The 54,281-nt window shown below is 39.8% G+C and overlaps 3 protein-coding genes across 4 annotated transcripts; 2 read left to right on the plus strand and 1 right to left on the minus strand.

Moving 5' to 3' along the window:
• Positions 1-6,046: 6,046 nt before the first annotated feature.
• On the plus strand, positions 6,047-12,043 carry slc28a1 (solute carrier family 28 member 1). Its single transcript, XM_062461612.1, has 18 exons — positions 6,047-6,139; positions 6,392-6,471; positions 6,556-6,626; positions 7,167-7,258; positions 7,499-7,688; positions 7,782-7,923; positions 8,204-8,317; positions 8,664-8,741; positions 8,871-8,951; positions 9,030-9,110; positions 9,274-9,399; positions 9,694-9,824; positions 9,907-10,075; positions 10,183-10,380; positions 10,508-10,589; positions 10,686-10,784; positions 10,917-11,022; positions 11,157-12,043. Exons 1-18 carry the CDS (start codon positions 6,076-6,078, stop codon positions 11,260-11,262), a joined length of 2,010 nt encoding a protein of 669 aa, XP_062317596.1. The 5' UTR covers positions 6,047-6,075; the 3' UTR covers positions 11,263-12,043.
• Positions 12,044-12,066: 23 nt separating this feature from the next.
• alpk3a (alpha-kinase 3a) lies at positions 12,067-29,093 on the minus strand. Of its 2 annotated transcripts, XM_062461610.1 has the most exons (15): positions 28,736-29,093; positions 28,145-28,424; positions 27,883-27,927; positions 27,330-27,451; positions 26,805-26,922; positions 25,364-26,714; positions 20,645-23,141; positions 20,244-20,391; positions 19,720-19,847; positions 19,591-19,626; positions 19,177-19,451; positions 14,385-14,473; positions 13,972-14,189; positions 13,817-13,865; positions 12,067-13,672 (listed from the first exon to the last, which is right to left on the minus strand). In XM_062461610.1, exons 2-15 carry the CDS (start codon positions 28,285-28,287, stop codon positions 13,312-13,314), a joined length of 5,580 nt encoding a protein of 1,859 aa, XP_062317594.1. In that variant the 5' UTR covers positions 28,288-28,424; positions 28,736-29,093; the 3' UTR covers positions 12,067-13,311. The 2 variants fall into 2 exon arrangements, with proteins under 2 accessions (XP_062317594.1, XP_062317595.1); XM_062461611.1 differs by lacking the exon at positions 27,883-27,927.
• An 839-nt stretch (positions 29,094-29,932) lies between these two features.
• malt3 (MALT paracaspase 3) lies at positions 29,933-42,645 on the plus strand. The gene is made up of 15 exons (XM_062461613.1): positions 29,933-30,088; positions 30,543-30,632; positions 30,719-30,843; positions 30,956-31,094; positions 31,335-31,510; positions 31,621-31,714; positions 32,094-32,132; positions 32,287-32,490; positions 33,074-33,251; positions 33,356-33,430; positions 33,545-33,672; positions 34,728-34,877; positions 35,124-35,278; positions 41,792-41,908; positions 42,081-42,645. The coding sequence occupies exons 2-15, from the start codon at positions 30,599-30,601 to the stop codon at positions 42,408-42,410; spliced, it is 1,944 nt and encodes a 647-aa protein (XP_062317597.1). The 5' UTR covers positions 29,933-30,088; positions 30,543-30,598; the 3' UTR covers positions 42,411-42,645.
• The last annotated feature ends 11,636 nt before the right edge of the window (positions 42,646-54,281 follow it).

Genomic DNA, 54,281 nt, shown 5'->3' on the forward strand with positions numbered 1-54,281 from the left:
CAGTGTTGAATATTGTCATGTTCAGTTACTGTATAAAAAAGTAAGCTGTTTCTCCTGTGGTAAGCGTTGTTAGAGTCAGCCTAAGTTGAAACTGCTTGTACATTTCCTATAAAAACGGGACAACGGGATGACTGGGTTGCTGCTGTCAAGAATAAGTTTCTCATCGTTTTTTAAACAGGTTGTTTGGAGTGCCATAACTTGTCTAAGGGAATTTTAAATCATGCCTAGCATCAGTGGGAATGTGTCGTGGCTTAGGTTACTGAAATGAATTTGTGCAACAGGCAAGGGATCCACCTGAACAATCAATTTACTTCATTAGAGAAAACCATTAGAGTTATCTCTACCATGCGTAGACTACAAGTAGCTAGCTACTGTGGTGAACCTGGCTTGTTTTGCAGTGGTTTACACAGTCTCGCTAAACAGATGATCAGAGTGTTGTGATGGGCTCAAATAAACACGCATTGCTATGTTTTTACAACCGGAGGATTGATCGGAAGACTAGAAACCGTTTTGTCAGAATAAAAAATTAAAAACTATGCTTCTGACTGGTTTTGAACCTACAACCCTTTGCTTACCAGCACAACATCTCAGCCAATTGAGCCATTCCCAGACATGGATTACACAAAACTGGATAATAAAAAAAGCTGTTTCTCCAATGGCGAGCATTGTCAGATTTGGTCGAAGTTCAAACAGCTGTAATTCAGTCATATTTCGACATATCAAAGTGAAACTTTGCATGGTACTTCAGGGGCATTTCACCTTAAAGCCTATTAAGTTTGAACCATCCTTCAAAAATACATTTGATTTAGTGACACAAACATATTGAGGCAATGTGTACATTTACATAAATACACCCCTTTCAGCCATTTTGTATTTGATTCAATTGTCTTAAGTAACATTTTTAAATACGTCAATGATACATATCTGTACAAAATCTCAAGTCAATTAGAGCTTTGGTTCAAGAGAAGAGGAATTTTTAAGGTTTTCCAAAATTATCAGTGTACAGGAAAATCCTTATGGGTCCTTGAGGCTTTTTGTTCCTCATGAAAAATTAGGCATGCACACCAAGATTCAGGAGAATTGGAGCAATGGGGTGGGAATGCCAACACTTTGAAAATTGGACTTTTGGGCGTGGCCTGTGGCACCCCCTATGGTCTGATGTGGCCCATATTTGGTGTGGGGGTACCCACTTGGATGTAGTATCAATGTGCCAAATTTGAAAATGTATGACTAGGGACTTTTTGAGATATTGAAGGGCAAGGAGAAGAAAAATAATAAGAATAAGAATACCAACAATAACAATAGGTTCCCTCCTACCGGAGGAACCCTAATAATAAGAATAAGAATACCAACAATAACAATAGGTTCCCTCCTACCGGAGGAACCCTAATAATAAGAATAAGAATACCAACAATAACAATAGGTTCCCTCCTACCGGAGGAACCCTAATAATAATAATAAGAATACCAACAATAACAATAGGTTCCCTCCTACCGGAGGAACCCTAATAATGGATCAAATAAAGTTTTCTGTTTTTTTTTCTTTATTTGTTGCAAGTAGGTCTAACCATTTTCCACAGTGCCGTTCCGCTTGTTAGTTTGTCCGATAGTTTCAAAGGAGTGGGTCGCTGAGTGCCAAAAGCGAAGGGTCCGGTCCCAGTTGGTCAAACTTTCCAGTTCAAATGGCACTCGAACCATACATGTATTTTATTGAGGACATGTTTATGAATGTAATGCCATATCATGAGATCTCTAGCCTGGCTGTCAGACCAACTTAGCCCCACTATTTTTTTAGTGGGGCTATTAAAATGTGGGGCTATAAAAATTGGTCGTGAAGTTGGGTCTGGGATCGCTCGGTTGGGGACCAATCAAAAATAAAAAACATGGCTGCCTCTGGAGAGATGTGTAGATTCTGCCATCGAGTCTGTTTTAGAAGACATCGACAGCGCATACATTTTGAAAGAGGAACAGAGAAACGTGATCAAGGCATTTGTCGATCAAAAATATGTTTTTGCCGTCCATCCTACGGGATTCGGTAAAAGTTAACATACGTTGGTCTGATTGGTTGTAGGTCTATTCAATTGAGCGAAGAGGCATTTTTTTTCGGGTTCGGTTGAAACACGCCCCATACTCACAGCCCAACGGAGCGGTTTCAGACTCATATTCGGACGAGAATTATGAGTATGACAACGTAAAGCTATGAGATCTCAGTAAAGATGCGAGAAATGGGTGTCCAGCATGGAAGCTCTGAGATCAGCATTCGGAGACTACTTGCCAAGCATAATATGCGGAGAAAAGGACACACTTCGGATTCATTCCTTGACATTGCTGTCTCTCGAGCAATAAATAAGGTAACGTGACGTGATATAAAATAGTAAAACATGTAGCATAGACCAGTGGTGTAGTCTACGTGATACGCAGGTAGCCTATACGCTGTATACCCACTAGGAACGGTCAAAGATTTCCGTATACCCACTTAAAACAGATGATACGTAACAACATAGTTTTGTGACAGAACTTTCACGCGTTCATTCATAAATTCACCCCGTCTGTGTTGCAAAGCACTGAACTGACGTTTTCGGCTTCCATGGCCTGTGAGTGTGTGTGTGTGCAGTTGTAGAAATAACAGTTCCTGGATGCTTGCTCATGCATTTCAGCTGATACAGTAGCTACATACCCTCAGTTTGACAATGGTTTTGGACGTTAAGTGTGCTTGAGATGATGTGGACAGTTTTTGTGCCCTCACTGTTAATAATATTCTGTAATGAATGAGTGTTGGTGATAGAACTGCACATAGGCCTATGTTCATTGTTATTACTGCTACTGATAAGCCTCTGCTTTCAATTATTGTTAATAGGCTAATATGTATGTGTATATATATTGTGACATCACCAGGGGACAGGTAGTGGAGGGATGTTACATCCCTGGACCAAAGAGGTGGCAACAGTCAATTATTAATTGGCAGCATTTATGCCAATTAGGAGTTCAAGTATCTCGGGGTCTTGTTCACGAGTGAGGGAAGGATGGAGCGTGAGATCGACAGGCGGATCGGTGCGGCGTCCGCAGTGATGCGGGCTCTGCATCGGTCCGTCGTGGTGAAGAAGGAGCTGAGTCGAAAGGCGAAGCTCTCTATTTACCAGTCGATCTACGTTCCTACCCTCACCTATGGTCACGAACTGTGGGTAGTGACCGAAAGAACGAGATCGCGAATACAAGCGGCCGAAATGAGTTTTCTCCGCAGGGTGTCCGGGCTCTCCCTTAGAGATAGGGTGAGAAGCTCGGTCATCCGGGAGGGGCTCAGAGTAGAACCGCTGCTCCTCCGCGTTGAGAGGGGCCAGTTGAGGTGGCTCGGGCATCTGATAAGGATGCCTCCTGGACGCATCCCTGGTGAGGTGTTCTGGGCACGTCCCACTGGGAAGAGGCCCCGGGGAAGACCCAGGACACGCTGGAGGGACTATGTCTCTCGGCTGGCCTGGGAACGCCTCGGGGTCCCCCAGGAAGAGCTGGTGGAAGTGGCCGGGGAGAGGGAAGTCTGGGCCTCCCTGCTTAAGTTGCTACCCCCGCGACCCGACCCCCGGATAAGCGGAAGATGATGGATGGATGGAGCATTTATGCCATTTAGAACATACTTTATGAGTGTAAGGTGTCTTTAAGTAGCCAAACTTTATTGCTTTAGGGGAAATAGGACGAAAATATGTTATATTACATTAGACTATTACATTAACCTGTTCCGAAATATAAGTTTAGTTTCGGGGGGGGGGGGGGGGGGGGGGGATGCAAAACACCTGGGAATAAATACATTGATTAGAAAAAGAAGAAAAAAAGAATATATGTACCTATATTTATTTATTTTGGGAGCACCTAAGACCCATTTTGACCCAGGAAAAACCCTGCGCAGTATGAAATTAGTAATCAATCATCCTATTTGCATTTTAATTTTCTTCTTCAAGAGTGCTCAATCTTTCACTTAATTACAATAAAAAATAAAACAGTAGCTAGTTGACCGGGAACAATGATTGAAAGGTCATTGAGTTATAGTTGACCGGGAAATATGATTGAAAAGTCATTGAGTTATAGTTGACCGGGAAATATGATCGAAAAGTCATTGAGTTATAGTTGACCGGGAAATATGATCGAAAGGTCATTGAGTTATAGTTGACCGGGAAATATGATCGAAAAGTCTTTGAGTTATAGTTGACCGGGAGACCATCGTTTGGTAAATCAACGTCAGATGAACTTGTTCTTCTAATTTGTGGATCCACATCAGGTAATTGGAGAATATTGATCTAATGTTAAATTGTACCAAATGTAATATTCGCAGACGTTTATCGTTTATTTACATTGTCTATATTAAATTCAGTCATAGTTTCCATCAATATTTTATTCTTGAATGTGTACAGTATAGCCAATTTACCAACTGTACTGTAGCTAGCTAGTGCTAATGGCTAGAGCTATTTCTAGTCCCTCGTCTGAAATGTGGATATAAAAAAAAACCGTTATGACAAAACATTGTACTTTAATAGGTAGATACATACCAAGCTCAAAACATTCCCGCTTAAAAATCCAATGGTTATATGTCGGGAATCGTCATTTTCTCAATTTGGTAGAGCTAGACTCTGCTAGTAGAGCTAGGCTAGTCTACCGGCGTCATCGACAGCCCAGCCACTTTCAATAGAGAAATGTCAAGTTTGACGCTGCACAAGACATTATGATAAGCTACACGTTGTTAGTTTGAGATAGTGTTTAGATATATCAATGTAGGAGGCTTCTTTTCTTAGTTGCTGTGGCAAATCTTTAACAAATGAACGTAAGAAACGGTCGCGACTGTAATGGGGTGGAACGTTGGAAAGTTTGACTGCAGACTTGATTACACAGACAACATATTCATCATAATAAAAATTCACAACTGAAAGTTTTAACTGTGTTTGTTTGTATGTTTTCTGTTTTAGATGCCCTAACTCAGCAAATGGGGACAGGAATCTAAGAATTTGCATTTGCCCAGGCCGCACAAAAATGACTTCGCTATGCCCCAGACAGGATGGGTGGGGGTGGACGCCAAACAGAGCAGGAGTGAATGTTTTTATTTTTATTTTTTACAAATAAATATTTTTTACTAATATAAATGGCCTTTTTTCATTTTATCACATAAACCTAATGTGTAGGATAGCCTTCATAACATTTATCCTGGCTGTAAGCAGGACATTTTCACCTATTATAGCCTGTTTTATGTGGTTTAATATCGATTGAAATACCATTGAAGTCATGTTGATCTTTAGTTAGGTTATGATTACAACGTTGTTTCAATAGTAATATTGGTGGAAATACCGTTAATATCGCGTTGATTTGTGGTTGTGAATTCAACGTTGTTTCAATATGAAATAAGGGTGCAAAATGATGATGAATCAACATCAGAGTCTGACATATGTTCAAAAAAGGGGTTATCCTCCAGAATGCATACATGTCAGCTCATTACTGGCATCTAGTGTACAAAAGTTTAATTGCACTCTTTTTTTAAACCATGGTCAAGTCTTGATATTTTGTTTCTTTTTATATATATTTGTATCTGTCCCCAAGCTATCACTTGACACTTTACAGTCGTTCTCTGAGTGTATTAATATCGGCAGAAGTTGATAGTGAACCGAGGGTGATTGTTTTCTGGTACTTATGATGTAACAGTGGTGGAGTGGCTTAACCTTTGACTGGTTGTGTTGTATTAATCTACTATATGTTCGTCCATTTACCTTGTGCACATACAGTAACCCTCTATAACAAAGTGTGCTCATGGTAAACATTTTTCTAGTTTGCCTCATATTTGTTGTCCAAAATCACTAGGTCAGCTATATTCCGTTTTGCTGAATAAACTTTTGGAAGATGTATCTAATTTCCAAATAGTTTTGGTGTGCAGGTAGCCTCCTTTCTGTTATTCCATGTATATGGCAATTCAATAAATCAATTTTAACAATAGTCATGTGTGCCTCCTCTTACCTGTTACCTATGAGATAGTACCTGACAGCTTCTCTTCAACTCGTCTGTTAATTAATAATAAGGTTTTCCAAGGAGGGCAGATAATATTTCTATGCACAGTATTTGTCCAACACAGAGAAACTTCTGTCCCTCCAGAGAAACAGGACGCAGAATGAGTAAGCCATTAGCTCTCGTTTTCCTGAATTGATCTTTTATTTAAAACCGTTTTCAAGTGTTTCAGGTGTTTTGTTTGGCTACATTCTTTACAAATTAACCAGGAAGATAGTGTGGGAATATTTACTAGTGTAGATGGTGAGAAATGGCATGGGAAGAAATTGTTTTAGAAGTTTTGCTCCCTGTGTTGTAGCTGAAATAGTGAATACTTAAAAAACAAAAAACAAATAAGGGAACTTTGACTTTATTTTCAGCGGAAGCCAGTGGTACACAGCTAAAGGTTGTCTCTCCTGCCAATGGAAATGGGGTTGAGAACCTCGGTTTTGAAATACAGGTATGTGTCAAGAATCATTCCTGTTTTCTGTGCAGTGCATTACAGCAGATGCTCTGAATATGAAAACGTTATTCTTTCTTTTAGGAAGACAACCTTTCAATTGCTAGCACTATCAATGAGGAGGAGTCTGGAAAAGGATTGGGATCATTCTTGAGGTACAATCATTAAACAAAAGGATTTAAGACTGTATCTATGGGATTACTATGGGTGATTTATCATGCACACTTATTCATCAAAGTATATTTCTAACGTAGGGTAGGACAATAATCTATTATCACATTATTGCAGAAACTATATTTAAAATGTGAGTTTCATAATTGTTCCACACATTTGAATGATTTCTGTATAATCTTTGTTTTATGAGGTAAGCATTTAATATGAATGCAATATTCCATATGGTTCAAATCTGTACAGATTTGTTTACTGGAATTTCAATTTGAACTGAGCTGTCTAGATTGTATTCAGCTATGTTTGGTAACAGTTCCATAACCAGTTCAGAGTTCTGGAACAACTTTCAAATATAATCTGCACCTTCTGTCATGTCACATTTAATGAAATCGTTGTGTACAGGCTTTCATATTTAGAAAAATTATTCAAATTAAAGTGCTTTTGTTTAGTAATGAAAGGACTGGCTGTTAGAACTGGACTGGCATGTAGTGGGATCTGAGAACTAACCTCCTTCATTTGTACTTTAGCAAGGTTTCCAAGCCGATTAATGCTGCAGAGGATTACTTTACAGCTCACTCAAAAACCATCAAGTACATTGTTCTGGGCATACTCGGAGCAGGTAAAATAATGTTCATAGTGAGACTGGACAAATTATTTTGCCTATCCAAATGCATACATCATTGGACTGCATAAAAAAGTGCTTATCCACACAAGGACAGATGAAATATGTTCATGTTTAGAAAAGACAGTAGTACTTATATCCCACTTTATCAGATCTAGTCATATCAGCCTTTTATACTATCTAATTGCCTACTCAACACTTTATGTATTACTAAAGTGTTCTTTTCTCTCATCCCAGGTTATGTGGCGTTTTTCATCACTGCCTGTGTACTAGACTTTCAGAGGGCTATTGCTCTGGTGGTCCTCACCAGTTTGGCAGTTGTCTCGAAAACCTACGATTTACTTAAAACTTACCAGGGAGACAATATTGTAAAGTGTTTGAAACCTGCTTTGAGATGCTTCAAAGCCAACCAGAGATGGATCACATGGTAAGCAACTACAATAATGTACCTGAGGAACGCAATAACATTGATTGGTGGTTTCAGTGTCTCTGTTAACAGAATCTGTTCTGGCTAATCAAGGGTGTTTGTTCTTGTGGTGGTGGGCCTGCTGGTGACCTGGCTGGCAGTGGACACAAGCAAACGCCCAGAACAGCTCATCTCATTTGTGGGTGTATGCATGTTCATTCTGGTTATATTTATCTTCTCAGCACATAGGACAGCAGTAAGTACAAAAAGAAAGTAGATTGTTTCCTAGGCTATGTAGCCACGTGTTAACTTGTTGTAACCTGTCATTTATTACAGTTTATTGCGGACTTTGGATATCCTTTATGCTTGTGGAATTGTTCTCGTTAGGTTGTAATAAGTGATTTATGTTACAATGACTTGGTATCATCAGAAAATCCCTCTGATGTATTTTTCCTACATTATTAGTTCTTAAAGTATTACAGGTATATGCTTTTCCTGACTTTGTATAAAACAACGTGTATTGTTTTTATTTTTAGGTGGCATGGAGAACTGTCTTTTGGGGTCTTGGCTTGCAATTCTGCATTGGGCTGTTTGTCATAAGGACAGAACCAGGTTTCATAGCTTTCGAATGGCTGGGGAAACAAGTGCAGGTAAAAATGGACAACAAATCATTTTAACATGGTAATACCATGACTGATTTGTAGTCTTGTGTTTATCTATAAGTTCCATTTTTATGGTGTCCAACCTCTGGGTAGTAGTCCATTTAACAATAAAATCAGTGTCAAATATGCACAAACACAGACATTCTGTGATAAACCTAAAGACCTACAACCTTAACATATAGATGTCAAGATGCGTAAATATGCTTTTGGCTATCTTTGCATGCAATTACCTAAATAACATGCTTACAGTTCCACAAGGTTATTTTAAGGGCATGCATTACATGGTTGAGACCTTTCTAAAATAGCTTGCTCTTCTTATGGGTTTCCCTTTCAGATATTCCAGAACTACACAATAGATGGATCTAAGTTTGTGTTTGGAAATGATCTAATAGTAGGCATCTTCGCATTTCAAGTGAGTGAACAATTTATCTCTATGCAGTTAACATACTGTAACATACTTAAACACCAGTTCATCATAAATACTTGCCTGATCAGAACACATTTTAATAACCCACTGTATGTGATATCCAAATATTTCTAGGCTTTGCCCATCATAGTGTTCTTTAGCAGTGTGATGTCAGTCCTTTACTTCTTGGGAATAATGCAGTGGATCATTATTAAGGTAAAAGTCCATTAAACAACAAACTCAACCTGCTAAGTAAGGTTTGGGCGCGTCTTAACTGTGTTTACGTACATACAGATCTCATGGGCCATGCAGATAACGATGGGAACCTCACCCACTGAGACCTTGAGTGTTGCAGGCAACATATTTGTTGGACAGGTACTTTGGACCAGACTTGGTCTCAACATGTCTGCCTTTGGTCTAAATGATGATCACCGTCATAACATTGAATACTGTAGATACACATGGATAAGAATTATTCTAATGTTTTTCAGTTTGTTCAGATTTTCCAGTCAATCCTCACTATTTCTTTATCCATCAGACAGAAGCGCCACTGCTTATTCGCCCCTACCTGAAGGACATGACCCAGTCTGAGATCCATGCTGTCATGACTGGTGGTTTTGCCACTATTGCAGGAAGTGTGATGGGCGCCTTTATCTTATTTGGGGTACGACCACTGCTTTGTTGTGCTATTATGGTTCATGTTTTCATAGAATACAATATCACAGAATAGAATATTACCAATAGATAATGTTGCTGAGGACTCCAACCACAAGGGTAGTTTTTGTACATCTTGGCAGAGCAGGGTGTCTGGAACTGGTGTAGTGAGAGGGTGGAGTCCCAGCTGTTTCTGATAGAAATGTAGTAATATCCATAGTAGCAGACTGTGTCACAGCAGGTTTGGAATTTGATTATTCGTTTTCCATAGAATTACATAATGCCATTTCTCTTTACAACACAGATTGATGCCTCCTCTCTGATATCTGCCTCAGTGATGGCTGCCCCATGTGCTTTGGCTTTCTCCAAGCTTTCTTACCCAGAGACAGAAGAGTCCAAGTTCCGATCAGAGAAAAGTATCAAAGTGGATAGTGGGTAAGTGTTCATCATTTGTTCAGTGGCATTTCTTTGAAAACAACTCACAGAAAATTTTAATTGGATCGACTTTTATCTCTAGTGGTGAACAGAACGTTTTGGAGGCTGCTAGCAGTGGGGCATCAGCATCAATAGGCCTTGTTGCTAACATTGCCGTCAACTTAATAGCATTCCTGGCTATATTTGCTTTTATTAATTCTGCTCTGGGTTGGCTGGGTGGCATGGTGGGATATCCTACTCTTACATTTGAGGTATGTGAATTTATGTTGATTTCTTGATGCATATTCATCCAAATTGACTTCATTTACAGTACACGTGTTTTCTTTCCATTGTATATATTACACATTCTCGCCTGCAGGAGATCTGCTCTTATGTGTTCATGCCTGTGGCCTTCATGATGGGAATACCGTTTGATGAGACTCAAAAAGTAGCAGAACTTATTGGTACAAAGCTTTTCCTCAACGAATTTGTGGCCTACGAGAAGCTAGCTGAGCTGAAGAAAAACCGACTTGATGGACTTGAAGAAATCATCAATTCAGAGAGGATGTGGATCTCTGTAAGTGTACTTTTGTCTCTGTCAACTTGCATCAAATTTTGTTCACACCTGCACTTACTATGGTAACCAATGTCTTTGTCACAAATCTCATTTTGCGCTGTCATTTTCTTCTCTTTCCATCTTTAAGGTGAGATCAGAAATCATCTGCACCTATGCTCTTTGTGGATTCGCCAATTTCAGCTCCCTGGGGATTGTGATTGGAGGCCTATGTAAGTAGGACCCTGCTTGCTCCAGGGACTTGATGACATGTTCATTTACTTCCTATGTGAATAAAATCTGACAAAAGCCAATATTTTCTGTTAAAGCATCAATCTGCCCTTCCAGAAGAGGAGACATTTCCTCTTTAGTTTTGAGAGCCCTTTTTACGGGGACCTGTGTATCTTTAGTTAACGCTTGCATTGCAGGTAAGCACTTACGCCTCTCTCCTGCCATCGTGTTCCACATTGTAACCTCTGTTGGATCTTAGACTGAGAAATATTCCTAAAGTTCAGAAGTCTCTTGTTGTTTTCTTTATCGTGACTTCTGCTGTCTTTCAGGGATCCTCTTTGTACCGCCTCTCGACTGTCTGGATGTTTTCAGGAATTATGCGTTCAACACCTCTACTCTGAACTTGAACACTTGTTGTGAAGATCTCTTTGAAAAGTAAGTCACAATTTTAAAATATATCTACTGTAACAGCAAATATCAGAAACAGGACATCAATCAGTTTCACAAAATCTTTACAGAAAATATGATCAAATTAGTATGACTTTCATAATTTCAATTATCTTTTGCAGCACTAACAATGGGACCTCATTTGAGGGCTCTTGGAAGACAGTGGCAAATGCCACTCTATATTTTACAAAGTGTTGTGGTGTCTTTGATAAACCTATTTGTAGGTAGGTTGTTGTTTGTAGAACAATAGTAATTTATGTTGATTTCAGATAGATTGAAATATGCACCTACATACAGTACTGTATATATGTTTGTGTATGTATATATACACAATATACAGAATATTTATATAATTTTATAATTTCCTAATCTTACCTAAAGGTGAATGTAAACAATGTATAGATTAAAGCAACTATGCCAAGTGTACTGGCAAATATATACAGTATACAGTACCGTACATATAAATCTTTGTTATATTTTATTTTAGTAGGAAGACTCTTGTTGTTTGAAATGTTAAAACAAAAATTGTAGCAAGCTCGATGATTAATTATTGCTGTAAATTTGATTTAATTAAGAATAATTTATGGGTTTGCATGCAAACAACTTATAGCCAACATTTTAAAAATTCCACATCAGGCTATATGGAATGAACTCGGTGTGAAATGCTTTACTACAGCCACTTACTTGTTTACCTCTTAATATTTTATAATATACTTTCACCTTCCGCGTTTAACCACAATGTGATTAATAATGATACAATACAATACTGAGTCAAAAAAAGGATGAAAAGGGACTTGTTTGATATCACAGATAATCCTTTACCTCTCTGCTTTACTGTATTTAGTATTTAAAATGATATTCAATCTTAATTCAGAGGATGAGAGGACATCTTTAAGAAATTACTAAAATGTACATGCAGAGTGACATATCTACACTACATTCATGTTTATAAATTGCATTTATTGTAGTAAATCTGCACAGAAATGTATGGTATTACAACAACATGATTAAATAATCTCTGAAGAGTATGTATTGGATGTTTTACTATTTTATTTTACAAAATTGTCAAAATTGTCAAATAACATACTAAATATAACAGTTTTCACACAGTACACACCTTCTAACATGATCGCTCTCAGGCTCAGCACTCACACTTTCACGTATACACCACTGACTTTGTCTACACATCTCAACAGAATTATAAACAAACCACTTTTTTCTACAATATTTGAAGAATGCCATAAACATCTAAATAAATGAGGCACAATAAATAAAACTGTAATGTGATACATGCAATTCAGATCAGCTGAAGGTAAGTTATTCTAAATCTTAACATCAACGATGGGTCATTCCAACAGTCTGTACATCAGTCTCATACTTATGTCTTAGTTCTGAAAGCCTGACCATGTGCCTAAATGATATAATCTGTGTTTCTGTAAACCCATTTATACTCCTCAACACTGTAAAGACTTTGTAAATACATTTCCACAACATTACAACAACCAATAAAGGAAGTAGGCAAATGGGATTGGTGGATTGTAGTTTGATTTCCACATGTGACCCTGTTGTTTTCCAAATAAATCTACAGGAATTCAAATAGTTAATCCAAAAGCTACCAAAAGACATGTTTGCAAAGATTACACAACAATTTGTTCAAGACACAAAATGTATGCAGTTCCCTAGCACATGCACGTATGTGCATAGATTTTAGAAATACAATGCTACAGAAAAAAACTCAGTGCACATGTAATGCATGCTGCCTTGATTCAGACAGGTTTAACAGTTGGTTGACATCATGAGTAAATAAGACCACGTATACCAAGGCACATAGAGTACATCCCAGATGTACAGTACATGGTTGTTGGTGCTTTTATACTTGTTCCTACATCAGCAGTAAATAGTGTGTTTATTTAGCACCACTGTTTTGAATACAACCTCAAATGTAAATCAGAGGTCAGAGCATGGACTCTGGAGACCTGTTCCTCAGTGCTGTAAACTCCACCTATATGCTCCAGTTATCTTTAAACTGGAAAAGGGGCAATTGTGTAACAGTAAAGTCAGCAATTAGGTATTTCACAGTAAAGTTACACAACAACACGATTGGTCATTGACCTATTCCCTGTTTTACACATAAAGGATTCAATACTTATTGCTTTTGTTTTGATGGTTGCTCAGGTATATGTGCTTTTACATCTTCGTAATGTTGAAGCGCCAAGGTAACCTACAATCCTCTGTGTTTCAAAATCAAATGAAAGTTGGGTTTGACATGTCCTGTTTCTACCTTATGGTGACATCCTTGGAAATTTCAACCATCTTGGGCCTGTCTTCTGTCTCCTCTGTCTTTCGAACAACTTTGGGGCTAGAGTTGGTCTTTCTGACCGTCTGTGGACTAGAAGTGTCTTTTTTGGCTGTTTGAGGACTGCCGAGTCCCTTTCTTTGGATCTGGGGACTGGAGCCTTGGCCTAACTTGCGGTTGAGCAGGGGGCTCCTGGAGCCTTTGATTTTAAGGGGTTGCTGCAGGCTGTCCATGACTTTCAGGCTTTGTAGACCAAGAAGCCCACAGTAATAGTTACACTGATGCTGAGTCAAGAACTGTTCAAATACATTAGGAGAGCCATTGTCTGTAAGACCTTGATACCTGCAACACAGAAATACTTCAGAAAATAGTATAATATGAGATGGACTATGAGCAATATTTCACATAATAACAATCATTATAGAGTTATAAAAAGACCTCAAAGAGTACAATTCAAAGAACAGTAATACAGTTATAGATACAAACCCTTTTGACTTGGTAGCCACTCTAACATTAGTGATTTTCATTCCAACTCCTAAAAAACAGAACACATAGATTATTTTCTTACAACAATACCTCAACAGTCTTTAACAAATACATAATTAATCTTGATTCATAACCACTAACACTGTGAGTCTTACCTTCTAGTTGAGTGACCAGTAAGTTGCCATGTGTCCACTGGTGGATCCAGTGCTGGAAAGTGCAGCATTTCTGCTCCACCTCAGAGATGGTTCTTGTGATCAGCCTGCCTTTAGCATCCATCAGACAGTACTTCAAGTAAACTCCGTTTACGTCAGCCTCCACTGTGGCATACGGCACTGAGTTTGCAGGGCGGTACATCAGATACTGAGGAATCACTCTGTTTGGATTCACAAAAGAAGTAATTTTTACAAGCGCAAATAAAATGTAAAGTAGGTAAAAGGTGGAGATATAATGTCTTTGAAATGTTCATAATTTGCTTGTATAATGAGCTTGCTGGGTATGTGAGGATAGACAAGAACAATGTTTTTTAACCATATGAAAGTAGTATTAGTGGCTTGTAGTATTTACTTACTCGAGTGCTAAGCCAAACTTTTCAATCACCCTTGCCTCAGCAGCAAAGATTTTACAATATTCCCGAACTATGTTTTGGATTCTGCACTCCTGGAGAGAAAAAATTACAGACAAACATGGTTTTTCTATCAAAACCCTTCATTTTCCATATTTGCTGCATAGATTTGTACATTTTGGGGACTGCATTAATAGTTGTAGTCTGCAAATAATCAAGAATATGCAACAAGTAAGCTCCAGTATATGGGCTTGCAGTCAAAGTCTTTTAGACATTTATACAAACTACCAGACGGTCCCACTATACAAACTACCAGACAACAACTTTGGTGACTGGGACCATCTACTATAGACAATGATTCATCTTACAGTTTCACTTAACCGTCCTGTTATGTTCAACCTTAAGGAACAGCAATAATGTTCCCAGGTCAAATTGAGTTGGTGCCTGTTTAACCATGCCGAAGTACAAAAAACATTTTCACCATAAATATTATCTTTAGCTCAATTACTATCAATTTAGTCAATATTTAGTTTAAGAACATTTTTCACTTCTTACAGACGTTTTTCACTCCTTCACTTGTTGGGTGTGCTCAAGCCTTCGGCGAGAGCACAACCTTTGTTCTCTCACATATATATTTATTGTGAGAATGCTGTTAAGCATTCTGCTGTTAAGCATTCTCACTATTGTTTTCCTGTTTCTCTTTATTGTGAGAATGCTGTTCAGCATTCTCACTATTGTTTTTCAACTTCTTAGTTCTTCCGCCGTTTTTTGGCCTTTAACTCGTTCTGCATACTTTAACCGATTCCTACAACTTTTGTATCAAAACGTTCAGCTCCTTCAGGAGATGATGGCTATGACTTTTGGTATTTCTCACTTTTATACTTTTTAAGACATTAAGGTTTTTGTGCAAATTATTCTCCCATTAAAAGTAATGGTAAATCCTTTCAAATCATTAAAAAGCTTCCTCCTCTTTCAAACGTAACTACTTCAGCTTACTTTCAACTAGAGACACCATTCAACCTTTAAAATGTTCACAAGACATTCAGCTATTCCCAAATGATTCAGCTTTTTCAAATGTTCAGCCAATTTTGAATTATGACAGTTTGAAATACATTAAAATGTTTGCTCCTTCTTGATTTTTATGAATGAGCAGCAAGCAGAGTGGCACACTCTGCTGGCTGCTCTTTTTCTGATATTCAACTAATTTGTCAAACAAATTCCTCTAACGTTCATATAGTTTAACTTACAGAAACAAGTTATACCTTAAAATGTAGGAAAAATTGTCCTCTTTCAGCCAATGTAACTACTAAAGAGCTCACATTTACAGATTTTCAGCTATGAGCCTTGAAGCGAGAGCAGCCTTTCAAATTCTCTCACTAACTTCAATGGAGAGGTGAGTAAAATCAGTCAGAGAAAGCAAGAAGGAACAAGATTTTGAAACTGCCGATAGAGTCGTATTTCTGACCGCATAGACATATAAAGGACATCTCTGATTTCGGCAGAGTCTTGGGTCTCGGAAAATATCCTTATATTTTGGATTGGACGTATAGTTTTGCGTCTAGGTCAACTTGTTTGAGGTGTGGATGCTAGGTAAATGTTCGTTTTTCTCTCTGCCTAGCTCGTTAGCTATCACAGCTGCGCCATCACCGTGGCAACCAAACAAACAAGCACCAGGAAAGCAAAAGGAACACGTTTTTGAAACTGCAGGTAGAGTCTATTTCTGACTGCACAGACATATAAAGAATATCTCTGGTTTCGGCAGAGTCTTGGGTCTCGGAAAATATCCTTATATTTTGGATTGGACGTACAGTTTTGCGTCTAGGTTATCTTGTTTGAGGTGTGGATTCTAGCTACATTTCTCTTATTCTCTGCCCTCAGCGCGTTAGCAATCATAGCTGCACCATCACCGTAACGACAGACACGCACCACTCAGTCTCTCACACAGGTGATTGGTACGTTTACTTGACCATGAGAAACACGATTACTAGCAATTGTCGGTTTATGCCAATAATACGATTACTCCGTTTACATGTGTAATTAGTTATGCGATTACTCAATAAACGTGTCTACATGATTCTTTTTTATTAATCGTTGTATGCTCCACGGACAACTTGCACCATCATCCTTCTGCAACAAAGTGTCGCCGTGTCTTCCTGTATCGGCTCTACTGCTGTATGTTTCATTCCATCAACACATTGAATCCTACTAAGAAAGCCGAGTAAACGCACTCAATGGTAGGCTACATCTGCTACTGCTATTACTATCCCAACTATAATTTCAGCTGTTAAAACGATAATATTCTTGTTCCGACTAGCTAGCCTACTTCTACTGTTTAACAGTTCAGCTTTCAGCTTCTCCCGCATTGTAGGCTATTTTAGCTCTTAGCTTTGTTAAGATGATGCAGATGATGCAGTTCAGCTTCCACACTGCCTCTTTTGTGTCACTCACACATTTTTGAAATTCATTTCAGCTTGCGGGTATTTTCTCATTTCTCACTTTTATACTTTTTAAAATATAAAGGTTTTTGTGCAAATTATTCTCCCTTTAAAAGTAATGGTAAATCCTTTCAAATCATTGTTGGAATGCTGCTCCAGCCCCTTTCAAAAATACCTTTCGGTTGCTTTGAAGCTTCAGCTTATAACTTTCTACTAAATTTTCACTATTTTCAGCTTTTTTAGCATGGTCAGCTATCCCCATTCAGGTTTTCAGCATTCTCACTGCTGTTTCGCAGGAACAGCCTTTTCTAGTTTATTATTGGGTGTGCTCAAGCCTTCGGCGAGAGCACAACCTTTGTTCTCTCACATATATATTATTATTATTTTATTTATTTTTTATTTTTGCCCCCCTAAAACTCAGTCAATATTTGGCCTACATAGACAACATAGGTGTCAAAAGTTTCGTCTTGGTAGCGATTGAGTTGCTTGTATTGGAATTTACGTTCCGTTGCATGGTTTGGGCTTAAGTTAAGTTTTTGTGGCGAAAAGTGAAGCTAACGGTGGCTAATTTGCTAGCCACAGTCACTGACGTTACTAACGTCACTACATCACTAACGTCACGAAAACACGCGTGACTACCTTTGGCAGAACATTCGTTTTGCATCTGTTAACTTGGGGGATAGCTAGGCTAACTATAGCTTTACTGCAAGGCAGCTGCAGAAACGCCACAAGCAAAGAGGCCAGGGTGATAACTATTTACTCATTTTACTTTGTGATATGACACACAATTGTGATGTGTAATGTACAGTATAAGCTGATATTATTAAGGAAGTACATCTACTTTCGGAAACAGTAGTCTACTATTTCACTGAAGTATTAGCATCATGACATTAGCCTGTGTTGCCCGGGCAACACATACTACAGTGGTCTATGATGTAGCGTTATCTGTTTTCAATCGTTAAAATAAACATTCCTCACATATACATTTTCGTTGTAGGATTTATTATGACATTAGATTATAAGTAAACGATTTGTGAGTGAAATTATCATTACCTGTGGTTTCAATCCAGTGTATCACTGCAACGCTGTAGCCTACGCGAGACACTACAAAAACATTTACACAGCTGTAGGAAGTCAAACGGCGACAGAACATGTTCGGCACTCCCCTTACTTAAATCAAAAGTCTATCTAACTACTAACCTGAACTTCATTGCCACAGTCTAAACTTTGTCAATCTGTTCATGAAAATAATTAATTTCAGCCTAAACCGTACAACGGAACGTTAAATCCAATTCAACCAACGCAATCGCTACCAAGACGAACACAGCAGTAGTCTAGTCTGTACTACTACTGTACCGTAGTAGTACAATTTACCGGGGCAGCTTCTCCACACAGGGCTATATCGCATTTTGCGTTGTTACTGACAATGATCGCTACCAGTGAGCTTTTTATGAATGAGCGATTTTCCACTAAATAAATGTCAAGCTTATTTACGTTTTGGGGGGCATATTTTCAGTTAGCAGATGGTACTGTTTGAATCGCGATTCCATCTTCTACTGCCGGGTAACGTCGTAGAATAATCTTCAAAGGGGGTTCTTTATTAATGAATGAATGCAATGAGTAGGCTAAATGCATGAAAATATCACGAGAAGGGAAAAACTTAAAAGGACGTTTGAATCATAGAGATTAGGTCAATTTGTACACCGGTCTGCCAAATGTATTCGTTTTGATTCAACGATGAGGCTGCCTCTTGCCTCTTGGGGAAATGAGAAGACATCCATTTCATTCTACACTTCACTCGTATTTTCAGTTGTAAATGAGCAGCAAAAAAAAATGCTTTTAAATCTATGTCATCTTTATAAATAATAAGTATGCATTTTTATATAAAATACAGAAATATCAGTTGTAAAAATGTCATTAAAAAACGGACCCCTGTCCAACCGACGCAAGCAAGCACACCCTACAATTTCCCCAGAAATTGTACCCTCTCTAGTTTTTATTGTTTCTATACATTGGCAAAACCGAGACATTCAACATTTGTTTTTATCTATTATCATTTTAAGATGGCCTTTTCATAAAATGTTGTATCTCCCAATTTTCAAATTTATGCAGGAAACAAATGATGTACTGTAGTCTCTTTCCTCACCTGAATGCTTGAATATGGTGGGTTTTCTATAATCCAGCACAGAGGCCACTATAAATCCATGTAAAACCAGACAGCCTATTGCCTATAACCAATGAATAGTTCATTATGTGTCTAATGACTAATGAAAAATCTGTCAGCTTCCTTAAGCTTGGCAATAATGTTAAGTAGGTTTTGAAACACTTTGAAATACATTAAGGATGGGTACAGTGGCACTCACTTGCTTGGTAATCTCTAGGTTTCTCTCCATAAGGTTGCTCTCCTCTTTGGTCCCATAAGCGATGGGGTTTTGCACTTTCATTATGCAGGTGCTTCCAGACTCAAACACAGGGTCCAGGCCGTAGATTACCTTGACCCTGCTGGCCTTGTGTTTGCAGCCTTCACCCAGATGTGCCTCCTCAGTCATTATACGGCCAAAGAATTTATCACCCCAAAGGCCTGAGTCCGCCAGACCTTTGGAGAATGTCAGTGGGGTCATCTCTATCTCCTCTCCCACTGTAAATGAAGAGAATATCTATGATTTTCTCAGACACTAATATATTGCCATCGCAGCAATATTGTAAAATGGTTAAAATAATGAAAGCCATAGAGGACAATCCTGAATAATTAATTTCTCATTGACTGAGAGGCCTACCTTCTGAGTCATCACGCAAGAGAAACTCTGAGAGAACTGAAAGATAAGAGAAAGACACATTCAGTAATCCTTTGAGCAAATATTTTGGTAATTTGGATTTCAAAATTCCTTTCATGTGGTACAATTTACTGTCAACGCTGAGTAGGAAGTCAGTGGAGTCTGTGCCGTATTCATTCTTGATTGTGCAGCCGTACACTCCACAATCTCGGATTGATGCCTGGACAATAGCCAAAGCGACTTGGCTTTCATCTCCTCCGCTAGGAAAGAGAGGATAAACATGCTAGCTTAATGATAGTTTATTGAGTCTGCATCATCTTAAAGGTTTAGGGCCCACAAGAGGTCGCTTTGAAACAGACAGTGATGTTGTATGTGTGCGTGAGTGGGTTCTGCTGAGTCTGCAGTCAGAAGCACAGATATAGACTTTATTGCCCCCTGGTGAAATAGTGTCTCAGTTTACACTGTTGCTGTCTACTCAAAGATTCACCTCCCTATGCTATAGGTGTGTGGTTCAAGCTCCAATGATATGCTTTGACTATGTGGTTCCATCAGAACTGGTCTTTATCAGACTGGATATAATGGGGTTATTCACAATTTGATTGATAGTATTATATAAGAAGCTGTTATAAAAGTTGTCACATTGATATGGGATTTACCTTCTCTGAACCTCCACTATCTCCTCCTCATCCCTGTACCATTTAATGGTGGAGTCACTGAGTACATTAAAGAACTGGCACCACAGCTTCAAGTGTCCCGAGACATCTGTAAAGAGCTCTCCTCTGATCTTGCGGATAACCTGAGGAGCTAATTGGTGAGAGAGAGGTGACTGCCAGGGTCCCAAGGTAAACGTATACTGTAAACGTTCTTATGTTTCCACTTCCTTTAGCCCATGCCTACCGACATGCAGCATCTATGACCCCAGACACACACAGTACTCTCACAGTGATTATTTACACATGCAAACTACTAAATATAATAGATTGAAGAAGTCACTCAAACATCGTGGTGGAAATATATTTTTAGAATGGTGTACTGCTTGGCAAGTGGTTTTGCATACCTTTGAATGGATTTAGTTTCTCCTTCTCCACAGGTTTGGTCTCGTTAGCTGGATTTTCTGGCTCCTCAACTGTGGTTTCCTCCAGGACTCTAGGGACGTCCAAAGTGGTCTTCCTGCGAGCTAACAGAGGGGAACGCCTCTCCAGTGGTGGGGTTTGGGAACCGGCAGAGGCCTGCAAAAACGCTGCCCTGCGAGCCTGGCTGGGGGACATGTAGGGGGTCTCCTTCTTACATTGGACATCCAGCACGCCTGGCCCGACCATCGCACTCTCTCCCTCCACTCCTTGAGTTTTGGGGATGAAGATCTTGCGGCGAGCTCCAGAGGCCAGTTCCTCAGGTGTGGCAGATCGGATCTGGGACAGACTGTCCCTGCGTTTCAGTCTTGGGCTGCTCTCACAGGACAGGGAGGATGTCGGCGTAGATCCGCCACTAAGCTCATCCCCTGTTTTGTCACTCTGAGAGGAGTCACCCACGGTGATGGCAGGGACGGACATCCCCCCTGGACTGTCTGTTGTGGGAGCAGCCTTGGCCAGGAACCTGCGCAGGCTGGCAGGACTCATCATAGGGGGGGTTGGGTTCTTAAAGCCTAGCCTATCAATTTCAGGCTCAGTCTTGGACTCTCTAGTTGGTTTGACCCTATCAGATGCTGTAATACTGACGCTATCTGTTGCTTTGCTTAGTGAGGGTATGATGGATACTACTTCTGCTGTTTTGCAGGAAACAGAGGGAATGTTGTTTGATATTCTCTCTTTTTCTGTGTCCTGTTTCTGATCACCATGGCATTTGTCAGTGTCAACGGTAGTGATTTTTTCAAGATCACTCTCGACCCCCCTCAACATTTTAAGCAAGGATTCTGATTCGGTATTCTCAATTGTAGGGGGCAGTTTTGTTTCACTAGGACTGTCCTCACAAACAGAAACAGAAATAGGAGGCACCACAAACAAAGGGCTTTTGGGTGCTTCATGCGGCAGTGGTCCATCAAAGGCAGATGGCTTTGCAAGGGAATGATGATCATCATCATCTGTGAGTTTAAAACCATCAGTACAGCAGATATTTATTGTAGGAATCCACTGATTCATAACAGAGAGCCTCGCACTATGTAGATTATTTGGCTTTTCTCCAATGAGTGTTAGTATTTTCTCATCTTGTTGCGCAATTTCCTGTACATTCTTTGCTGCTGGGAAGAGATCATTATCCTGCATCTTTTCTTCAGCGGGTGAAACACCTACAATTACAGGAGACATGGCTGTGGTTTTAACTTCCATCTCTGATGCATCTTTTTCCTCTTTAATTAGGAAAATGGCATGCTCTGATTCCAAATCAGTGAGCGAGAAAGGTTTCGATGGTATTGGCTCTCCAACTTCTGATTTCATTATTTCAATTGGTGGTATTGCAATGTATTCATTTTGCTTGAATTCAGATAGATCTTCCATAACAGAATCAAATATTCTTATTTCTGGAACATTCTCTGTAAATCCTCCCAGGTGAGAGGTGTTGTCAGCTGGCCTGCTGACAGAGGAAGACAAACTAATTTCATCATGCATGCTAACATTGTCTCTTTCTGGCTGTGTCTCTAAACGGTTGATTGACTTATATTGAACATCCAACTTTGTCTGTCCTTCCACCTCTTCACTTTCAATTGCTTTCTCATTTTTAAAGGTAAGTACTTCATTCATGCCCTGTATATTCACATTCTTCATATACAATTCCTGAGCCTTCTCCTCTGCCTTGGGAACCACCGGCACTTGTGTTTCTGCTTTCAAGATAGTTTCTTCTTCACTTTCCCTCAAAACTGGAGTAGCATCTTCTATGAAATTGTAATCACCATTCCCTATGCATTCCTCAAAGATTGGTGTTTCCTCTAGAGTCTTCTGTGAAACTGAGATAGACTCATCTGTTTTTGAACAATGGTTTTTGGTATTCTCAGTAATACACTCCTCTTGTGACTGAATCAACACATTTTCTCCCAAAACAAGAAGAAGCTGTTCTGGTTCAATTGATTCAATTGTTAGTACTCTTTCTATTAAAGCAGGTGTTTCTGAATCAATCATTTGTATGCCGTCTTCTACATGTGGCCATGGCTGAATCTCTTCCATGACCTTCTCTCCTTTATCCTGTATACTTTGAGAATGATTCTCTTGTATCTCATAGTCACTTACAATAATGTTTACATCAACTTGCATTTCTTGAACTTCCATTTCAACGGTTTCATGGCTGTCTATCTCAGTGGTTTCATGGTTGTCTGTGAAGAAGACAGAACAGTCCGGAAGGCTGCCACTGAGAGCCACAGTGGGAGGATTCGACATGTGGCAGCCTGATTCCTGGGTTGACTCTGGGCTGGGTGTATATTCACATGGATCCTGTTTGGGTGCAGCTTGAGTTTCACCTCTTTGCACCAGATGATCCAGCTCTAGTGACAACACTGGAATGTTGACCTCATGAGGGTTTGGGACAACAACCTTGGTGACTGGGACCGTCTGGTAGTTTGTATTGGCAACCTTCAGACGAAGCAAACAGACCTTTTTAGTACAGAATACATCAGTAATCTATACAAACTTTGTAATAAACTCCATAGAACATACAGCTACAGTACACTTCTGTATCTACATACATCATAAGCCTGGGCAGTCAAATATAATTCCCTTACAACTGAGAAACAAATTATAGTAATCAGTTATCAACCAAAATTGCCAAGCCTGAAAGTAGCATAATACATTAAATGATTAACAGTAGAGTTAGGTCTTAAACTGTTAACAACTTAACTGCTTTGGCAGTCTGTCAAATACAGACAAAGGTACTAAATAAACTGGTCGTACACAACCCATACCAGATATACACAATTATTTGAATATTATTCAATTAATATTTTTATGTGGGACAACTGATTGCATATTTCTATGTTTACAGCCTAGCAACTAACCACATTTGTGTAAATGTATTTCATGACGTTTCCTCATTCACTCAGGTTACATCACTTTTGGAAGGTAAATAGTTCCTATTTTGTCCTCACAAAGAAACATCCTAGCATGTGGTCATGAAATGAATGGAGTGTCATCATCAACAACAAAGAGTCTAAACAAAAAGTGTTTAAACAAATGACAATACAATCATTATATTATATTCTGCGCATCATGCAGCTACATTGGAACAATTGTAATGTTGAAGGACAATATTTAAAGGGACTATTTGTGTTACTTTATCCAAGTTTGTTTTGAGATTATGAGAGTAGGATATTGATTGACTAAAAAAAATATTTAAACAGGTGTAATATCAACACAAAGACCATAAACTCATCCCACTTACTAATGTCACATGCTGAGCACATATTCATATACTTTATTGCCTCATCCTTCAAGCAATGTTGACATAAATGTTTCCTGAGTGGAAGCGCAGTATAATACAACAATGTAACATCCTCTCAGAACGTAAATAAGAATCAGTGTCAGACTACACACGGAAGCTAGCCATGAGCAGTTCCGTGAAAAAAAGGGAACTGAAGTCACATTCAGGATTTTTTGGAGCTCTTAGAATTGTTGATACAACACTGTGTTGTATGACGATAGATGTGATACATCTATCGTTGACTAGATGTGCTCGAAAAGGGGAGTTGCAGTTCCACATTATAGATAAATCTGTCTGCAAAACCACTGCTTGGCAGGTGCTAAGTGTTTGTGCCATACTTTCTGCAAATGTCATTTTTATTGAACGGTAACACAGTGGACAGCAGAATAAATGAAATAAGCTGCTAAGAGGCATAATAAAGTTCATGTCAAAAAGTGTCCCTCTAGAATGGACAAATGCATTTCAGTTTATATTTAAAAAATGAACTTTTAGTTGGTATACGAGAATATAATTTCAACATAACTGCCCATTAACAACATTAAAATACTGTAAAAGCAGAGTTGTTCACTGCTCAGTCACTCTACACATGGAAAGGGCTGCTTTCCTCTCTCCCAGATAAGAAAGGTTTATTTTAAGGCATGGGGGACTGGGGGGTGTATGGAATTCGGTCAATGTGAAGAGGTCCAACGTCCATGCTGGAACCTGTCTCAGACTGGCTCTATGCTCCTTTAAATACTGACTATTAAGTCCTGTGTCTGCACGCGGTTCGCAATGCTGTCCTTGGTTGGACCTTGGTTGGACCTTGGTTTCATCATTGTGACACACAACCGCTCACACTTTTGCACATAGTATCTGGTTTTATACGCTCCCCTGCCCCCAGCTGACATGTTTGTGTTGGTGGGTTCATTGATTTCCCCACTATATTGTGCAAAATGTTGCTCTCTCAAGTGATTCTGACACACTGAAACCCACACTCTCTTCTGTGCAGATAGTGTAATAGAGTATGGCTGATTCACTTGCCCTCTCACTCCTGATACTTCCCTTCGAGCGCTAGTGTGCTCTCTCTGACCCACACCCAAAGAGATAGCTAACTACAAAAATAGCTTACTTATCACTTATCAGATTTGGCATTTAAACACTGTAGCAAAATTTAGTACTGTGGGCCCCTGTTACAGTTTATTTGCACCCAACATGTTCTTAGGATCTGTGCTCAATACTTTGTCTAGCTTTGGCTATCGGCCAAGATAAAACTAATATCTTGAAACACTAACGTAGAACTTATAAATAGCCTTCAGGTGGCTGTGTATGGCAGTGCTGAGCTCTACTCAGCAACCAATAGTGCTGGGTCTTACACTGACAGCAATATGGCGAAACTCACCTCAATGGAGCTTGGAAGAACAGACAAGGATACATTCTGTGGTCTGTCACTGACAACTTCCAAACACATGTCAACAATGTTTTTCTCTTCAGAATCAGCTACATCCTCTAGTGCTATTTCAAAAGTTTTAGGCTCATCCTCTGTATGTGGAATAGTAATCATGTGGTTGTGCTCATCTGGTGTCAACTGTTCCAGTGACACTGGCTGTGTGTCTAACACCACAATTCCTGGAGCCTTCTGAGGCTCATTGACCTCCAATGGTACAGCCTCTTCTTTTGGAGGTTCATACACTTCTGGTTTAACAAACAGTTCCTGTGGATGATGTGGAGGAGGGCTGGGGTAAAGTTGTTTAGGCACTACAGGAAAATCTCTCTCTTTCTCCTCACTGGTCTCTTCATCATGAGAATGACCTTTCTTGTTCTTACCAAAGAAGAAGTCTTTGACACTGTGGAGCACCGAGGAGAGGGATGCCTGGATGTTGTGGTGATCTGACTCCTTGTGTGCCTTGGTCTCCATCTTTGCCCCTGAGGGGGGTGCTTGTGTTGTTCTCTGTAACATTTCTCTCTGCCTTGCGCACTCTCTTTCTTTTTCTCTCTGTTTCTCCATTTCTAGGTCTCTTTCTTTTATTCTCTTACGTTCTTGTTCTTCTGCTAGTGCCCTTTCTTTCTCTTGCTTCTCCTTCTGTGTCTCGCTTTGTTTCTCCATATCGACATCTGCTGAAGAGTTATCCACTTGGACAGTCTTTTCTGACCGTGCAAGATTCTGTTTATCTTCAGCAACCTGGGAGTGAAGAGTCTCTGCCAGGAACTGAGCCAAACTAAGTCCTCCATCATAGGAGTTTTCCCCCCCGTTTCCCTGTACTGTATGGTTGCTGCTGAAAGCCCCAGAATCTATACCATTTGAGACCTTACTCTTCTTCTTGGCTAAGGTCTCTATGGTTGAGTTCTTGGTCTCAACCTCAAGATCAAGGCTTTGGCTCCCGTCCTTTTTGCAGGCCTCAGCACTGACTCCATTGGGTTCTACAGAAATAGCTGCAGGCTGCTCCACAACATCTGCAACCTGGGCCTCTTCCTGTGGTGCTCTGGGAGCCTTGGGGGGCTCTGCCTCTTCTGGAGACATACGCTTCCTTTGAGAACGGTCAGGGCTGCTCCTGACATTCTCTTTGCCCCTCTTCCTACTCTCTTCCAGCTCTCGCTTCTTGTTCTCTGCTTTCTGTTTCAGCTTGGCAAAGAATCGCTGGTGAATCTTGTACTCGCTCATTGTACCCACTTCCAGAACTCCAGAACAGGAGACAATTCCCTTACTGTTGCAGGCTGAGGCCTGGTATATTGCCGCATCATCCACAGTGCAACTGGTAAGCAAAAGAGAGAGAGAGATGTTTCTCATAATTGTGAAAACCAAATGTGACACATTTTAAAATGTTTAAGGAATTGTGACATACTTGTAAATATGAAGTGTGTGGGTTTTTCCATTCTTCCCAATTTCATATTTTGGAAGACCACAATATCTGTCCATCTCCATGTCATCTTTGTACCAAGTCAGTTCTGGAGCAGGGTAACCTGAATATAGAAAGGCATTGCAGATAATGAATTGCAGACAGACAGTGCAACTGTGGAGTAATCCGTTTTCACCTTGTTGGATCTCAACCCCTAAGACCCATAACTTCAGCGTCAGTAATAACCAACTACTGTAGCAACAGAAAAGCTGGTCGTGTTTGTCTTTCAACCTTGTTTGTCAAAGACAAACACATAATAAAAGAGAGTTTCTTAATAAACGTCTGCTACGGGTGTGTTTCAGACGGTTGCATCATCTCTGACATGTGCAAACACATTCTGCTGTTGAGGTTGAAAATAGAACCAATGCTTGTGCCTGCATAAAATCATCTCTCTTTTTTCTTCTTTTATCTGTTTTTATACATAGAAATTTTGAAAACATGAACATTCAGGGGAATATTAAATCAGGGTACCTGAAACCACGCAAGTAAACTTGACATTACAGGTCTCTGACACGGCTTTTGATCTCAGTGTGATATCAAATGAAGGCTGGATATCGTCAGTCAGCTGAGCCATGACAGAACATAATGTACTCCTGTAGAAAAAAAGAGTATTGCTTTAGTGTGGGTTTCAGGTATCTGCTATCATTTGCTCTTTAAGGTGAAAGAGCTTGACAGATCTGAATAACGTTATCCTCTGAATAACCTGTTTATTGTAAACATAAAGTCCTTATTCTTTCAATTGTCATAATGTAAAGGGATTTTTTTTTTAATGACAATTACAGATTGTGAGAAAAAGTTGGAATAACATTCAAGTTTTGTATGAAATAAAAGAGTTACATACAGTACAAAGGGAGTCACAAACAAAAAACAACAACACCATAATAGATGCTCACTTAAGTCAACATGTTCATTTACAGCATTGTTAAAAAGAGACATAGATTTATTGTTTCATACTTGGGGTTAACCAGGACGTTGTGGTTAAGAACATGTTAGTGGGAATAGGTGCTTTAAGAGAATGGTTTACCTCGAAGGTCTGTAGTGAGAACCTGTGTACCTCTGACTTGAGTAGCTATTTAGACATAAGGCAAATACAGGCAGCTCAGCTTATCAGTCATGTCTGTTGGGTCTGTCTGAGTCTTCGACAGCCAACATGCTCTTGCTACAGTAAATGACATGATAGCTATTCTAAAAAGCATGGTCTAATAAAGTGTAGATCCAGCTAGGCTCGGGTTGTAGGCTATAGGTTATAGGCATGAGAACCGGGAAGATAAGGTTGTACACAGTACCTGTTTTCTGGCCTGACGTTGGAAAGGTAAGGATTACGGCTCTCCGAGCGGCCATTGGAAGAGCTGATCTCGTCCTCATTATTAAAGCTGCTGGACCTCCCGTTGCCAGAAAAGGAGCGGGTCATTGGTCTTCTGGAAGTCATTGTCCAATGGCAGGATTTGCCAAAATGTCCAATGTAAAAAATATCTACCAAAAATGGCTAATCCTTTGACTCACAAAAGTTAGGCTTGTTTTGTTGCCCCAGTTTAAAGTAGCAGGGTTTTACCAGTGAAGTAGCAACTAGAAAAGAAGGGGGGAAACCTCAATGATTATGTGGAGTAAGAGGATCCTCTGAATAGTAAATTGAGTCTGCAGATATCTCTTAACAAAACAACATGATAGTAACTGTAAAAACCCAAAGTTTGTGGCTACTACTGTGCTTTGAACAAGCAGTTGCTTTGGATGAAGTTATATATAGGAACAGCCATCAGCATGTAGAGGATAGTCAGTAGTGAAACTTAATCTTGAAAAACTTTTTCACTTCCAATATAATTAATTCCAGTGGTAAGATGAACGTTTTTGAAGTAAAACTAAATCAAATTTGAACTCACTATTGATGTTTTCCAGTGTCCTTTGGAGCCGGAGTCCCAAAAGCAAAGCTCTGAAATTGTCAATCATGGAAAGGCAAATGGTGCCAGCAGGGCCCTATTTATAGCAGGCCTACAAATAGGTGCAAGTGCACATCACATTTTCCGAAACTAGCCATAGACAAGTGGGTAGGAAGCCTAAAGTGAAAAGGCAGTATTTCCCCAAACTAAAAACAGTTAGGCCTACTATCAAAAATTGTATAAATCCTTTCAAGTGTACAACAAATTATGATAGTACATAATAGTCCAGTATGAAACCAATGTTTAAAACCACCCTTTGAATGTTGAGCCATATACCTATAGATCGGTGATGAGCTGTCACTGGGATATAGAGGTGCAAAACGTTGTAATGTTTTCTGGCATTCTGAGTGTACTTTTGAATGTTGGGGGAATTGTTTTATGATGACGCCTTTCATCCAATGTTTTCTCTGGTGTTCAACAGGGACAGTCCGTATTTGATACGGTCTCTCTGTGCCAAAACATCCTCTCTTGCGTAGAGGTTGTAAATTCAGTCATGTGACATTGCTTCATCTCCTAAAGTAAAGTTACTCCAACATCGATTTAGATTAGAAGAGGTGGTGTTTTAAATTCCTTCAAGTTCCACATACTTGAGACATATGAAAGTGAAGTAAAAGAAAATGACCTCAAGTCCCTTTTGAATGACATATTTCCTTAATTTTTATTGTGTGCACATATCACAAGGAATAATCACCCCTTATAAGCGGCAAATGCTGTGCTTCACACTAAACACTCTTTCAATAATATTACAAACACGGCCAAGAAACCAGTCAATGCAGGCCTACAATGATGAATTAGCCTACATTTATTTCGAATTGAAAACATTTATGTATTTATTAATTTGGTGTAATAAACCCGACGCACTTGAACGACTTTTTTTCTCTCACGAAAAACATCACTGTACCGTAATGGTAATAATATAATGCTCATTCTTTTTTATGCTTTCTTGTGGGCATATTTAAAGCTGATAGACCATTTCACTTCTATAAAATGTTATTTAGTAGTGAAGCGAGAGAGAGATAGTGAAGCGTTCACATAACTTCAAATTCAACACAAATGATTGATTCTTACCCTTTTATTTTGATAACGTTAATGAAAAGAGTACATATTATGTATATGACGGTATAGGCCTACCCATTCTTCCGGGAAAAGGTCACGTCATGCTTTTTTTCTTCTAAACAAAGTTTTCTTCATTCTTCTCATTGGGGAAATATCTTCAGATGACATTTGAGACCATCGAAAAGTCTAGACGTTCTGGCTGTTCTTTCAGTGTGTCAGACACAATGTGTCGTAGGTCAGGTAGGAACACATTCACTCAACTTAGACCTCTTGCAGGTTGGAGTTTCCCCTCATTATTTTGGTCTAATGTTATGTAGGACATTGAGGCGTTCACTATAATACATACTTTACGATTTCTGTGATGGGCAGGCAGCTATTGTTTTTAATAATGTATGTTTAATAATGTATCTAAATATAACGTATTTCATACTATGTACAGTCAGAATAATGTTTAGATATTTGTAGGCTACAACTTTATGTTTTAGACAGGTTATACCTTTGTTTGAGATACTAGGGTCTTGATTACTGTGGTAACATGTATGCTGTGATGTCACGTGAATCCAAAATAGGAAGTGATTTAAGAAGCTCTTTCTGTTTGACCTATTGCCAGCATTTTAGACAAAACTGAATTGATTTATATGCATGACATTTGTCAACTGAACCAAACAATCCCAATCATGTTTTTTCTCTACAGCAAAGGCAATTCAATAATGACTGATGACATTGATTCAGACTAACGACTAGTGGCAGATGTTCATTGGAGTGCTGAAAATCATGATCAGAGGTGTGTAACTACTGAAGCAAATACGCTTGTTATTTATGATCAATGCTATCATGTTGTCCAATGGAACTAATGTTGTCCACTTTCAGACATTGTCATTGTGCAGCATCCTGTAGCTGTCTGTGTACCAGTAAACTACAAGGTGACTCTCCGTGTTCGGGCAGAAGGAAAAGGAATCCTTAAGTACCAGTGGTTCAAATCGGATGTGGAGGAGGTATGTAATGGTTCATTTTCATGTCCAGGTTTTCTTTTGTCTAATTTAGTCTGTCTGTATATTTAGCAAACACATTCAGAGAACAACCAATGACATTGTAACGGTTTTGAAGGTACTTGGTGGGACTGAAGCAGATCTGACAATCAAAGCTGTGAATACTCAATTATACGTGTGTCGTGTGAACGACCAGCGCTGCAACTGCGTGTTCAGTGATTGGGTCAAAGTTAAAGTTTTGGACATTGATGAACCAGGTACATGGTTTATTTACCATCAAAAAATGCTGTTAAAAGTCTCTACATCATTTTATAAAAACATTCCCAGTCAGGTATATGTGCTTACTTTACCTAAATAGATAGATACAGTAGAACAGGAAATATGTCACAGAAATGTACATAGATTATACAGATGGATAGACTTGTAGTGCACATTTAAAATGTTTATTTTACATTTAGTAGGATTACAAATGTTTTTTTTACTTTTTATAATCCTAGGTCTCCCAAAAGCATGGAAAGGAGAGCCCCATATTGCTGTTCACCCAAAACCCAAGACAATACTTCAGGGGGAGAGACTGATGCTTCTTTGCTCTGCATTTGGTATACCCATGCCACAGTACCAGTGGTACAGAAATGGACATCCTCTGCACGACAAGACCACTGACACACTACAGGTAGGTCAGGTGGTTGACACAAGCTACTGCTTATTAACTCCTGTGCTGAAGTGTCAATTCTATCATCTGACAACCAAGTACCAAGTAAGTTTTGATTGTGACTCTTTTAGATAGAGAATGCAACAGCAGACCATGCAGGATCCTACCTGTGCTCTGTCTCTAATATTGAAGAGGAGAAATGGACCGAAGCAGTAGATGTGACAGGTAAATTGACACAATATTGCTCATAAAATGTGACTACTTTCTGCAAAGTCATCAAATGGGTCTTTCCATTTAGCAGTATTCAAGGTACTTTCCCATTTCCAAGATTGTCTTAGAAGGAAGTTGTTTGATTCTATAAGCAACATGCCTCTGTAGACATACAATGAAAACACGACTTGAAGTGAAACTATCCCTTGTATATGGTTCCCTTTTTACTTTTTGGCATAGATACAGCCCAACAGCATTCTACATGAATAGTAGTTTGTGAATGGGCCTAAATGGTACCTGCACATAGACATCCTCACGTTTTGTTTGTTAAATATTGAAATAGGATCATATTGATTTATATTTAGCTTTTGTCTGTTGATTTCCTATCGTGCAGTAGGGCCACCTGAACAACTTCCTGCTACAACGCTTACAGGTATGGGTTGAATAAAATTCAGGTTCAGCTGTTTTTAGATCACAATTGAAGCAGTGGGTTTATTTGGTATTTCCCTTTTGTTTGTGGTTTCATGATACTATAATTAGGTTCCTGTACAGATGTATCCTTACAACCTGTTTATTTTTTCCTCCAGCAACTGACAAAGTGGCTCTGTTGATTGGCAACCTGAATTACTTCCATCACCCCGGCTTGATGGCCCCCACCATGGATGTCCATGAGCTGGCCAATCTCCTGCAACAGTTGGACTTCCGAGTCGTGTCCCTACTGGACCTCACCAGGGAGGAGATGCTGGCTGCCATCAAGAAGTTCCTGCAGCTTCTGGACAGGGGGGTGTACGGTAAGCATCTAGAGGAGGGGATTGCAGTTCTGTGGAATATCCAGGTTTCTCTTACATTCTAGCTAAATGTTTATCCATTAACTCTCTGTATAGTACACACTTTTACTAGTGTCAAGTGTCAGAAAACTATGCTCCTGGCCAAATAATGTATTGTATGTCGTGGGGTATAGCTGTTTACAAAGACACGTAGGACTTTGAGATGGAAGATTTATTTAGGGCCTGTAAATACTTTTTAGCAACCTTCCAAGATGTCAGCTTATTTACTTTTTATTTTTGAGCCTGCTAACAAGTTATGAAATGTCTGGTAACTGAGCACTAACTACACAATATTTTACGAGGCTTGGTAAGATTTAGAAAATGCATAATTTAGTTTGACTTGACTGTCTGTTGGCTCTTATTTGTCTCTTTAGTAATACTATTTCAAGAAGTCCTGTTCACCTTTTCCACTGTCTATACCTGTGTTGAGGATACTGTTGTTGGTTATCTGCATTCATTCTTTATGCTTAAGAGACATGTAAGCTTTACAGGAACCAGGAATTTAAAAAAAGGACACAATCTTTTCATACTACATGTCCCACCCCAGCCCTCTTCTACTATGCTGGCCATGGGTATGAGTGCTCAGGAAGGAACTACCTGGTGCCAATTGATGCTCCACAACCCTACCGGCAGGATAACTGTGTCTGTGTGCAGAGGGTCATGCATAACATGCAGGAAAGACGAACATCTCTGAATGTGGTACTACTGGACACCTGCAGAAAATGGTAAGGCTTCTGATGTTTCAGCATATTTGTTGTGAGAGACAACCGCATATGTATTTCAAAAAAGGAGGATGATATTAATCTTGTATCTTGCCTTTTTAAACTAGGTACAACCAGGATTGTAAGGTGTCTGAAATCAGGCCTTTGATTCCCATGGGAAACACAGTGTATGGATATGGCACGTATGTATTCATCTCACACCAAACAATGATGGCCCAACTATTTAAGAATCTGACTGAAGCAGCCATGCAATACTGTTTGACTGAGACCTGATGGAGGAAGTAACATCTTTACAGGTGTGAAGACGCTGAGGCTTATGAGGTCCAGGATGGAGGGAAGAGTACTGGGATCTTTACCAAGTACCTCAACAAACACATCCTGAAGCCAGAGAAAGTCACCCATGTCCTAGAGCAGGTGTCTGAGGGTCAGTGTTTGCCGAAAAGGCTGTGGTCTTAGTACTTGCTTAGTGCTGTACTGCTTAGTTAGTACTGTAACCCTTTTCAAAGAGAGCAACAGAAAAAGTTCAATTCAACTCTTTCCAAGGCTAATTACATGCCAGTCATTTAAAAGCCTTAAGAAAATGAAAATATGTTGGTGTTGGATGTGTTAGTAAACAGAATGACTATGGAATGTGTTGTTCGTTCTTATGGTTGTAAGGAACATATGTTGACATTCACTCTGTCACTGGCTGCTACCCTGGCTGTTTACACTGTCCCTCTGGAGTAATTGGGAGTTGGTGGGTGTCATGCTGTCCCCCTGTTGGGTGCTTGTTTAGTTGTTTGATGGGTCTCTCTGGTAACATGACTTTGTGGGACAGTGCCACATTAGCATGTGACCTCATGCTCTGGAAATTCACACTGCTGGCTGGAGAGCAACAGGAAACCCGAGAGCTGTAGAGTTGAACACAGCTGTTCAGCTGTGTGCGTATGCCCCCTTCCACTGCTATCATCCTCTGCTCACACAGTCACTAGTAAACCAGGCTGCTGGCTGCCTTTAGAACACTGCCAGTGTGTGTGATAGACAGACAGATGAAGAAATGAGAGAGAGATGTATTGCTACACGAACCATACCTATCTTTAAACCTCACCATACAACCATGCCAAGAGCAGTTCCAGCATTTCCAGGGCTTGTTTAGAGAAAGTGCCTTTGTTCATGTTGCCTTAGACCTATTTATAAATGGAAAAGGGTTTTGCATGATGAGTTGAGTTGGCTGTCTTCTCATCCCTAATGGGAACAAGGTGAAGACAGCTTAAAATACGACTGAATTCAAATCCTCTAAAATGCTCAGAGTAAGCCAGTATCCAAGGCCTTTAGGACAGTTGTATGTCTGTCTTCACAGGTTGATATGAATTCCACCTTGATGTTTCACATTTTGTGGGCTTTTGATTTTACTCAGAAATAAAATGTGTGATTTTCAGTTCCTCTTAAATTGTACCAAAATGGGAAACTGTTCTTTTTCTCTTCCTCTCTCCTCCCCAGATCTGGGTAGAGACCCTCTTGTGATGGGAAAGCAGGCTGTAGAGATCAAGCACATGCTGAGGGAGCCTCGTTCCCTCACAGACCCTATCAGGACCACAGGCCATACAGGAGAGCTACACCTCAGAAACATCTTCTGGAGACAGGCCAACGGTGAGCTCTAAGAAACAGCTCACCTCTACATTAATTTATTCTGGCCTTTTAGACAGATCAGAAGACAATTCCTAACAAGTCAAATAATTGTTCATCAAATAATTTAAAAAATCTATGACCAATTGATTTGTGTTTTCAATTTAATCTGTCTTTCCTTTATCTAGCCTTGCTCTCAGAGATTTTCTCAGGCATAAAACCAATGCTGCATTAGGTCATTGTCTTGCTGTGTGATGTCATCCCTCTCAGAGCTACCATGTCAAAGGCTGCTGGTGTTTCCTTGTGGAGCTGAGATAGAGATCAGCTTCTCTGCCTTGTTTTCGAATGTCATGGTGGTCTTTGCCAAGGTGAAGACCACCGGTGCCGTAGCCGTGGACTGCACTGTTAACCTCAGAAGCACACCAGTAAGTAACATCATCAATCTTAACTACTGTAGATTCTGTCACACAACTGTGTCTAAAAGGCAATATGGACACAGGTGACGTCAAGTGTGTTTTCAGGAGAAAAAGACTTCACCAGGGTCTACACTCTTTCCTGTTGCTTTTACAGCTCTTAGGTTGATACGGTCTAGCTGTGTAGATGCATAAAGATTGCATGCTCTAAGGTATAGGTATGCAAAATACATGGACATCTTTGTTAGACTTTATTGCACATAGACTTGATTGCACCACATAGTATTTTCGAGTTTTATTCAGAAATAAATCTCGATGCATCTCTTTTTACCATATTCTTTCAAAAGATATGCTGAGTCATATTGTGAAGATGATTGTCATCCGATGACAGTAGGAAAACGAAAATTATAATTTCCTTGTACATACTGACACCTAGTGGCTGAATATGTTACAGTGTTCTTGGTGAAGATCTTAAAGATGCTGTAAAGCAGAACTGAAAAGGAGTTTTAAGTTCATCACACCACCGAAGAATCTGTTGTTAACTACCCATCCAAATTCGAATAAAAAAACAAACACAGACAAGCATGGGGGGGGGGAGGGGGTGTCGCCTGAAGGAGCTGAAGCTCCGCCCCCTCGAATTTATTGAATTTAGCAACAACAGCAACAACTAGCTAAATCAATTGCAGATATCAGAACAGACCTACCTGCAGTGTGTTTTATGTGTTAATTACTTTGTCTTTGCATCGTACCAGCTGAGTAACTGAATGCAGGTTATATAAACCGTCTGTGATCTGACGTAGAAATCAGAATCAGAATTTAGTTTATCCGCCAAGTAAGTGGTCACAAACAAGGAATTTACTTTGGTGGGCAGGTGCAAACAGTGAACATTTAAACATAATGAACAAAAAGAAAATGTAGAAAATGTACAAAAAAAATTAATAAACTACTGGCAGAGCTATACAATAAAATATAAAAATATAATATAAAATCAGATGGCTGAGCGGTTAGGGAGTCGGGTTATTAATCAGAAGGTTGCCGGTTCGATTCCCGGCCATGCTAAAATGACGTTGTGTCCTTGGGCAAGGCACTTCACTCTACTTGCCTCGGGGAGAATGTCCCTGTACTTACTTTAAGTTGCTCTGGATAAGTGTCTGCTAAATGACTAAATGTAAATGTAAAATAAAGTTACAATATATATAAAATAAAAAATTACATAATATAGAATAAAAATAATACTGAATATGTTAAAGTGACAGGGTGTATAAGGTAAGTGACAGTGTCAGTTTGAGGCCTTGTTAAAAAGGCTAGCAGCTGAAGGAAAGAAACTGTTCTTGTGGCGTGAGGTTTTGGTCCTGATGGACCGCAGCCTTCTGCTGGAGGGGAGTGGTTGAAACAGAGTGTGTCCAGGGTGGGAGGAATCGGCCACAATCTTCCTCGCTCGCCTCAGGGTCCTCGAGGTGTGCAGGTCCTCGAGGGTAGGCCGATTGCAGCCAATCACCTTCTCAGCAGTGCGGATGATACGCTGCAGTCTGCTCTTGTCCTTGGCAGTGGCAGCAGCGGCTGTGACATAGATAGGTTGGGTTTTGCCCCACCTAAACAAAACCTGAGCTCAGCGCAACAAAGTTTTAGAGCTTTGCACATGCTTTCAGCAACTCATTTCACACGTATATAATGTACTGAAAGCAAATCATGGAATTTGCTTTACAGCATCTTTAGCTGTTGTCTGTATAAACTGTATATTGTAAACTTCTCATAAACCAATTACACCTTTCATATTTACCATATTTGGCGAGTGGTGTGTGTATATGCTCAGTGGCAGTGGCGGAACTAGAGTTTTATACATGGGGTGGCCATGGCTACTTCAGGGGGTCCAGAGTCTTGGGTCACTGTTTTCATTAATATATACAGTATAATCTGGGTCTATAAGTGCTGGAACATCCAAAATATTTTTAGGACAAAAAGCTCAAGCACCAGGGACTTATAATAGCATTTCTGTGTTACAGAAATAACACAGTGCATAGTTTATTTACAAAACAAAGTGAAATTACACACCCAAAAAAACACTGAAATTTGACTTGACAGGTAGCAGAAATCAAGCAGAAATGGACTTGAAAAACATAAATAACTTGGTGCCCAACCACATTACAAATTTACAGTATAATATTTATGTTCATATATATTATGTTAACTAAGAGCAAAGAAAAGTTTTGGAATTGGCCTAAACAAGACCAAATTAAATCTGTGTGATAAGAAACCCTTTGGATGTATAATTTTAGAATGTCAGTGTACAAGCTAGTACACAGCGCACATGTCTGTTGATTCGATAGCGATTGCTGCCTTTGCTTACATTTGTATTTTTGGTGCATTACTTTGCAGAAGTAGTTAATAAATAGTGGGTTTATTGTTATTATTTGCTACAGAATGCTTACCCTATCAAGCTCAAATGAAGCAGACAGTGTACATGCTTTCGAGTACCTTAATCGATAGGCTACTGACCAACGTCAATTATTAATACGTCAATTAATAATTGGCAGCATTTATGCCATTTAGAACATACTTTATGAGTGGAAGGTCTCTAAGTAGCCTAACCTTATTGTTTTAGGGGAAATAGTACGAAAATATGTGCAATATTACATTAGTTATTAAACTAGGCTATTACATTAACCTGGGGGGGGAGGGGGGGGAGACGGACTTATGTCGTTGTTGTAACATTCATTCATTCTTCCACAAATGAAAACACTGATCAACCATAAAAACAATCGTAATGAAAAATATGAAATATGATATATAAAACTGTACAAAACAGAATAAGGAATAACAGATTAAGGACACTCAGTCCTCACTGTCAGTGTCAGGACAGTTATCTCCCAGTTCCTCAGTTTCTTTTGTGTTGGCACAATTACAACAACGACATAAGTCTGTGCAACACAGTCCTGCAGAAAAACATGAACATCTGCCTGTCTCACACGCACTTTTGCAGCCGCAGTGTATCACATGCAAAACACTGTCAGGGGCCGAATTTCTGTTACGTGCAAGGTCCCATCCACTATTTGCCAAACATATCCATCCATGTTGACAAAAAGCAGCTACCTTATTGGTGTCGAACGATCACGTGTCGAACCGTGCCACCAAAATCCTATTACGCTCTGAAGAAACTAGTTCTGCATAAAACATAGACGCAACGATAATCGACTGGAATTTCAGCGACAAACTTTTTTTTGGTAGCTTAGCACGAATCGTTCTTTTTTATGAGCTAAAGAGTGTGTAGATGCCAGACTGTGGAGCGGGAATCATTTTCTAAAAGACTTTTCGTGGTTCACCTTGCAGCCTATTAGTGACGTGTCGTTCGTGAACGAATCCTTACAAGGACTTGGGAGTAACGAGTCCTCTCAAAGAGAGGGTACGGGTACGAGTCTTTGGATCATTTTTCACGTGACCTAGGCTCTGTTGTGGTAGCTAGAGGAAACGCTAGAGGGAACGATTCGTTCATTTCCCGACTCGGTCTTTCTACGAGTCTTTGGATCATTTTTCACGTGACCTGCATAGGCTCTGTAGTGGTAGCTAGAGGAAACGAACGATTCGTTCATTTCCCGACTCGGTCTTTCTACGAGTCTTTGGATCATTTTTCACGTGACCTGCATAGGCTCTGTACTGGTAGCTTGAGGAAACGAACGATTCGTTCATTTCCCGACTCGTCTTTCTACGAGTCTTTGGATCATTTTTCACGTGACCCGCATTGTATTTTTTAGTTGAGGAAACAGTTTCCTCATTCCCTTTCGCGTGGCCGCTGTTTTAGTAAGACGTGAATGATATTCGCTCAAGTCATCATACTGACTGGTTTTGTTATTTTCACTTTACATTTACACTTACAGTTTAGTGCAGTGTAATTGTTTGCCGTGATAATTAAATGCTAGTGTGATAATAAATGACCAAATCATACAAACTGTCATGATACATTATTTTAATGCAGGAATTTCTTTTAAAATGGTATCTGCTGATGCACATGTCATGCACTAACCTACATAAGAATATGATGCGTGTTTGCAGTGGACGGATACCCATTCTGGGTACCAAGAGCAATGCACGAGTATATGCGATCTACAGCATTGTGTAACACACTTCGGTTGTGGATAGTATGTCCAGAAATAAAGCCAAGTCACTCATTTAGTGGCAGAATCCATGGATATGTACGGTGGCCCTGAAGTGCAAATCACACCCACTAACATGGAGAGGCAGTTAGAACCGAAACTGTACTGTACTGTAGCTAGTGGTACATGCCAGTGGAGCGAGTGGTACGTGACAGTAGCTAGTGGTACATGCCAGTGCCTCCGCTGGTACATGACAGTAGCTAGTGGTATGTGACAGCGCCTCCACTGGTATATGACAGTTACTGTTCTGTTGATAGTGGTACGCAAGTGTCTCGTGGCAGTTTCATTGGGTGACTTGCAGCTTTTGTTTACTGTCATGTAGCCTAACTGCCCCGCGGCCATTTTAGAATAGAATTGTTTAAGTATGTGTGGCGGCCTGCGGAAACCCGTGGATGTCGCGGCCGCTCATTGTTGGCTATAAGCCATAAAAGATCGAAAATCGTTTTCTGTCAAAATTGAGATTGTTGATGTTTTGTATCGTTAACACCCTAAACTTCATTGTAATGTTGCAACGTCATTTGGCATGACCGGGAATCGAACTGGCAACCTTCGGTTTACTAGCCCGATTCCCTCACCGCTCAGCCACCTGACTCCCCTATTACAATTAATGATATACGCCACTAGGAGGCGCTGATAACAACACAACGATGTGCATTAGAGACGAGAGTCTACAACGGTGGCTCATGTGCACGCTTAAATTCAGTTACTCTGAGTAAAATAATTTGTTACTAATTCATTACGTGTGTACAAGTCTGCTTTACATTACAGTCACACCATTACACTATATGCAATATAATGTTTAAATCGACTACTTTGTATGGTGAGCTTGTAGTGAGACATCAAAAGTATGGTTTGGAGTCTGTTAGCACGAACAGTTTAACTTATTTTTTTAAATAAAAGTTTATAGCTTGTTCTCCTATTCTAAAATGGCCGCGGGGCAGTTACACGACAGTAAACAAAAGCTGCAAGACACCCAATGCAACTGCCACGACACACTTGCATACCACTATCAACAGAACAGTAACTGTCATGTACCAGTGGAGGTGCTGTAACGTACCACTAGCTACTGTCATGTACCAGCGGAGGCACTGGCATGTACCACTAGCTACTGTCACGTACCACTCGCTCCACTGGCACGTACCACTAGGTGCCAGTAGAGGCACTGGCATGTACCACTAGGCTAGTACTAGCCACTGTCACGTGCCAGTGGAGGCACTGGCATGTACCACTAGCTACTGTCATGTACCACTCGCTCCACTGTCACGTACCACTCGCTACAGTACAGTACAGTTTCGGTTCTAACCGCTACTGCTAACATGAGTGCATCCCCCAAATGAAAACACTCCCCCCAAATACGAGTCAACTCCCCCCAAATAGGATGACTTGCTCACCTCCCCCCAATACAAAGACACGCTCCCCCAAATGGGAAACAACATTACATTAACTCAAAAACACATTACATTAACTCAAAACGGAAAGGGTAGGTACAATACTTCGTCGCTGAATGGATGCAGTAGGCTAACTAACAAGAAATGTATCGACAGAAGTACAAAATGCAATAGCCTGACAGAGTTACATGCACCAGGACATTTGTTTGGCTATCGAAGCATGTAGCAAATAGTAGGCTACTAAGACAAAAGAGACGGCAATTCAATCAATTTCCCGGCACATTTGTAATGCAATGCAGATGTGCACACCACCCCCTACCGAACAAGATGGGTAGCTCGGTCAGCAGGGAGCTGAAGAAGAGCGGCTACTGACGTCACTCTGCTGCGCCGCTCAGAATGCTTTTTCGTTCATTTTGCATTTCTGCAAATGCATTTGAATTTGAATTGTGGTCACGATTTTGCAGACACGTTCTTAAAATGAAAATGCATTTCTGGAAATGCTTTTGAATTAGAATTGTGGTCACGATTTTGCAGCCACATTCTTAAAATGAAAATGCATTTCTGGAAATGCATTTGAATTTGAATTGTGGTCACGATTTTGCAGCCACGTTCTTAAAATGAAAATGCATTTCTGGAAATGCATTTGAATTTAAATTGTAATTCATTTTCAAATTTTACATTTCAAATTGAATTTTGGTATCTATTTGCTGGGGCATGTTTTGAATTAAATCTCAAATGTCTATTTCTTTTTCATTTTAATTAAGTGAAAGATTGAGCACTCTTGAAGAAGAAAATTAAAATGCAAATAGGATGATTGATTACTAATTTCATTTATGAGTCAAATAATGCAGCCACATTCTTAAAATGTGGCTGCATTCTTAAAACATTTGAATTTTGGTAACGATTTGCTTCCATACTATATAAATAAAGTCTTATTATTATTATTATATTACTTACCCACTATTTACCCTTTTCCCCAAAACCTTTAGGCAATGGAAGACATATTTTCAGGTCCTAACAGATCAGATGAGATGGACTCTATGCTGCTTAACAACTCTGAGAATTCTGACTGTAGTCTTAGACTTTGTGGTCTTCAAAAGCTCCAGGTATGAATACATTCCACAAACCTTGTATTCCAGTATGCAATTTGCCACTAACATTTTCAGTAAACTACTGTTTATGTAAGTAATATGACACCTCCCAAGAACTGAACTATATTTTACTATATTATTTTGGTAAGTCACAGTGTATGCCATTACTACTGATCTATCTCCTTAGGAATCGCTGATGATAAATGTGGAACTACACTATACTCATAAAGACAACAAGCTACGACAGAAAGAAACCAAAGAACTGGACACTGGAAGACCTTTGGTGGCATCCTGCAAGCTTTACAAGAAAAAGCATGCAGGGATGGCTAAAAATCAAGAGGGTGTCCCTGCTCAAAATGTTGGCCATATTTCATGTAGTATGCAGCCCCCCCGTCAGGTGCTAGAACGGACTAGGCCCTTTACCAGGAAGGCAGAGTGTGCTGTCAGCGTTCCTGCTGCAAGGAGCAATGAACCAGAGGAGAATGATGAGAATGAGCTACAAGACTTTACCTTTTGACATTTCCTCTATCTTGAACATACTACACAAGCGTATCAAGACATTTTATGTGTTGTTTGTGCATGTGTGTATGATGTGTATGAAAGTATGTGTGTGTGTGCCCAAGCATGACACTCAATGAACCATTATTTATTCTAATCTTTAAAAAGGGATTTAGTTATGTAGGCCCTATACAGACAAAATAGGCCTACAACCTTTGATTGTTTTTAATAAAACCTATTAAAATATGAAAAAATGGTGTCCATGTTCTACATAACTATCCGTAAAATATTTATGACCCACCCACCAGTGGTGTAATATTGTGTTGTTCGTGAATCTGGCGGATTTAGCATAGGCGACATGGGCAGCCACCCAGGGCGGCATCTTGCCGGGGGCGGCACAGGGCGCCCGCACCAAAAATAATATCGGAATGGGGAAATTTGGTCAATCAGTTTTCTATCTCTCATTTGCACGTCACGTCAATAATGTCACCGTGTGGGACTGTTGGGCAGGCTGGGACTGGTTGTTCGCCCAGGTATGGGGAGCGGAAAGGGACATGGAGAACCTGCCTAAGGAGACTGTCGTGTGATCTACTTCTGGAAGTTGCCTACGTCGTCGCGTCTACATTTACATTACATTTCATTGACATTACATTTATGCATTTAGCAGACGCTTTTATCCAAAGCGACTTCCAAGAGAGAGCTTTACAAAAGAGCATAGGTCACTGATCATAACAACGAGATAGCCCCAAACATTGCGAGCAGGCAAAACATGAAGCATACATTGTGGAAAACCAAATAAGTGCCAAAGGGAAGAACCATAAGAGCATGCAGTTAAACAAGTTACAATTGAAAACATGAAACTCCCCACAAGAGTGCAAGAGTGTACCTGTAGAAAAAACAATCAACAGTAAAATATTTCACAGCGAGTACAAGAATTTGAAACCGTTACAACTAACCAACAAGAGCAACAAGTCTCTCAATAAGAGTCATTGTGATCCTGGAGGAAACTAACATCAGGTCCAGCCAAGCATTCCTAAGTGCCGTTGTACTCCCGGACCAAGTGTGTCTTGAGCCTTTTCTTGAAGGTGGGGAGACAGTCAGTGTCCCTGATGGAGGTGGGGAGTTGATTCCAGCATTAGGGGGCCAGACAGGAGAAAAGCTTGTGTTGGGACCGGGCGCTCTTGAGCGGTGGGACCACCAGACGGTTGTCAGAAGAAGACCGTAGGTGGCGCGCGGGGGGGGTGTAACTTCTAAACAAATCTACTTGTGGATAACGTCGTTGCCATACTTTGAAGTAAATTTTAGAGTAAATTTATAGTTATACGTTTTTGCCAGTTCATCATTTTGGAGCTTTTAACACGGAGCAAATTAAGGCAATGTCAGAAGATGACTTGCCTTCTCAATGTGTCATTCATTTCCGTGTTGTTAGTCGGTGATTCATTACAACATTTGTTGTCTAGCCCTTCAATCTCTCAGCAAAATATAGGCTAATTATTTGGCCGCTATAGGGTGCCACACATGTTGCGTATCAGACAGATGTTGTGCTATAAATGCGTTAGCTTGATCTTAACCAGACCCTCGTACATTTCATTTGTACAGAGGGTCTGGGATCGCTCCATGACAAGCATTAACTTCCTTGAAGGCGGGTACTCTGTTGAAGTTTAAAACTATTGGATCTGCCCAGAGCCACTCTGATCTGCCATAACCAATCGCTAGCGTTCGCCATAGCCAACTCCTTCACCACGGAGCTAGCTGCCGTAGCTGGAAAATCTAACTTTTCCCGAACCCCGTGGGGAGGAGGGCCACAACATCATGACCACCAACAAAACTCAGCAAGGATTGTTCTTGCTCCGGCTTTAACTTATGGATATTCGGCAGCGTTGCCACAACCACAGAATAGCTTCGCTCGCATTGTTCTCTGCTGCCATTACTGAACTACAACTCAAACTAGTGCACGACATCAACGTCATCGTTCTCAGCCACTCTCTCTGTTCGCTGATTGGACCTACAAAAAATGTGTTTCTGAAAACCGACTGATGCACTGAAATCCCAGACCTAGTACAGAAGCAAAATCCAAATTGAGCGGAAGTACGTAGGAGGGCAAAGCCAGGCTATAAATGCGTAGCCCGACATTAAAAATATTTTAGAGTCGGTTAACTGATCGCGTTGTTGTACCCAGTCAAAGGAATGAACACACAGGAACATCATAAACATTCAATAGAATGAAAATAGAAGGAGCGTCAAGGCCATTTCTAGGAGCCCTATCTAAAGGCCTAAACAAAAGCTATCTAGACTAGCATGCAGCGTCTTCTTTCTGTGCTTGCAAAGGCTATGTTGATTTTCACCCCCTGACGTTTCTTGTGAGAGTAAAACTCCCCATATTGTGATACTATTTAACTACCCTGATTCCTGTATTCTTTGTCCAGTCTTCTGAGATGCTCAACTTGAGTGTATCAGACACCTGCACTTTATAGATCTATAATAAATACAGTGATTTTGTCTTGAACTGGTACTTGATGATTCACTTCATTGACTTGGTACTTTCACAGCAATTGGGTACTATCGAATATGTCTTCAGTATTAACCCTGTAAGTTTGTCTGCAGTTGTAATTCAATGGTATAGAATCATGTGTTAAAGCTTAATATTATGAGCAATATCAATAGGCTAGTGACAAATACACTTTTGTATCATGTTATAACAGTCTGCTGGTTTCTGTTAGTGTAGCGTCCACACAAAAAATGGAAACCACTGATAGTCTGAAGATGTTTAATTTGCTGTCTTGCACTTCTACACCAGTGCTAAACAGAAAAGTGTAGTCAGAAGGCAAAATTATAAATTAAAACTCCATTAGCGATAGGCTACATTCATTAGTAACTCATTAGCACCACTAAGTTAGCAAACACATCAGACAAACTCAATATAATTAAACTGCACTGTTGCCACATGAAATAACCAAATACAAGAAATATAACAAATTTAATTAATGCAAACTTTACAAGCATGAAACACACTGTATTGTGGTCACCTAGACTATTCTAGGTCGTGGTTCAGTGAAAGCACGGCTTCTTCAATAGGCTAAAATTGTTAAATCCTACTTGAGAAAGCATACTGTTCAGAGATGTCAATAGGACATTACCATTACCTGAATGACTTGTATTGATCGGGAGGTTATGCCTGTTCTGATGATGGCATAAGCCATGTTAGATTGTTGGCTCTATGTGCATTGTTTGGTTCTCTCCGTCTGTTTCTGTGATTTGTTTCTGTTGCAGGATGGAAGGCAGGCAGAGGAGCTGTGATTGTTGCAAGGGTACACCTGTGATCTGTGCCTCGGTTCTTAATAAGCTGTGCACTAACAAGCTGGGTCTCTCATTACTAGCAGGAACATCATCACTGTTTGCTTTTTAGTTTGTAATGATTCTCTACACACTCCACACTTGCACTGATCCCACATCCACTCCCTACACTACTAATTTACATGACCCTCACATCCAACTGTTTCTTTGTAAGCACTTTTTATTGAATAAATACACTGTTATCCTTATTTCTGTGGCTTGTAAAGAATATATTGTGCTTATTAAAGTTATGCATTGTGCTTATTAAAGTTATGAACTTAGAAGTGTGTTCAGGCTTAAACATTGGGTCTCACACTGGGTGTGGGAAGCAGGCTGTTCTTTGTGTCTCTATCTCTTCATTTTCAGAAACAACCTTGAAACCGGGTGGAGACGGCACCCGAGCAGGTGGGACGCGTAGGCAAGAACAACTCCCTGATGCACGAGAGAACAAGCTCAACCCTTTTTACTTGTGTTTCAATTGCACTGTATAAATATATGCTGGGGAGGGACAGATAGCCAGTTGGACTTTGTGAACCAGCCCAAACTCTGTTGCGGTATAGGGAAACTTAGACAACCCCAGAGCTCTGTACTTGTTGATTTCCAACTGCTGCATTAAAGCTGATATTATCGGACCTCTGCGACTCCAGACCACTCTTTCTAGAACACAGATTTGTGTTGTAGCGGGGTTTGCTCGTTTAAAGATAGAAATACTTAATTTATCATAAAGTCTGGGGCACCACCCTAATATTGGTTTAGGACATTAGGGAATCCTATGTTTAATATGTAATAATCAGTCTCATCTTTAGGAATGAATTCGTTCTAAGAGTAGAGCCAATCGTAACATCAGTGAACACGCACGTCAAAATATCTTTACAATGAATTTATTCAAGTAAGGTAAACAGATCTTATGAAAAGTTGGATTATGGGTTTGATATGAGAGATTGGTTTCAATGAACAGAATGAAATGGTCTAACTTAAAGAAAGGCAGAAATTGTACAGTCAGTGATTACATCCTTACAAATCATAAACAGAGCTCACGCCAATGCCATGTCGAGGAGGAAAGAGCGTTAGCCATAGTTACGTTTGATCAGGGGTTGATCAATGATGTTGAGGGCGGTTTGCGCCAAAGGTCCATTTGAAGAATCTGAAGTCACAGCGCGGCTGCGCTGGGTCATGTGACTGAGTCTGCGGGATCTCAGTGAAGTCGCATTTGGAATTGCGTTTTTGGTTCTTCTGTTGAAACGTCCAGATAGTGTCGCGATCACTATAAAGTTGAATCTCAGGAGAAGCTTGGCGACGTCCTTGGAACGCCAATCCTGATGGCGTTCATGCCATGGTCGGTTTCGCTGGAGTTTGAGATTGATGGTCATCTTAGGGCTTTATACAGTTCGAGGGAGGACCCGTCTGGGGTCAGATGTGGATTGGGGGAAGCTGGGTTCTCAACTCCCCCCTCCTTCCTTCACACCTACCAAAGGTGTGATCTGATCTTTGGCTGGTTCATTCGATGGTTCAAATATTGTTCTGGACATCTTGGTACAGTTACAAAATATAGTTGAATGATTGTTTTATTATTATAGCTTCGTGTAGATACCAAGAATGACGTGGTTATCTTTCAGGAAGAAGGAGTTGTTACTAGAATCAAGATTTCAGTGAACACAACATTAAAACAAAGTAACAAACATAACACAAATATCCCTCTCATAATTCTCCACCTTGTACTCTTGTGGTAAAGGTAAAGTCTCAAGAACTTTCCTCAAAAGTTCTGATCAAGGTATGTTCTTTGTTCAAATCGCCGCCGAAACGGATAGCAAATGGTCGCTGGAGACGTGTTGTCTAAATCAGGCCCTTTGAAGCTTGCAAGCTAGCAGGAGAGCTGATTAGGTAGATTGGGGAGGTCCCCCCCCCCCCATTCTATGGTTCCTTTGCATCGGCGTTTGGTGGGTAATCAGCATACTGAGGTTGTCACAAGGGCTGATTAGGTTTGTCTGATGTGATTGAATCACTCTTCAGGTGTGGCAAGATGTTGGCTCCGTGTGGTCTTGTGGACCTCACTACAGTGTCATTGAATACTATCATTACATATTGGAATAGACACAGAGATTTTGAATCCTTCACCATTCAGGTTTTCAGCATTCTCACTGCTGTTTCGCAGGAACAGCCGTTTCTATATTGTTTTCCTGTTTCTCTTACATTCTCTTTATTGTGAGAATGCTGTTAAGCATTCTCACTATTGTTTTCCTGTTTCTCTTTATTATTGTGAGAATGCTGTTAACTCGTTCTGCATACTTTAACCGATTCCTACAACTTTTGTATCAAAACGTTCAGCTCCTTCAGGAGATGATGGCTATGACTTTTGGTATTTCTCACTTTTATACTTTTTAAGACATTAAGGTTTTTGTGCAAATTATTCTCCCATTAAAAGTAATGGTAAATCCTTTCAAATCATTAAAAAGCTTCCTCCTCTTTCAAACGTAACTACTTCAGCTTACTTTCAGCTAGAGACACCATTCAACCTTTAAAATGTTCACAAGACATTCAGCTATTCCCAAATGATTCAGCTTTTTCAAATGTTCAGCCAATTTTGAATTATGACAGTTTGAAATACATTAAAATGTTTGCTCCTTCTTGATTTTTATGAATGAGCAGCTTGCTGCTCTTTTTCTGATATTCAACTAATTTGTCAAACAAATTCCTCTAACGTTCATATAGTTTAACTTACAGAAACAAGTTATACCTTAAAATGTAGGAAAAATTGTCCTCTTTCAGCCAATGTAACTACTAAAGAGCTCACATTTACAGATTTTCAGCTATGAGCCTTGAAGCCAGAGCAGCCTTTCAAATTCTCTCACTAACTTCAATGGAGAGGTGAGTAAAATCAGTCAGAGAAAGCAAGAAGGAACAAGATTTTGAAACTGCCGATAGAGTCGTATTTCTGACCGCACAGACATATAAAGGACATCTCTGGTTTCGGCAGAGTCTTGGGTCTCGGAAAATATCCTTATATTTTGGATTGGACGTATAGTTTTGCGTCTAGGTCAACTTGTTTGAGGTGTGGATGCTAGGTAAATGTTCGTTTTTCTCTCTGCCTAGCTCGTTAGCTATCACAGCTGCGCCATCACCGTGGCAACCAAACAAACAAGCACCAGGAAAGCAAAAGGAACACGTTTTTGAAACTGCAGGTAGAGTCGTATTTCTGACTGCACAGACATATAAAGAATATCTCTGGTTTCGGCAGTCTTGGGTCTCGGAAAATATCCTTATATTTTGGATTGGACGTACAGTTTTGCGTCTAGGTTATCTTGTTTGAGGTGTGGATTCTAGCTACATTTCTCTTATTCTCTGCCCTCAGCGCGTTAGCAATCATAGCTGCACCATCACCGTAACGACAGACACGCACCACTCAGTCTCTCACACAGGTGATTGGTACGTTTACTTGACCATGAGAAACACGATTACTAGCAATTGTCGGTTTATGCCAATAATATGATTACTCCGTTTACATGTGTAATTAGTTATGCGATTACTCAATAAACACGTCTACATGATTCTTTTTTATTAATCGTTGTATGCTCCACGGACAAAACTTGCACCATCATCCTTCTGCAACAAAGTGTCGCCGTGTCTTCCTGTATCGGCTCTACTGCTGTATGTTTCATTCCATCAACACATTGAATCCAACTAAGAAAGCCGAGTAAACGCATAGGCTACATCTGCTACTGCTATTACTATCCCAACTATAATTTCATCTGTTAAAACGATAATATTCTTGTTACGACTAGCTAGCCTACTTCTTCTTCTGTTTAACAGTTCAGCTTTCAGCTTCTCCCACATTGTAGGCTATTTTAGCTCTTAGCTTTGTTAAGATGATGCAGTTCAGCTTCCACACTGCCTCTTTTGTGTGACTCACACATTTTTGAAATTCATTTCAGCTTGCGGGTATTTTCTCATTTCTCACTTTTATACTTTTTAAAATATTAAGGTTTTTGTGCAAATTATTCTCCCTTTAAAAGTAATGGTAAATCCTTTCAAATCATTGTTGGAATGCTGCTCCAGCCCCTTTCAAAAATACCTTTCGGTTGCTTTGAAGCTTCAGCTTATAACTTTCTACTAAATTTTCACTATTTTCAGCTTTTTTAGCATGGTCAGCTATCCCCATTCAGGTTTTCAGCATTCTCACTGCTGTTTCGCAGGAACAGCTTTTTCTAGTTATTATTATATCAACTTCTTAGTTCTTCCGCCGTTTTTTGGCCTTTAACTCGTTCTGCATACTTTAACCGATTCCTACAACTTTTGTATCAAAACGTTCAGCTCCTTCAGGAGATGATGGCTATGACTTTTGGTATTTCTCACTTTTATACTTTTTAAGACATTAAGGTTTTTGTGCAAATTATTCTCCCATTAAAAGTAATGGTAAATACTTTCAAATCATTAAAAAGCTTCCTCCTCTTTCAAACGTAACTACTTCAGCAAGCAGAGTGGCAAGCAGAGTGGCACACTCTGCTTGCTGCTCTTTTTCTGATATTCAACTAATTTCTCAAACAAATTCCTCTAACGTTCATATAGTTTAACTTACAGAAACAAGTTATACCTTAAAATGTAGGAAAAATTGTCCTCTTTCAGCCAATGTAACTACTAAAGAGCTCACATTTACAGATTTTCAGCTATGAGCCTTGAAGCGAGAGCAGCCTTTCAAATTCTCTCACTAACTTCAATGGAGAGGTGAGTAAAATCAGTCAGAGAAAGCAAGAAGGAACAAGATTTTGAAACTGCCGATAGAGTCGTATTTCTGACCGCACAGACATATAAAGGAAATCTCTGGTTTCGGCAGAGTCTTGGGTCTCGGAAAATATCCTTATATTTTGGATTGGACGTATAGTTTTGCGTCTAGGTTAACTTGTTTGAGGTGTGGATTCTAGCTACATTTCTGTTATTCTCTCTGCCCAACTCGTTAGCCATCACAGCTGCGCCATCACCGTGGCAACCAAACAAACACGCACCAGGAAAGCAAAAGGAACACATTTTCGAAACTGCAGGTAGAGTCGTATTTCTGACCGCACAGACATATAAAGAATATCTCTGGTTTAGGCAGAGTCTTGGGTCTCGGAAAATATCCTTATTTTTGGGATTGGACGTACAGTTTTGCGTCTCGGTTAACTTGTGTGAGGTGTGGATTCTAGCTACATTTCTGTTATTCTCGTATAATCGAGCTAGCGCGATGGCTCCATAACTAAAAACGGTTCGACTTTTTTTCCACAATCGACCAAATTGGCCAAACAAGGTATGTACATTGATCTTAAAGTGTACATAATCTAGCTAGATCGTTTTTATTTTAGCAAGTTTCACAGAAATCTGCAAAAATCGAGGCTCAAGACTGTCATAGCTGACCGTCACGAACAGCCAAAAACCGGGGCTGGGGCATGTGTTTGCTGCAGCTGGCGTTAATCCTACGAACAAACTCTTCGTAACTGGAAGGTTTTTACTTTTAATTGACGATATTGAACACAGATGTTAAGTAAATTGTCTTTACTCTAAATATCTTCTCCGTTTTCAATTTGAAGCAGTAAATCTAACACAGTAGGAATTCTCCCACGACATCCGCTCGCTCTGCTTTGACTAACAAATATGTTCTCAGTCCACCATACATTAGACGAGCTAATTTTCGAGCACTTTCGATACAAGATACAGGCCATGTTAGAGTTGAATTGTGTGGGCAATGTAGAACAGCAGACAGATTTGAAATATGATCTTTTGTTATGGCCATTCCAGTGACACTACGACTGTCATCATACGGCGAAACCAGGTCACATAGCTAGCTACGTTTTTCCAGACATAATATTCGTTACCTAGCTACAAACAAATGCTTCGTAACTGAAGAGTATTTACTTTTTATTGGGGATATTGACAACAGAGGTTAAGGAACTTGTCTTTAATCAAAAGATGGTCTCCGTTTTCAATTTGAAGCAGTAGATATGGCTTACTGTAGAAAGTCTCCCATTACATCCTCTCTCTAGCTTAGCTTCGGCTACAGATGGACGACAATCACTATGCATGCATTATTCACGCCTACGGTGTTAATACAGTCTGTAAAAATACCACTTTGACACACTTGCAAGATGATCCGCTGGTTAGATGTAGCATGATCTTATTTACTACCCACAATAGTTCAACTTTTTTTGCAGCAGCATTTTAATCAGTTAGCTCCAGGTCCTCTCTAAAATACATTTCAGATCAATTTGAAACCTGAGCAAATGACTTTATACAAAATTTTCAAATTCTTCTGAATTATTTCTCTTTTTGCATTGTTCTTCTCTTTTCTGTAGTTTTATGCCTTCGTCCAGCTCCTGCCCCTTTCAAAAATACCTTTCGGGCGCTTTGAAGCTTCAGCTTATAACTTTCTACTAAATTTTCACTATTTTCAGCTTTTTTAGCATGGTCAGCTATCCCCATTCAGGTTTTCGGCATTCTCACTGCTGTTTCGCAGGAACAGCCTTTTCTAGTTAGTTATGCGATTACTCAATAAGCGCGTCTACATTATTCTTTTTATTAATCGTTGTAGGCTCCACGGACAAAACTTGCACCATCATCCTTCAGCAACAAAGTGTCGCCGTGTCTTCCTGTATCGGCCCTACTGCTGTATGTTTCATTCAATCAACACATTGAATCCTACTAAGAAAGCCGAGTAAACGCACTCAATGCACACATCTGCTACTGCTATTACTATCCCAACTATAATTTCAGCTGTTAAGACTATAATATTATTTTTATGACTAGCTAGCCTACTTCTTCTGTTTAACAGTTCAGCTTTCAGCTTCTCCCGCATTGTATTTCAGCTCTTAGCGTTGTTAGAGGATGCAGTTCAGTTTCCACACTGCCTCTTTTGTGTGACTCACACATTTTTGACATTCATTTCAGCTTGCGGGTATTTTCTCATTTCTGTATTTTCTGCAATTTAAGAAAAATAATTTCATCTTTCAGCATTCCAACGCATTTTCAGCAGGAAATGCCTTTCTAGTTATGACATTACATTATAAGTAAACGATTTGTGGGTGAAATGATCATTCCCACGTAGGAGGGGACGTTATTGGGACTTTGCATAACGTTCCCTAAAAGTTATCTAAATGTGACGAACGTCCCGAACCTTTACAGAACATTGGGGACGTTTTTAAAACGTTCTCATTTGTTTCTGAAGGTACTTTTTATAAACTTTATGGAGACGTTCCATGTAAGTTATTTTGGTTATTTTATGGTCACATAAATCAACTTAAGCTATATTCACGTGCGTCGTACAATTTTAAACCAAAACGAGGCTATTACGAGATGGACGGAAGATCTTGGTTGCTTTTTTATGGTAAGATGTGAAAGCTTACGGTAAATAGGTATATACTAATAACATGTGTCATCGGAACACATACTAAAATCAAAATAAGCATCGGCAAATGATTTCTTCTAATCTCTGTGCTCTATTTCAAACGTCGCAGATACGTCGGCTCATCGTCGGCTCATCACTGTTTGAGCAAGAACGTTCCATAACGAGCAGCCAGAGACTCGCGAGTCAGAGGCGCTCACTTTTTAAACCGTCATTTATCTTCACATTAGAAGGAGCAGTATTATTCGTTGTTAGGTAAGTACATGGAAGTAGAAAAATATAGAAATGTTTTGCGATAAGTATTGCTTGTAGCCTAGGCCTACAACAATGTGTACATTTACTGTAATGAGCTAGGTTTGAGTGAACTCTAGGCTATAGCTAGAGCTAGCGCAAGGGACCCCAACCGGCTACAGTACAGTAGGCTAGCTCTCGACACACTAGCTAGCTAATAGAACATGTAGCTAGCTAATAGAGCAAAATAAACATATACATGTTATGTCAAAGCGTATTGTAATAAGTAACTAGGCATACATACACATAGGCTAACACATTCTGGTTTAACAGTGATGTCGGATTTTTTTTCTTCTTATTTCGGCAGTCGGAGGGCGGCGGAGACCAATGGAAGACGCGGAACTGTAGGCAAAACTTATGTTTCTCTGTTCCGTTGTTCTCTCTTTTCTGTGTTGGAGTTCTTTTAAGAGCTTGATGGCATCAACATCCAGTCTGATAATAAAAGATCATTAACTTGAATTGTATCATTTCATTTTAATACCCACACACGAAAATCCAGGTTGAATCAAGTAGCTACAGTACTGCTACAGTAATAGCCCATGGTGGTCTCCTTATATTTCTATCAAAGTTGATGTAGCCTATACGTGTTCATGTTCTATAAAGATGAAGCAATATTGTTCCAATAGTAATTCAGGTAACGGGATAAGGACCGAAAACACATTATAGGTTGGTCCCCTGAAGGTTTGATATGTCACTAAAAGGTTCTGCAAAGGTTAGCATTGATACATAGTAAAGGTCCTATAATGGTTCCCTAAACGTTCCCAAAACGTCCTGAAAGGCCCCGAAATAACGTCCTCCTACCCTTTAAAGAACTCCACATTGAGACCAATATGGGACGTTCTGGGAACGTTATAAGGCGACGTCCTTTACACCAACGGGAACGTTCTGGGAACGTTCTTG

Source organism: Osmerus eperlanus, chromosome 5, assembly GCF_963692335.1.
Source record: "Osmerus eperlanus chromosome 5, fOsmEpe2.1, whole genome shotgun sequence".
Classification (NCBI taxonomy): Eukaryota; Metazoa; Chordata; class Actinopteri; order Osmeriformes; family Osmeridae; genus Osmerus; species Osmerus eperlanus.

What these genes read in the sequence shown, in the direction of transcription:
- slc28a1 (XM_062461612.1), top strand. Translation starts at nt 6,076, where the DNA reads ATGCACAGTATTTGTCCAACACAGAGAAACTTCTGTCCCTCCAGAGAA. An exon ending in ACCTCGGTTTTGAAATACAG is followed by an intron (nt 6,472 to 6,555) that starts GTATGTGTCAAG and finishes TCTTTCTTTTAG; the next exon opens with GAAGACAACCTTTCAATTGC. An exon ending in GCAACATATTTGTTGGACAG is followed by an intron (nt 9,111 to 9,273) that starts GTACTTTGGACC and finishes TTTATCCATCAG; the next exon opens with ACAGAAGCGCCACTGCTTAT.
- alpk3a (XM_062461610.1), bottom strand. Translation starts at nt 28,287, where the DNA reads ATGACTTCCAGAAGACCAATGACCCGCTCCTTTTCTGGCAACGGGAGG. An exon ending in AACGTCAGGCCAGAAAACAG is followed by an intron (nt 27,928 to 28,144) that starts GTACTGTGTACA and finishes ATGTCTAAATAG; the next exon opens with CTACTCAAGTCAGAGGTACA. An exon ending in AAGTTTGGCTTAGCACTCGA is followed by an intron (nt 14,190 to 14,384) that starts GTAAGTAAATAC and finishes GAATCCAAACAG; the next exon opens with AGTGATTCCTCAGTATCTGA.
- malt3 (XM_062461613.1), top strand. Translation starts at nt 30,599, where the DNA reads ATGTTCATTGGAGTGCTGAAAATCATGATCAGAG. An exon ending in AGACCACTGACACACTACAG is followed by an intron (nt 31,511 to 31,620) that starts GTAGGTCAGGTG and finishes TGACTCTTTTAG; the next exon opens with ATAGAGAATGCAACAGCAGA. An exon ending in ACAGTGTATGGATATGGCAC is followed by an intron (nt 33,431 to 33,544) that starts GTATGTATTCAT and finishes ACATCTTTACAG; the next exon opens with GTGTGAAGACGCTGAGGCTT.